The sequence below is a fragment of the Phoca vitulina genome, unplaced genomic scaffold (assembly GCF_004348235.1).
Source record: "Phoca vitulina isolate PV1807 unplaced genomic scaffold, GSC_HSeal_1.0 scaffold23, whole genome shotgun sequence".
Classification (NCBI taxonomy): domain Eukaryota; kingdom Metazoa; phylum Chordata; class Mammalia; order Carnivora; family Phocidae; genus Phoca; species Phoca vitulina.
The window spans coordinates 23,831,114-23,903,202 of NW_022589726.1; the positions used below are offsets into that span (position 1 = coordinate 23,831,114).

Consider the following 72,089-nt stretch of genomic DNA (forward strand, 5'->3'; position numbering starts at 1 on the left):
TAACAAAAGCAAAGGAACACATTGACAACAATACAATAATAGTGGGGGACTTTAACACCCCCCTCACTGAAATGGACAGATCGTCTAAACAAAAGATCAACAAGGAAATAAAGACTTTAAATGACACACTGGACCAAATGGACTTCACAGACATATTCAGAACATTCCATCCCAAAGCAACGGAATACACATTCTTCTTTAGTGCCCATGGAACATTCTCCAGAATAGATCACATCCTAGGTCATAAATCAGGTCTCAACCGGTACCAAAAGATTGGGATCATTCCCTGAATATTTTCAGACCACAATGCTTTGAAACTAGAACTCAATCACAAGAGGAAAGTCGGAAAGAACTCAAATACATGGAGGCTGAAGAGCATCCTACTGAAGAATGAATGGGTCAACCAGGAAATTAAAGAAGAATTAAAAAAATTCATGGAAACCAATGAAAATGAAAACACAACTATTCAAAATCTTTGGGATACAGCAAAGGCCGTCCTGAGAGGAAAGTATATAGCAATACAAGCCTTTCTCAAGAAACAAGAAAGGTCTCAAGTACACAACCTAACCCTACACCTAAAGGAGCTGGAGAAAGAACAGCAAATAAAGCCTAAACCCAGCCGGAGAAGAAAAATAATAAAGATCAGAGCAGAAATCAATGAAATAGAAACCAAAAGAACAGTAGAACAGATCAACGACTAGGAGCTGGTTCTTTGAAAGAATTAACAAGATTGATAAACCCCTGGCCAGACTTATCAAAAAGAAAAGAGAAATGACCCAAATCAACAAAATCATGAATGAAAGAGGAGAGATCACAACCAACACCAAAGAAATACAAACAATTATAAGAACATATTATGAGCAACTCTATGCCAGCAAATTAGATAACCTGGAAGAAATGGATGCATTCCTAGAGATGTATCAACTACCAAAACTGAACCAGGAAGAAATAGAAAACCTGAACAGACCTATAACCACTAAGGAAATTGAAGCAGTCATCAAAAATCTCCCAAAACACAAAAGCCCAGGGCCAGATGGCTTCCCAGGGGAATTCTACCAAACATTTCAAGAAGAATTAATACCTATCCTTCTGAAACTGTTCCAAAAAATAGAAATGGAAGGAAAACTTCCAAACTCATTTTATGAGGCCAGCATTACCTTGATCCCAAAACCAGACAAAGACCCCATCAAAAAGGAGAATTACAGACCAATATCCCTGATGAACATGGATGCAAAAATTCTCACCAAAATACTAGCCAATAGGATCCAACAGTACATTAAAAGGATTATTCACCACGACCAAGTGGGATTTATCCCTGGGCTGCAAGGTTGGTTCAACATCCGCAAATCAATCAACGTGATACAATACATTAACAAAAGAAAGAACAAGAATCATATGATCCTCTCAATAGATGCAGAAAAAGCATTTGACAAAGTACAGCATCCTTTCTTGATCAAAACTCTTCAGAGTATAGGCATAGAGGGTACATACCTCAATATCATAAAAGCCATCTATGAAAAACCTACAGCGAATATCATTCTCAATGGGGAAAAACTGAGAGCTTTCCCCCTAAGGTCAGGAACGCAGCAGGGATGTCCACTATCACCACTGCCATTCAACATAGTATTGGAAGTCCTAGCCACAGCAATCAGACAACAAAAAGAAATAAAAGGCATCCAAATCGGCAAAGAAGTCAAACTCTCACTCTTTGCAGATGATATGATACTTTATGTGGAAAATCCCAAAGACTCCACCCCAAAACTGCTAGAACTCATACAGGAATTCAGTCAAGTGGCAGGATATAGAATCAATGCACAGAAGTCAGTGGCATTCCTATACACCAACAACAAGTCAGAAGAAAGAGAAATTAAGGAGTCGATCCCATTTACAATTGCACCCAAAACCATAAGATACCTAGGAATAAATCTAACCAAAGAGGCAAAGGATCTGTACTCAGAAAACTATAAAATACTCATGAAAGAAATTGAGGAAGACACAAAGAAATGGAAAAACGTTCCATGCTCATGGATTGGAAGAACAAATATTGGGAAGATGTCAATGCTACCTAGAGCAATCTACACATTCAATGCAATCCCCATCAAAATACCATCCACTTTTTTCAAAGAAATGGAACAAATAATCCTAAAATTTGTATGGAACCAGAAAAGACCCCGCATAGCCAGAGGAATGTTGAAAAAGAAAAGCAAAGCTGGCGGCATCACAATTCCGGACTTCCAGCTCTACTACAAAGCTGTCATCATCAAGACAGTATGGTACTGGCACAAAAACAGGCACATAGATCAATGGAACAGAATAGAGAGCCCAGAAATGGACCCTCAACTCTATGGTCAACTCATCTTTGACAAAGCAGGAAAGAATGTCCAATGGAAAAAAGACAGTCTCTTCAACAAATGGTGTTGGGAAAATTGGGCAGCCACATGTAGAAGAATGAAACTGGACCATTTCCTTACACCACACACAAAAATAGACTCCAAATGGTTGAAAGACCTCAATGTGAGACAGGAGTCCATCAAAATCCTAAAGGAGAACACAGGCAGCAACCTCTTCGACCTCAGCCGCAGCAACTTCTTCCTAGAAACATCGCCAAAGGCAAGGGAAGCAAGGGCAAAAATGAACTATTGGGACTTCATCAAGATAAAAAGAAAGCAAAGGAAACAGTCAACAAAACCAAAAGACAACTGACAGAATGGGAGAAGATATTTGCAAATGACATATCAGATAAAGGGCTAGTATCCAAAATCTATAAAGAACTCATCAAACTCAACACCAAAAGAACAAAGAATCCAATCAAGAAATGGGCAGAAGACATGAACAGACATTTTTCCAAAGAAGACATCCAAATGGCCAACAGACACATGAAAAAGTGTTCAATATCGCTCGGCATCAGGGAAACCCAAATCAAAACCTCAATGAGATATCACCTCACACCAGTAAGAATGGCTAAAATTAACAAGTCAGGAAATGACAGATGTTGGCAGGGATGCGGAGAAAGGGGAACCCTCCTACACTGTTGGTGGGAATGCAAGCTGGTGCAGCCACTCTGGAAAACAGTATGGAGGTTCCTCAAAAAGTTGAAAATAGAGCTACCATATGATCCAGCAATTGCACTACTGGGTATTTACCCCAAAGATACAAAAGTAGGGATCCAAAAGGGTACGTGCATCCCGATGTTTATAGCAGCAATGTCCACAATAGCCAAACTGTGGAAAGAGCCAAGATGTCCATCGACAGATGAATGGATAAAGAAGATGTGGTATATATATACAATGGAATATTATGCAGCCATCAAAAGGAATAAGATCTTGCCATTTGCAACGACGTGGATGGAACTGGAGGGTATTATGCTGAGCGAAATAAGTCAAACAGAGAAAGACATGTATCATATGACCTCACTGATATGAGGAATTCTTAATCTCAGGAAACAAACTGAGGGTTGCTGGAGTGGGTTAGTGTGTGGGTCTACTGGGGAGACTGGGTGATGGACACTGGGGAGGGTATGTGTTCTGGTAAGCGCTGTGAATTGTGCAAGACTGTTGAATCTCAGATCCATACCTCTGAAACAAATAATGCAATATATGTTAAGAAAGAAAAAAAGAAGAAGAATGTAGCAGCAGGGGAAGAATGAAGGGGGGGAAATCGGAGGGGGAGAAGAACCATGAGAGATGATGGACTCTGAAAAACAAACTGGGGGTTCAAGAGGGGAGGGGGTTGGGAGGATGGGTTAGCCTGGTGATGGGTATTGAGGAGGGCACGTTCTGCATGGAGCACTGGGTGTTATGCACAAACAATGAATCATGGAACACTATATCTAAAACTAATGATGTAATGTATGGGGATTAACATAACAATAAAAAAATTAAAAAACAAAAACAAAAACAAAGCAGGCCTGAAGTAGAACAAAGGTAAGGTTTTTGCACTGCCATCTGTGCACACGGCTGGCTCGATCCAACCTCCACCTGTTAGCTTTTTATTCCCTAATACTGTCCCATTTTCTGTGCTGATGGGGCTGCAGAGCCTGTCATTGGCAACACAGCACCATCCTACTTTAGAGTAAATAAAACTATTTCAAGCAAATTGGAAACTAAATGACAGAAAGTGCCACAGATGGAACACACTGGGAATGCTGCATTGTTCATAGTCCCCAGGGCCTGGGAATGGAGTGACTCCAAAATGCTGGCAGTGGACCCAGGCTGACTATCACCATGCATACGTAGAACAAGCCAACGGAATCGTATTCATCTTTGGGAATAAGAAGAAGCTCCTTTATTCTCTGTTACAAGAAGAATCAAATCTATCCGATGTGATCAGTGTTTCCCTTTTTTTCTTTAGAGAGGGGGAGGGGGATAGGGAGAGGGAGAGAGAATCTCAAGGAGACTCCCCACTGAGCACAGAGCCCAATGTGGGGCTCCATCTCACATCCCTGAGATCATGACCTGAGCCAAAATCAAGAGTCAGACGCTCAACCAACTGCACCACCCAGATGCCCCCCCCAAAAAGCTTCCCTCTTAACTGCACTCAATGCCCATTATTTTTCCTTCTCCTATACCTTCTTTTCTCTTCAGAGATGTCTCTAGAAAGGAAACACATGGCCCTCAACCAGTTGACATTTAAATTCTGCAGAACTCTCTGAAATATATTTTGTTTACGGTAAGCTTTAAGAGACCCAAGGCAGCCTCTTTATGAAAGTCATGATGATTGGTTAAAAAACAAAATTAAATGTAAATAAAAGTATTGCTTAGCACATCAGGAATGGCAAAAGTAGGTCTGAGGACTTTTTCTGGAAGAACCTAAGGCTAACACTATGTTACCTGGCTTTAGGATATTGCTTATTGTTTTTACAACCAAGCACTCCCTTATTTCCTGTTCTCCTTTTTTATCTATTCGTCCAAGAAGACATCAGAGGAGAATAAAAGAGGAAAAAGGGTTTATGAAAACAGAAAATGGAAGGCCATTTCTTTCCAAGTAGTGATCAGGCAAGACCAACCCCCTGAAATTCCTAGGAGATCTAGATCTACCAACGCAGGAGGTCTATTCTGCCTAGCTCTGGACAAAACATGTATAATTGCCCCACACTGGTGTGTGACCTGTTGCATCACCTACCCCTAATTACACAGTGGATCCTACCTCCTGTGCTTCCTCTCCCAATCACTACTATCAGTTGTTCTGGGTCCAGGAGATCAGATATTCAGATTTACCATCTCCAGCTCCCCGCTAATACCAGAACTCTTAGCCTGGCTAAAGGAAGGAAAACAGTGGCCTACCTTTCACTGCTGAATAGTTTCAGCCCTGACTTCTTTCTGATTTGAGAGTCCAATAAAACCTAATCTCTTGATAAAGCTTTAAAAAAAATAAATGAAGGGTCGCCTGGGTGGCTCAGTTGGTTAAGCATCTGCCTTCGGCTCAGGTCATGATCTCAGGATCCTGGGATCAAGCCCCACGTTGGGTTCTCTGCTCAGCAGGGAGTCTGCTTCTCCCTCTCCCTCTGCCCTTCCCCCTGCTAATGTTCTCTCTCTCTCTCAAATAAATAAAATCTTTAATAAATAAGCAAACAAATAAACAAAGATGTTTATAATGGCAGAGCACACTGGCTCAAGACAGGGGTTAGGAACTGGGACAAATAATTGGTGATATAAAATAGCTTCCCAGGCGCCTGGGTGGCTCAGTTGATTAAGCGACTGCCTTCGGCTCAGGTCATGATCTTGGAGTCCCTGGATCGAGTCCCGCATCGGGCTCCCTGCTCGGCAGGGAGTCTGCTTCTCCCTCTGACCCTCTCCCCTCTCATGTGCTCTCTTTCTCATTCTCTCTCTCTCAAATAAATAAATAAATAAAATCTTTAAAAAAAAAAAAAAATAGCTTCCCTATCCTAGCCTCTTTTGTATCCTCAGGTCCTTTCTTCTGCATCTACCTGCCCTCTCCTCCTTTTTAAAAAATTTTATTTTAATTCTAGTATAGTTAACATACAGTGTTAGATTAGTTTCGGGTGTACAATATAGTGATTCAACAATTCCATACATCCATCTATTTTTAACTTTTTAAACTTTTTAACTTTTTGAGGAACCTCCATACTGTTTTCCAGAGTGGCTGCACCAGCTTGCATTCCCACCAACAGTGTAGGAGGGTTCCTTTTTCTCCACATCCTCACCAACACCTGTCGTTTCTTGTGTTTTTAATTTTAGCCATTCTGACAGGTGTGAGGTGATACCTCATTGTGGTTTTGATTTGTATTTCCCTGATGATGAGTGATGTTGTGCATCTTTTCATGTGTCTGTTGGCCAGCTGGATGTCTTCTTTGGAAAAATGTCTGTTCATGTCTTCTGCCCATTTTTTTAATTGGTTTATTTGGTTTTGGGGTGTTAAGTTGTATCAGTTCTTTACATATTTTGGATACCAGCCCTTTATCCAATATGTCACTTGCAAATATCTTCTCCCATTCAGTAGGCTGTCTTAGTTTTGTTGATGGTTTCCTTTGCTGTCCAGGATCTTTTTATTTTGATGTAGTCACAATAATTTATTTTTGCGTTTGTTTCCCTTGCCTCAGAAGACTTATCTAGAAAAATGGTATTTGCCCTCTTCCTTTTTTCTCTTCCTTTTGACCTCTTCCCTACGCTATCCTACTGTCAGTTAGTGACTGCCAAAGGCACCTGACTTGCTCAATTATTTGTCTCCTGCAGTCAAGACTATGAGCTCCCTTCTCCTTTTCACTCATTTGTCAGCTGAGCGGCCAGGAAGAAGGTTTAGCCCAAATTAGTACACAGTGATCCACTAGCTCCCTGAGCTCCGATGTTTATTGAGCAACGCTCTGTACCAGGTGCAAGGGAAGAGAAGAAAGCCTGTCCTTTCTGCAAGAAGCCTGTGTCCCAACAGAGGAAAACAAACATACAAATAACTAAGTCTAACACAAAAGAGAATCACAGAGATGAAAATACAGTGGGGAAAGTGATCAGATACTAACGAACAGTGATTTCACCAATCCCTACCAGATTATACTGCAGAAAAAAAATTTTTTCGGGGCACCTGTGTGGCTCAGTTGTTAAACATCTGCCTTCAGCTCAGGTCATGATCCCAGGGTCCTGGGATTGAGCCTCGCATTGGGCTCCCTGCTCAGTGGGGAGTCTGCTTCTCCCTCTCCCCCTTCCCCTGCTCGTGTTCCCTCTCTTGCTGTCTCTCTCTCTGTTAAATAAATAAAATCTTAAAAAAAAAAAAAAAGAAAAAAGGTTTTTCTAAAAACCCTCAAACAGACAAAAGTGCAAAACAAAGACTTGTTGGATGTCATACAAAGACATCTTCAACCTCAAAAAGCACCTCTCCTCCCAAATTTTTGCAAGGGGCAAGGCATTGCATGGTACAAATGCTTATGCTCTACCAGAAAAGGAACTACATAGATAGAAGACCAGGGTAACTTCTTGTAATGTTATGTTCCCACCTGTAGGGACTCTTATACAAGATAAGCATTTATTTTGCTGCAAGATGCTACAAATAAAGCTGCTTAAGTTGAGTAGCACAGTGCAGACAAGCAAAGCCCCCAGGTCTACACAACATAAGGAGGGGGGGCGGGATGTCCCACTGGTAGGTTATTCCCCTTCCTTTCTTTTCGTTATCCGGGGAATTAAGGGAGTTCACAGAGAGTGGGCCTGAGTGAGTAACCTAATAAACATTTTCAAGTGTTGGGTAACAGGACACATGGAAAGGGCAGGACCACTGGGAGAAGATAGGAATGCAGGAGGGAGAAGGGCACCAGTCAGAGGCAGCATCTGAGGCCCCAGAGGCCCTGCCTATAAATAACTGCTTTTCCCCACGTCCTCTCACATCTTCCCGAAGTTAAAGTCAGATTCCTGGCCAAAGGCTACATCGCACTCCTGCACTCTCGTGTTGTCCTTTCCCAAAAGGCGCCATTCTGACATTCCCGTAATGCAGTGGGGTGGGGGCTGTCTGTGACCAGCAGGGATTTGGGAGGGGTCTGGGAGGTCAGTGCCCCCTTGTTCAATTCCTGCCTCCCATTTGCCAGCCTTTTGAATCTCTGTGCTCGCGCTTCCTCATCTGAAAAATGGGGACAGTGATGATGATGATGATAACTATCAATCATAATATAGACACTGTGCTAAGTGCTTACATGCATTACTCATGTACTCTTCAGAGAAAAACTTTGAGGCAGTATTAATCATTATTATAAGTAATAATAACACTTCCTCCTTTGCAGATGAAGAAGTTGCAACTCTGAGAGGGGTTAATTAACTTACCCAAGGTCTAACCTCACTGCCTGAACCCTTGATCCCTTGTACTATTGTGACAATACCTGTCTAAACAGGGTATTGAAGGGGTTAACATTAATGTACATGGACACCAATTAATGCTATTGTCATTATTTTTGGTGCTATTGCTGTAGACGGTGATATTGTTTTTGTTGCTTTTCTCTTTCCAGATGCTGAGAGTTCTGAAGTCTATTAAGCACAAATCATCAACCTCTACACTGGCAAGTCCAAACTAATGCCTTGGGGACATTTTCGAGCACCAAGAAACAAAACCAATATATCTGTTAGGTGTTTCATTGTTAAGATATGTCTACTGAGGATGAATGAGAGATCAAAAGACAAGGAAATGGGCTTCAGTACTAGTATTTCAACTTACTACCTAACATGGTCCCCAATGCTTATGTTTTCAAAAAGCTCAGAATGACAAAATGGAAGGGACACTGTTCTTACACGTTTCACTTAAATTTCCTAAGTTAAAATAATGTATCATATGCTAACTTTTGACTACCCAAACTGTACTATTGCTCCATCCTTATCTTTTAATTCACTTTTCATTATCATGAAATAACTATGATAAAGGTTTAAACCTCTGACGTGCTAACATGCCAGTCAAATTAAACACAGCAAGCATTTGGCATACACCTAGAGACTTCCTTAAGTAAAATAAAATTATTGCATTTCATCACTTCCTTCCTCTTGCCAACTAATGTCCCCGTGTCTGAAAGGGTCATTTTCAAGGCACATATCTATTTATAATAGTGTATTCACTGTCTTCCTTCCTCTGGCACATTGTCTGTGACCTTGACCATTTCAGGACTGATAGAATAGTGCCATCAACATATGTCGATGAAGCTCCAGACATCTCATAAGAGATTTCATAGTTATTAAAGCAATAAAGAGTGACAAGGAGAGGTCTATACTATAATACTGCCTGTCAAGAGAAAAATGTCACACTTACCATAAAGTACCCAGAGGCATAATTAGGGGTAGAAAGAGGAGTGATTTCTTGAACACAGTAATGAGGGGCTAGGGTAAAACATGGCAGCAAGGGAAGATGCCTTCTGCCCCACACGCCTGAGTGGAATCTCCATCCACAACAAAGGGTCCAGATAAAAGTGATGATTCCACATCCAAAACGTGAAGCACCAGTGAATGCCCAAGTTAGCAGCACATGAAGACGTGCCAGTAAGAATTTCTGTGAAGAAATAAGATGTTCTAAATTGTCTAACTTTTCCCAACAGCATCAATATGAAAACTAAAATAATGAATCCTCCCAAGCACCTTCTAAGAATATTAAAGGAATTTAAACGTCACAGTTCCTGAATGCTCATACCCATAAACACAAATCCAAACACCCCATAGAGCTATAAATAAATTCTGCCTGAAGGTCTCCTTCCTGTTCACATATGTCTCCATAAAATCTGGTAGGATCTCCTCCCTTTTATCCTAGCCTTTATCCTTGCCGTTCCTGTCTGTCAGGGACAGGAGGTAAAAAAAAAAAAAAAAAAGACACAAAATGGGCTCCAGATGCTTGTTCAGTTAACTGAAAAAGTCAGCTTACTTAGGACCAAAAAAAAAAAAAAAAAAAAAACCAAAGTGCCTCTGTAACCCAGCATTAGGTGCTTATGGCATTTCAGGGCCCCAGGCGAGCTTGGTGTCTCCTCAGCTGTCCTTCCAGTTCATTGTAAGATCCCGGGGTGCATGGCTGTAGACAGGAAGGGTCTCGGCAGCAGCCCCACACCCTCTATCCTGGTCCTTGGCCCTTCTTTTCATGGCCGAGGGGAGCCTGGGGCAAGTCGACATCACTCCCTCTCCTGTGTTAGCAGCGGCTTCAAAGATGGAACAGTTTGTTTCCAAGTGACTTTTCTCACCTTCCAGAAAAATCATCTGTTCCTCACTTTTGCTATCAGTCTCATTCACCTGTCAGCACCCACTCCTATCCCAGCTCCTCCACTTCTCAGCTGTGGGAACCTCTCTGGGCCTCAGTTTCCCCATCTGCAGAAGGAGGATAGCCATGGTGTCTACTGCTGCTGAGACAGTTAAGTAGGTCTGTGTAGGGAATGTGCTTAGAACCGTCCCTAGGACATAGTCAGTACCAAGTCATTACTCTAGCTTCTTTTTATTCTTTTTTAATTTTATTTTATTATTAGTCACCATACATTACATCATTAGTTTTTGATGTAGTGTTCCACGACCCATTGTTTGCATATAACACCCAGTGCTCCATGCAGTATGTGCCCTCCTTAATACCCATCACCGGGCTAACCAATCCCCCCACCCCCTCCCCTCTAGAACCCTCAGTTTGTTTCTCGGAGTCCATAGTCTCTCATGGTTCATCTCCCCCTCCGATTCCCCCCCTTCATTTTTCCCTTCCTTCTCCTAATGTCCTCCATGCTATTCTTTATGTTCCACAAATAAGTGAAACCATATGATAATTGACTTTCTCTGCTTGACTTATTTCACTTAGCATAATCTCCTCCAGTCCGATCCATGTTGAGGCAAAAGTTGGGTATTCATCCTTTCTGATGGCTGACATCACTCTAGCTTCTAGTACTCTCACCGGTGGGAGTAGCAGCGAGTAGCAGGAGTAATGGTAGTATTCTCTGTCACCAACACAAGGGACCCCAGTGCTGTTATCTTTCCCTCTTTAGATTAGGTGGAGGGTGAATAGTTCAGCCCCCCCCACCCCCTTTAAGAGTCTGACTTAGAACAAAGCCTACTGCCAGTGTTCTGGGACCTTTACCGGAAGGTTTTCCTTTTCTCTTGACAGGAGGCACTATCTATTGAAAGCATCCTCGCCACCTCTCCAGTATTAACAACTACCAAACGTGACTAGAGAATCATAAACATGTCAGTGATTTGGTTCCAGGGGTTTACATCATGATGGAAATAGTCAAGGTCACAAACAATAGGATTGAAGGAAGACAGCACCTCCATGATACCAAGCCCAAATTTTCCCCAGCTTTTCTGTCATGGGGGCCTTTTAGGATTTTCGTCCTCTATACCACCTGGGTTTGATGGATCAATTGTTCCCTGACTACATTTTGTATTTTGAATAATGCTCCAGTTTATGGGATTGAATCAGGGTGATAACAGCAAATGGCAGAAAAATAGTGGTCTAAAATCATTCCCAAACCCAAACCTCTTCTCTCAGAATGAAGTCTAGGGCTGTGGCAAATAGACTGGCACATCATTTGCTTCTTCTGCCCCAAATTTCTAGTAACACTCAGAGGCTGGGGTTTTAAAATATTTTACCTGAGGCTTAAAATAATAATAGATCCAATCGCTTAAATCCTTTTTTGCTCATCCAATATTTGAAATTTTTATAAGCTCTAAAATAATATGCTCTGATCACTGAAAATTTCATTTTATGGGATCCTATAATTTCAACACATGTCTTAACCTAATTTATTCTTGTTTCACCTTAAATCTAGAGGGATCCTGGCACCAGCCAAAGTAGACGTGGTCAGAGTCACTGCCATAGACTGACTTACTTAGCCATTGTACACATTCTTCACTGGAGGAGGGGAGATGTGTTCAGAAAGGAGTAACTGAAAATAATAATAAAAGAATAATATTATACTATGAAATTTTCTTTCAAAATTAAATATATCCTTACCTTGCTGTGGATGGACTAAAATGGTCAGAAGACAATGTCTCCTGGTGGTGGATTGATCCAGGGGCAACTCTGTTCTCAACCCATGGTCCCCACTAGAGGGGTTCAGACAACTGCCTGTGGATGGTGAGAGAAGGTCATGTCCTACCACTGCCTCAAATCAACACATCCAAAACCCAGAAGACTATACAATGGGCTCTTCACTCAAGTCCAAGTGTCGTAACCCATCTCATACAGTGATGTAATCCATCCTGTACAACATCAAAGTGTGGCAAGGAATCACGAGTGGCATCCCTAGACTAACTCATTCCTAGGTACTAACCATGGGAGTGGGACACACTCCCTTACTTTTGGGAGCCGCAGATGGCACCCCAGCAATAGTGAGTGAGTGACCCCCCCCCCCCGCCACCCTTCTATGCATTCTCTCCCTCTCCCCTAGAGTTCTTCTCTCCCTGTGTTCTCCACTTCTCTGGGGTCCTGACCATCAGAGCGGGTTTCCAGTTATACTCATTATCTACTCCCCATGGTTCCATGGCTACATAGGGAAGATTTAGATGTCTGTGGGTGGAGATGGTTGGGGAGGAGTCCCTCACAACGATCTGGTCTCTGAGTGAGACCACTTTACCTTGCAAAAGTTAATCTCCTGTTAGTATCATTTCCCTACCTTATTAAGTTAAAAGAGGGTAGGGCTCCCTCCTAGCTTTGCATTATATTTCAAAAAGCTGCCTTCAGTTACCATATTACCCTAGATAAAGTAGCTGCCCCAACCCTCTCTATTCCATTAATTCGATTTATTTTATTCTTGGCATTTAACATTAGATAAAATTTGTATGAACATTTTTACATCTTAATTGTCTCTGTGCCCATCTTCCCCCTGACCCCAGCCCTCCTAGAATATAAGCTCTATGGGAACATGGGCATCACCTCTCTTAGGATATTCACTGTTTTATACCCAATTCCTATAAAGGTGCCTGGCACACAATAGGAAAGTTCCAGATCTGTGTTGCCAATTATTTATTGGTTTATCATATGGGCACCTCAATTACAACTTGGAAAAAGCTGAATCCAGGGAAGAGTTCCCAGAAAAGTGACTTGTCCTCATTTATTTTCTACCATCTACCATTCTCCCCAACTAGAAAATTCAGTCATCCTAGAATTAACTTCTCTCTCTTCTTTGTCCACCTCCCCACATTCCTATCCTCTTTCACCATTTTCCTCCTTGCTTTCCCTTCGTGCATCTCACCCCCTCCATCCCCTCACCCATCTAAGGGGCTTTAAACTCAAGCCAGGTTTTCCTCCTCAGTCATGGCGCCTTCCCACCCATAAGTGTCACCACATCTGTGAGGCATTTTCCTCACCACTGCAGTCGGCAGCTGTCATCCCATCACACCCGTTTGTCTCGTGATTCGGTGAGTGCTTTCTAGGTCCTTTTAGGGTCGCACACCTTCTTGAGAATCTGATAAAGGTCATAGCCCCCCCCCCCAAAAAAAATCCACATGCTCTTAAATTTCTATGTAAAATGTCAGGACTCTACATTTTAAACCCTTTACTATAACAAGCATCATGGTTATTTTGTTATAACTCTCTACTTACACACCTGTCTTCCTCACTAGAGTGTACGCCATTCTAGGACATGTTTGTATCATGTTTTATCTTCTTCCTTCAATCCCTTTGTGTGGAGCACTGTGTTTGGTATGCACATGGTACTAAAAAAGGTAATGGACTATCTGGTGCAATATTTAGGTATTAGATTAATACAGCATTTCCAAATAATAGTCACTTGAATAACACTCTCCTAATTTTTGCCACATCTGCTACAATTTGTCCTATTACTTACTTACTTACCTCTTGTGGTAGGTTATTTGCAAAATTAATGCCAAAGATTCTTTCTACCTCTGAACAGGTGTGCCGCTAACCTCCCAAAAAGATGTAAAGTCTATTTCTCCGCTCGTTGGGTCTAGACTTGTCCTGTCACTTGCTTTACCCAATGAAATGGAGTAGGAGTAATGCTGTTTGACTTCCAGGTCTAGGCCTGAAGAGACTTTGCAGCTTTCAATTTCAATCTCTGGAGATCCATCCGCGGACTACGAAGTGCTCCGGGCGGACTACGAAGTGCTGAGAGGCCAGGTGGAGAGAGAGAGGCTCAACCCGCTTCAGCCCTTCCAGCCACTCCAGCTGGGCTGGCAGACATGAGGGAAGATGTCTTGCACCTTCCAGTGCCATCCAAGTTGTCAAGATGAAGGAATAACCCCAGCAGACATCATGTGGAGGAGAATTGCCCACGTGAGCCTAGCTAACCCATAGAATCCTAATAATTAAATCACTGTTGCTTAAGCCATTATGTTTGGGGTAGCTTGTGAAACAGCAATAGATAACTGATTACTTAAATACACTTTTTTTAACTTAAGTATATGTTAAAAGAAAATTTTTGTCACTTCCATAGATAGAAAATTAGTATTGCTTTTTTTAATGAAACTAAATGCAATAAAAAAAAAGAACAAAATAATACTGTTCACTTCTAGCTAATACTGCTGCATATGGAAGCCTCTATATTAGTTCCAAAGGAAGATCCCCAAATGTCAGAGAGGTATGAAAAATACACCAGAAGTAAACTGGAACTCTCTCTTTGGTGTAAACTGGACTGGAAACAAATAGAATGAAAATAGCATGCTCACTCATCCTGAAATGTGATATTATTTATCATCAACATTCATTATTGTGTGGCTATCAGTACTAGATAATAACAAAGGTGGTAAACAGCCATGGCAAAATTGAGGAAGTTATTCAAACGACTGACATTTGGAAGATGCTGTATCAACCTAACACCTAAACATTAAGACAGGCAGGCAGTCAACACTTCTTTTAGTACCTTCTACACAACAACACAATGCTAAACGGAGAGGGGTTTGAATGAAAGATAAAACATAATGCAATCCTGTCCTAGAAATACTTATATTCTACTGGAGGAGACAAGAATGTGAGTAAATGGTGACAACTCATTAACCATGATAAATGTAACTGTATTAGTTTATTTAAATTTAATTTATTTAAATTTATTTATTTAAATTTATTTAAATTTAAAGCCCATGGACTCAGATTCCAAATCTCTTACATTTTGTGTACAAGTTTGAGGGTAGATGGCTATTTCGTGGCCCATAACTTTCATCAGATTCTCAGAGGAGTCCACCGGAGTCCCATGCCATAATTTGGGAAACACTGGATTAGATAATATGTACTATTGTTCTTGGTTCAACGGCTTCTACCTCAAGACTTTTCCACATTGCCTGGACATTCTTTTTTAGTTTGTAACTCTGAAATCAAAACTCTGACCTTCCCTTTTCCTCTTTATGGTTTTATACCTGTCTCACATAACTATACAAAAGTTCTCTTAAATTCCCTGATGACCAAACTCCTCTATCTCAACTATATTTTAAGCTCTTTGAAGCTAGAGACATGTCCTCTAACTTCCTGCCTTCTATTATCAATAAACATCTGTTAAATGAAGAATAAACCTCCTAGAACTCCTGCAGGAAGTTTCTCCTGCTGTCTAGGACTGATTAAAAATGTGTTTTCTATTGCTCAGACTATGAACACAGAATGTGTGTTGAATTTTGGGGGGAAAAAAACCACCGAGTTCTTCCTGCAATGTGTGCTGTGTGTACATTCATAAATGTCTGCCTGGACTAGCATTCTGCATCCATTTCTGCTCAGGCCAGTGTTGAATATTGTAAATGGCGTGGGGACCGTGCTTGTTTACATACTGCACGAAGCAGCTCTTGCCATGTTATTCACACACAGGGCCCTGGGACCTCTCCCAGGCATGAAAGTCCTGCTGTTGACATTTATGCTTTTCTCAGTGTTTCTTCTTTTACCCTATTGCTCCAACATAGCAATTTTGTTCCTCTCTGGAACTTAAATCAGTGGAAAATATAGACCTCTAAAAGTTGAGTACTCTCATCAGAATTTTTAAAAAATGTGAGCCATGTTGGGAACGGAGTGAGCTGAAGTCCCCCTCTGTTCAGAGACCTTGAAGGTTTGACATTTAAATTTATTCTAAAATAGTTTTTGCATGAAAAACCAAGAAAAGGAGGATTGTGGTTTGTACCTTGGCATGGAATTTTATATGAGTGGGATAGAAACAGAGTGGTGGTGTTGGAACTGTCTGCAGGATTTACTGGCACTGATTGGGGCAGGAGTGGCCCAGTGTCCAAACAAGCACATAATTCATATGACTAATTTGAGCTTTGCCTAATCCTCTACCTCCCCCCCATACACGATTAACATATATGGAGATGTTAATAAAACTATCCTCTCATTCTCTTCAAAATGATTGATTCTCCATGATTCTCCAGGCCTGAACTTTCCCACAAAGGAAGGGTGCTTTCAGGGCAAGAGATTGCAAAAGGCAGCAAATCAATGGCAGAACTCATGCAAAACTTTCAGTGAGGGGACAGAAAATAATTACTATTATCTAGTACCGATAGCCACACAATAATGAATTTTGGTGATAAATAATATCACATTTCAGGATGAGTGAGCATGCTATTTTCATTCTATTTGTTTCCAATCCAGTTTACACCAAAGAGAGAGTTCCAGTTTACTTCTGGTGTATTTTTCATACCTCTCTGACATTTGGGGATCTTCCTTTGGAACTAATATAGAGGCTTCCAAGAGGTTATTCCAAGAGGTTTCCAAGAGGTTATTCCAAGAGGTTTTCAAGTGGGTATGCTTCTGAGCTATGGGAGCATCTGAAAATATTATATATATATATATAATATTATACTTTATATGTAACATAATAATATATTTACATACATACATAATAAAGTTTATATATATATGCTCTAAACTTTATTATTTTTTTCTAAATACTTTTTAACCTAAACTTTCATTTTTAAGGCATGTTTAAGTACCCTCTAAATATAGTCCTTAGTACATGTGTTAAATTTGAGTTCTTGAAACATCCTTTTCATTCATCTATATCCCTGAACTTTTTAAATAATAACACTTCCTTATAACTATGAGTTTGAACTGATTAGCCATGACATGACAGGGTAGTTTACAAAGACTTAATAATATGCATTATGTATGTGTTATAGAAAACACCTGCCACTTGGAATGTACAGCTCACCTAACACAAAGTAGCAGATTTTGAGGAAAATGCATGGTACGTGGAGTAACTGCCAGATGCACGTTAAAGCCCTCCTCCAGGGCCCCAGATAATGATTGCAGTGACAGTCCTTGAAATAGCAGGGACCAAGCTAAACTCTCACATCTTTTTTCTTTTTTTTTTTTTAAAGATTATTTATTTATTTATTTGACAGAGAGAGACATAGCGAGAGAGGGAACACAATCAGGGGGAGTGGGAAACGGAGAAGCAGGCTTCCCGCTGAGCAGAGAGCCCAACGCGGGGCTCGATCAGCACCCTGGGATCGTGACCTGAGCCGAAGGCAGACGCTTAACGACTGAGCCACCCAGGTGCCCCTCATATCTTTTTTCTTAGAGCTTCTTCCAAAAGAAAACAAAGATGTGTGTGTGTATGTTTTCCTGTGTTGAGGGTAGAAAGTTCTGGAAGTAGATGTTAGGTGGTGCCTGAGATACCAACTTAGCAGATAAAGAAAATGGGGTGCCTATGGAGAGGGTTAAACCAGAGGTCCTGGAATGAGTCCTTCCAAGTTCAAAAATCTTTTATCCTCTGGTTCAGGGCAATTGAATGAGCACAAAACTCTGCTTCTCCCTAGACCTGAAGAGCAAAAAGAAACAATAGAATGTTAACCGAAAGGTGGCTGGAGGATGAACAGGTAGGAAGGTACAGCCCAAATGCAGCCCGTCAAAGGCTGTGGTGAGTAGAGCAGGCTCCCAGGTGCTTTAAGCCTCTGCTCCAGTGAATGAGGTAACAAGGCCATCTGTCCTTGCATGCATGCCCTCCACCTGGTGAAGATAGCCCTGTGCACCTGAATGGATTGTGCATTCATACAGTCATCCCTGTCGTGGGCTCCTCTGTATACAAGAGCAGGAAAAAAACATTGCATCTCAATCTTGGGAAGTAAAATATACCTTCCTGTTTCCCAGGGTTCACCCTGACAACAGTGTGGAAGAACCCAGAAACACTCAAAATGTCTAGATTCAATTTCCTACTCTACTGTTTATCAGTGTGTGACCTTATGTTATGGGCTAAACTGGTCTGAGCCCAAGTTTGGTTTTTGTTTGTTTGTTTGTTTGTTTTTAGAGAAAGAGAGAAAGCACATGCATGCGTGTGTGGGGAGAGGGGCAGAAGGAGAGGGAGAGAGAGAATCTTAAGCAGGCTCCATGCTCAGTGTGGAGCTCCACGCGGGGCTCCATCTCATGACCTTGAGACCATGACCTGAACTGAAATTAGGAGTCGTAGGCTTAACACACTGAGTCACCTAGGCACCCCCTGAGCCCAGGTTTTTTTAAACTGCACAATGAACATAAATGTAGTACTTGCTTTACCAACACTAAGTGGTGAGGCTAAGGACAGCTCTGGGAACAATGCCTGCAGGTATGTGCCAACAAGACGAGAGGAAGAGGGTGGCCTTTCATGGAGGGCACTGGGGCACATGGTTCACCCGATGTACGGCAGATGGCACCTTTGTCAAATATGCTAACTGCCGGCGAAGTCCAGCTGAGCCATCCAGAGTGGAGGTCTATCCTCCCACCCACGTAGGTCCCTCCGTGCCCACAGCTGAGCTTCCCTCCTATAGCCAAGTGCACGTTGATACTCCCGCCCCCTGTGCTCTGGAGCCCGTTTCTTCTCACCCAAGACATCGCTCCAGCCGTTGTCCACCCGCCCCCGCATCATTGAGTGGTTGTTCTCTATCAGGTCATTCCTAGCACACAAATGTGCTGTGATAACTTCTTCCATTAAGAAATGTTTTTAAGTTTTCCTGGTCCCACATCCTCCTCCAGCTACCATTCCATTTCTCTTCCTTTTAAGAGTAAAACTCCTCGAAGAGTAGTCTGCCTCCTGCCTGGCTCCTCCCACGACTTCTGGAATCCATTCCAAACAGCTCTCCCCCTCGTTACTTCATTGGAATAGTTCGAGGGAAGTCACCAGTGAACCCCATGGTGCTACACACAACGGTCAGTTCTCAGCCTCCCCTCACTCACCCTGTCCAAGACTGGACACACTTGCTCACTCTTGGGTCATGTGGCTTCTGGGAGTTTATTCTGCTCAGAACCCTAGAATGGGATCCCTCTCACATGGAATAAAAACCAAAAGCTTTAGAATGGCTCAAAAGGCCCTCTTTGACTACTCTTCTGGGAATGTTCTTCCAGATAACCCAAGAACTCATTTCCTGAATTCCATCAGCTCAAATATCACCCTTTCAGTCTGCAAGTCTTGCCCTGACCCCCTAGATAAAATAACTGCCTCCCTAGCCTCCTATCTCCCTTACTCGAAGCTTAATATTATAATCTACATTATACAAGTATAGGTTTACTTATTTTATATAAGCTTGTTTTGTTCACCACCCTAGCCGCGGCACCTACAACAGTGTCTGCACAGAGTAGGAACTCAGATATTTACGGAGTGCTCCGGTGAAGGAATCCTAAGCCCCAGAAACCAAACAGAGGCTGTGCACATAGCCAGCCTTCAATGCTTAGTTCAGAGAGAAGTCAGAATAGAAATGGGCAGTGCTAAGGATGTTCTGTGCACCCTGTTTATGTTGGGTTGGGTAAATTTCTCCCTGTGAGAGTGTGAAACAGGACAAAAGCAACATGATGCCTTTGGAAAGATTCTACAGTACCAAAGAAAACGTGGATGTCCTGTGAGTGTCCTAAACAGAGGTATATGAACATATGATCTCCATAAAATAAGAGGAAGGAAATTTGAGAACAAATAGGTGAAGATGAAAGGAGAAAAGAGAATGAAGCCACTAGTGTAAGAGAAAAATGCAAGGAAACTCAAAATGCCATATCAGAATTAAAGCATTCCTTTGAAGCAATAATCATAATGGGTACTGCAGAAAATTAACTGTTGCATCGATAGATCACCTGAGTAGCCCTTCTAAAATGCCGAACAAAAGTGGAAAAATGCATTAAAAAGACAAAGAAATTATTAACAAGGTTAGTATCGTCAGTGATTTTTGTTGTTGTTGCTATATACTTTTTTCCATTTCTAAATTTTCCATAACGTATGTGTGAATTATAATAATCAGGAGGAAAGGGAAAGGAAAAAATTAAATATATATCTTAAATTATTTGTTTATAGTTTTTTTTTTTTTTTTTGAGAGGACAGGAAATTATTCCCTAGACTGTTGTGTCCTGGCAGGCTCGCAATGCTGTTCTTTCCCTCTAGCACTTAACCACCCGACCCAGAAATTCCCACAAAACTTATTTCGTTGGAAATCACTGTAGGATTTGGCTTTTTTGATATGATCTCAGAAGGATCCCAAAACTTTGGGTAAAATTGGGAGTATTGAGAAACAAACATGAAACTGAAAATACGGTTTCTTCATTTTCCTCTGCTTTTTTTTTTTTTTTAAGATTTATTTAATTACTGGGGCGCCTGAGTGGCTCAGTTTTAAGCGTCTGCCTTCAGCTCAGGTCATGATCCCAGAGTGCTGGGATCGAGTCCCGCATCGGGCTCCCTGCTCCGCGGGAAGCCTGCTTCTCCCTCTCCCACTCCCCCTGCTTGTGTTCCCTCTCTCGCTGTGTCTCTCTCTGTCAAATAAATAAATAAAATCTTTAAAAAAAAAAAAAAAAGATGTATTTAATTACTTAGAAAGAGAGAGAGAGGAAAAGTGGGAGGGGCAGGGAGAGGGAGAGAGAATCTCAAGTAGACTCCGTGCTGAGCGGGGAGCCCCAAGCAGGGCTGGATCCACCACCCTGGGATCAGGATCTGAGCCAAACTCAGGAGTCCGATGCTCAACCAATTGCGCCACCCTCTATTTCTCACTGTGATGGGTACCCAGCCATTTTGTTTAAATGCCTGTTAGGGCAGAGAGTGCCAATTCCACTTAAAAGTACATATTTGGGGGCCCGCGGGTGGTGCAGTCAGTTGAGCGCCCAACTCTTAGTTTCGGCTGAGATCCTGATCTCAGGGTCATGAGATTGAGCCCCAAGTCAGGCTCTGAGCTCAGCAAGGGGTCTGCTAGAATTTCTCCCTCCCACTCCCTCTGCCCCTCCCGGCGCTCACTCTCTCTCTCTCTAAAATAGGTGAATAAATCTTAAAAAAAAAAAAAAAAAAAGTACATATTTTGGGTAAAGGTTACGAAAATGTGCTTGGGCTTCTGGGCCTATGTGATTGTTAGTGTTCTGATGGAAAATCGGCCTCAGGACCCTACAGCCATAATGTGGTGGTCTTGACTGTTTTGCGCAAGCTTCCAATCCTGCAGGTAGGGCTTTTAAACTGCAACTGGCCCTGCTACTATGTAGTGTTATTTCTTCCCCTCCTTCCCCAAATTTGCAAGCTTGTTTCTTCTTAAATGCTCCAGGAGATGATGCATGAATGCATTTTATTTCCTCAATGGAAATGTAGATGCTGCACAGCTGTTAGACTTGAAACCACCAGGTGGTACTTGGAAGCAGGAACTAAGATGTTGTTGCCAGGGTAACCACACATTCTTCCAGCTATGGGAAGAGCTGCCATGTTTTCTATGCACTTAGGAATATAGTTATAAAAGGGTTGGCTTAGTGCATATGAATATTTACTATTTAAAAAGAACACCCATTTCTTCATAAACCAGTGGAATCTTTTTTGAATATTCATATGCCTGAAAAGGACATTTTATCTTTTCAGGGCATCAGGTCTCATCTTTCTTTGCCATTAGGATTGTAAGGATCCAGTAATAACTAATATTTTATGCTACCAGTAACATACTGGTACATCTCATTTTAAACATTAGATTCATTTTAAATAAGCAGTTAGAGCTTAGCATTTATACCACTGTGAATTCTGTAAGAAAATACATTTATGGAATGTACTTAATTGATCAGTCATGAAAACTGTTATCTCCCTAGAATCTGGGAGATGTAGAGGATAATCTTCTGAGATTCTCAAAATTGCAGGCATTTGACAAACCTGTAAGGTGGTTTGGGATCACCCTGGCAAGGAAGAAGCAGTCCCACAACACTCAGAACAAAGCAGAAATGAAGCCAATGACACAAATATTCTTCCTTCCTCCCCCCCTACCTTCTTTCCTTTTTTAAAGATCTTATTTACTGAGCCCCTGCTTTGCACTAGGACTGTGGCTGGAGCTGTGAAAATTTCTCTAGAGATTAAACCCGGCAGGGAGGTGCAGGTAGTTTGGCAGGCTCATCCACAGTACTAGATTTTGTCAAATTGTTCTCCAAAGTGGAAGTGTCAGTGAAATTCTCCCATGAGCGATGCATAAGATTTCTGTTTGTTCTACATCCTCACCAACACTTGGTCTCTGGTGGATGCAAAATCCTATCTTCTGACAGTTTAAACTTTGCATTGCCCTGATCACTATGTTCTCATGACTACTGGCTATTTGAGTTTTCTTTTCTGTGCACTGCCTGATCATATCCTTCACCCATTTTTCTGTTGGGTTGCCTTTCCTTTATTGATTTATAGGGATTCTTTATATATTCTGTGCATGAATGCTTTTAAAAGTTTAAATCTCTTTTTTATTTGCTCACTAGTCTTACACTTGTTTAAGCATCTTTTAATTACCGAAGTTTCTAATTTTATCGTTGTCAAGATTATTTGTCCATGTTTTTCTTTATGGTTTTTGTACATTGTTAAAGAAATCCTACCTATTCCAAGTTCATAAAAATGTTTTATTTAGATGTTTAAAAATTGTGCTTTTCACATTTATGTCTTTAAGCTATCTATAATTGATTTGTGTGTATGGTGTGATATAGGAATTTAATTTTCCTTTTTTTCCCTATTGTACCAAAATCCATTACTGAACCATCAAAAATTTTCCCCAATCTGGCCTCTCATATATATCATGTTTTCATATATGTGTAGATCTGTTTCTAAACTTTGCCATTACTCTTCTGCCTTGATTAATATAGCTTCATAATAATTCTTGATATCTATTAAAGTAAAATTCTGCACCTTGTTCTTCTTCAAAATTATCTTTAACTATTTTGGGCTCTTTGCTCTTCCATGTAAAATCTAGCAAACTTTGCCCACCCGCTATTGTCATCATGAGTATTTTATGCCATGGATGATGCAACTGATTTTTACATACAAAGGTTAATCACATAATATACAACCTGATCAGTGGGAGCTTGGCTGCTAATTAAGTTGCATATACAAATTCTAAAAATGCCATATCCCCAAATCATATCAAAAATGATTGCTGAATGACTTTGGTTGATTATGGATATTGACAGACTTTGGGTCTTTCCTCAGAAAGAGACTCGGCCATCTCCCTCTACTTCGTATGATGCTCCCATCAGCAGTCAGTGGCTCACTGTCCTCTCCAGATCAGTGTCAGTTGCTGGCAGGAGCTTCCACGGTTCCTAAAGGAGGAAGAAGCCCTAGCATCGGCTTAGGGCCAGTATGGGAGGGGAGATTGAAAAATGTCCCACTTCATCTACACTACTTCCCTAGCACCTCCATGCTGCCTGCCCCTCAGAGTCCTCTGCATTAATCACACTTCTAGGACAGGATTTAAATTCGTCTTTGTACATTCAGAAACTTCAGGCTTGTCACTGCTTCAATAGCAAATGTAGGAATCTTTTGGAGCAAAGATAATGTTATATGGATCTTTACATTCCTCTCACGTATTTACTACATAACAGCACTCAGAAATATCTTTTTAAAATTATACTAATGCATAATAAACTTAGAGCTGCTAGAGCTATGTCTGTCTTCGTCAAATGCTGGGCATGAACTTTGAGCACATTTTATGCATCAAGCAGAATGCTGAATACTTTGCAGATGTCTTTCCATATTATCTTTACAGCACTCTTGCAAGGTAGATAATATAATCCCAAACTGACAGGTGAGGAGATTGAAGACCAGAGAAGTTATTGCCTAAGGAAGGTGCAGCAACTAGCAGTAAGTTATAGAGTGAAGATTCAAGCCCAGAATTGTTCAGATTTCAAAGTCCTTGATCCTTCCTACAACACTTCAGACCTATATTAAAATCTTCTAGTTTAGAACAATAAACATAAACTTGGGTGCCTGGTTGGTTGTGTCGGAAGAGCATGTGACTCTTAACCTTGGGGTTGTGAGTTTGAGCCCCACATTAGGTGTAGAGATTACTAAAAAATAAACTTAAAAAAAATTTTTAAACAACGTAACTATTTGCATTTTAGGGATACTAACTTAACAAATTGCCCTATGCCCCTATGATGAACAATTCAATCATTCATTTGAAATGCATTTAGTGCCTATTATATGCTAGGCCCTGGATATTCTCTCTCTCTTTTTTTTAAGATTTCATTTATTTGTTTGACAGAGACAGAGAGCAAGAGAGCACAAGCAGGGGGAGTGGCAGAGGGAGAGGGAGAAGCAGACTCCCCACTGAGCAAGGAGCCTGATGTGGGGCTCCATCCCAGGACCCTGAGATCATGACCTGAGCTGAAGGCAGAGGCTTAACAGACTGAGCCACCCAGGAGCCCCTAGGCCCTGGATATTCCTGAAAGCAGCTCAAAATTAACCTGAGTGTCAACATACCCTGAGAAAAAGTTTAAAAAAGTAAAAATGTCAAATTGGCTGGGACACATGATAAGCACAACAGAACAGAAATTCAAGGTTCTCTGACTGATTACTGTGAGAAGCTGCAGATAGGCTAACTACTATAAATTTTGCTGAAGAACTGTGCATTGTCCTTCTGTCTAGTCTGAGGTGAAAACCCTAAGAATTTTAAACCATTCCAAAATATTCTGTAAATAAGTTGGGACAAATTCACAGGCTAGCTACAAATAATCAAGTGAGCAAAAGATGTCTTAACATTGTATTATTGGTTAATCCTATAGAAAATATGGGGGGGGGGGAATCTCTCATTTAGTCAATAAAAAGTGAAAAGCCTGGTTCTCTTCATACCCTGTAGGTAGCAAAGTATGTAGATCTCTGAGTTTTAGTTTTCCAGTTTGTAAAAATGGAGAAAATCGTAAAAGCCATCTCAAAAGCTCAGGTTGATTAAATGTGATAATGCATTCGAAAAGTACTTTAGAAAGTGTAATGTGTTGCATGCATGTGACTTATTATTAGATAGAAGTTTGATCATCAAAACACCTGTTTCCAAAGCTATGCTTGTACCATGAGTGAACTAAAAAAGCGGAGTTCCTACTCATTTTAGAATGGAAAAAAACCCAGGGCAGGAGATGGGAATGGAAATGAAGGGCTTCTAAATGTAAAGGGATAAGATTCGAACGAAAGAAGTTATTTCAAGTTTCCCTAAGAATGAGAGTAAATACAACTGAAACAATAAAACTTTTTATAGGTGGCACTGTCTTTGTGGGGGGATAGTAGAGATATTACCTGAGCCACACCTTCCAAATTTCAGGACCACTGAAACTGTAATAAAAGAATCTGGGGAGGTAATGTCAAAGAATCAAGACTTTCTGCTATGTTTGGTTGAAGTCCAAACTTTAATGGGATTTTAACCTATTGCATCTCCAATGAAGAATTTGACTGTGGATAATACTGAAAAGAAATATTTGATGAGAAACAGGAGAGGCCAAAACTCACAAATCTTGTGAGGCCACTCCTGATGTGATGCTATGTCAACAGACTGGTTTACCCAGGGCCTTTCCCAAGCTTTCAATCTTTCAGTTACAGCTTGCAGACCATTGGAAATAAAAGAAAATGCATCATCTTAAATCACAAGTGCATGTAGAAGAAAAGAATCAGTGGCATTGCAGAAATAGGATTTATGGCTAAAAGGATCTAATACTCTGGTGTGTCTTTCTCTTTGTTTTCAGAGTCCTAAAAGGTCCAGTGGCACCCTAACCCTAAATTGAGTGCCTTAATAAAGCCTCTGATAGAAAAGAGCCGTGGACTGTCAGCAAGATGCTTGTGGATTATCTGAAGTAGTGATTAGCAATTGTCCCTTGGATTCAATGACAAAAACCACTACACCTTCTCTTCCCCAACTCCAGCTATTTAAGTAGACTAAGATGGAACAGAATGAACAACACAGACTCAGGTGAAGCATAGGAAGTGACATGCAAAAACCTGCCTTCAGCTGAAGCATAGGAAGTGATATGCAAAAACCAGGTGCTCCTCGGTGGCTTCGGGAATACAGCATTCAATGTGCAGTTTGTGGACTGCATCAGATGCTGGATGGAGGAGGAGGTGGGGACTGCAATCCAGCCTGTCCTCCACTCCTTGGGCTCTACCCTCTGGGACCGGCTGTGTCAGCCAGCAGGAAGAAGAGCCGTCTCCAAAGAGCCATCTCCAGGCGACAGGCCCCATCCCTCTGAAGGGCTGTACACAAAGCTAACTGTCACAAAACTGTCACACAGACACGTGGGCCCTGCCTGGCTGACTCAGCAGTGACTCCCTAAATGACTTAGGGAAAACCACAAATTTTCCGTTTCATCCAGAGTAAGCCCTTCGTATTATTAAACTACACATGCTTGACAATCCACACACTGACTACGTCCATCCATCACCCACTAATGAGTGACACCAAGGGTCTTTATCTTTCATTGGCGATAACATAAACAAATCGTTATCTAGCGTGGTCTCAACCTGAGGCTTTAAGCAAGGGCATGATACTCTGCTATAATTTCCTCACCTTCTTGTCCTCCAGCTTTAGCCCCAGTTGAATGGAAGCACCTGGAAGATGTGTCTTCACAACAGGGGATTAATCCCAAGGATCATCTTTCTTTTAGCTTTAACTAGTGATGTGCTGCTTCCACTGGCACTCACTATTAGCAACTCTGACGTGGCAAAGACAAAGTCTGAGAGATTGTTTATTTGTTTAAGCATGGTGTTTAATATGTACGAGGCACAGTTCTAGGTGCTTTCTTTACAAGCAAGGACTCCTTAAATCCTCACCAGTCATTATTCATTCTTTACATTTGTGAACACGGAAGCACACAGCTAGCAAAAAGCAGAACCAGGAATCAAGCTTGGCAGTCTGGGGCCAGAATCCATTCTCCTATCTCGATTGCTCACTGTGGTTGCCACCCTAGCAAAAAAACAGGTGCCTCTGAAAAGCGTGGTTGCCAATATTTCCACCCAGTGAATAATGTCCTCAGTTAAAGTCTTTGACAAATAAATGCTGTGGTCCTTAAAGCTGGATCTAATACCTACATTTTTAAAAAATATGTTTAATATCATATCAAAAGAGCATATCAGAATGCAACGTTCTCAACTACAGTACGCAAAGACCAGGTTTGCTTTGTATTTAACAACAACAAAAAAACCCACATACTTTCTGCAGACAAGTCTGAAATTATTTTTAAAGATTGATTTATTTATTTTAGGGGGGGAGGAGAGGGGCGGAAGGAGAGGGAGCGAGAATCTCAAGCAGACTCTGCGCTGAGCACGGAGCCCGATATGGGGCTCAATCTCACCACCCTGAGATCATGACTTGAGCAGAAACCAAGAGTCAGCCGCTCAACCGACTGAGCCACCCAGATGCCCCTAATCTGAAATATTTTAAAGCAAAGTGAAATGCTCACTCTCAGCTCCCCACTTTCCAGAACCAAGTGATGCAAAAATCCCATATTCTTAACAATAATCTGACTTGTCGGAGAAGACATTCAGCACCTTTTCTCTTCAATTCTTCTTTGTAAATTCAGGTTACAAAGTTTATGAAGTGAAAAATGTCAATTGTGTTTAAAAAGGCAAAGGAGGGGGTGAGTCTTTAACCAGGACTTCCCATGAAGTTGGTCTTCAGAATCACAAGCAGCTTCATCAGTCAGAAGAAGGAAACTGAAATACTACTTCTTAGATGGACAGAGGAATTTAGTGATCATCAAACCAGTACTCAAAATGAACCTCAAATCCTTGTCAGATACATGTATGTGTGAATACATGTATGTTTGTGTAAATATCTCTGTTTTATATGGTTATAATCATCTAGCTTAAAGCATACTGCGAATTATGGCCAATCTAGAATCAACTTTATAAAGTAACTAGGAATGACTAGTTAATTAACTTCTGGTTCCTCCAAAATTCAGAAAGGTGGGTTTTAGCCCTAATGGATTAAAAACATAAGTACTAGGTACTTGCTGAGAGCACATCTGGAATCACTTTTATCCTGAAACTGTTGTATAATGAGGTGCTAACATAGCCAACTATGGCTCACCCCCCACTGAAATGAGTGTGTGTGTTCTGGACTTAACCCCTTTTCAGTAGCAAGTTCAAATTCCAGAACAGCTTGTCCAGGGATCATGTCGGCAGGAATGTGCTTGTCTTGGAAACCTATGGACCAAAATATGCTCATCCTTAAGAAAAGTAGATCCTGCAGATAACAGGGACTGGCCAATCCATGTTCTCAGATGTCTCAGAACTGCTGGTTCTCCTATTCTTACCCTCTCTCCAACATCAAGCCCATATTCTCTTCAGCACTACTTGGGAAACAAAAGACAATAAGCAAGAAGTTGTAACGAATCCTAACAAAATATCAGACCAAGACATTTGGGGAGAGGCAATTTTCAGAGGAGACGAGCAATTTTTCACAATGTCACTGATGAAGTGTGTGAATTAAGCATAGATTTCATGGCTGTCAATTCACAAGGTTTCCAGTGCAAATAGATTAATCTAATGGCTGCATAATTAGATTTATTAATTCCCATGACATGACATTCAGAAGTGGAATGAGAAGACAGGGGACCTGGGTTCTACCCCCAGTTTTCCCACTAACCAGTAAATAGTTCAGCCAGTGATGTTATTTTCCTGCCCTTCATAAAATTAGTCAGATAAATCTCTAAAATCCCTTCCAACTCAGAATCTTAGACTCAAAGTATTTTACTGAACCTCAGATACGTATATATGTGTATGTGTGTGTAGATGGGGTGTGGGGGGATTCCAAACAACCTATTGAAGAGTAAAATCGGCATGAAAATCCAGATGCTGCTCTATCCCATTCAGACAACTTTTTAGTTATCATTTCTTCCTCATATGGGTCACATGGAGTGCTCACGGAAACACACCTTGAGTTCCCATCGTTTATACCCTTCAGTCTCTCTCATTTCCTTCCCACTTCTTACCCACCATCACACCAAAAGGGATATAGTATAGATAGTATAGTGCAGAAATTTGCAAAACTGTAAAACAATGCCACCCTGTAACACAATGTCGTCCTTCTCCCTAAATGTTTTTCTTTTGAGAAATAGAGCTATTTTCACTTTAAAATATTATGTATGTTAGCACATTGTTGGTTTCTTATTTTTTAATGACTTAAATATGTTTAAGTTTTTAATATGGCAAATATTAATAAATACAATCCACCTGAACAAACCTTTTGCAGTCCTCAATAATTTTTAAAAGTGCAAGGTGGGGGTCCTAAGACCAAAAGTTTGAGAACTACTAGCGCAGTGGTTAAGATCACAAACTCCAGAGCCAGACTGGCTGAGTTCAAATCCCATTTGTACCACTTGGGAGCTGTGTGACATTGGGGACAGTTGCTCAACATCCCTGTGCCTCAATTTCTTCATCTCTCAAAGAGGCGTAATAATAATACAGCTCGCCTCATAGGGTGGTCACGAGGCTTAAATGAGTTGGTGCATGTACTGTACTTAGAACTAGTGATGTTATCCATCACTCTCTTTGGTGTCCTTCCCTTCCTCTTCACCACCTCCATTCCCCTGTTTTCTCTCTCTCTCTCTCTCTCTCTCTCTCCCTGTTGTTTGTTTGTTTTTGCTTGGTCTGCTCTGGTCTGGCCTAACTACAGTGGCCTCCGCCTTAAGCCAGCAAGTAGCTGTGACAAGCATTGCTTCTGCCTGAGCAGAAGGTGTAGCTGCCCAGGTCCCCCCATCAACCATCGCTTTCCTACCCCTGTGCTGGGCAGCCAGCTGTACTTTGAGTTTGCCCTTCACAGAAGCTCCATCAGCAAAAGACACCTGGAAAATCAAAGCAAGCAACGCTACATTTTTAAAAACATGCTATGTCAGATGAATTAAAACATAAAGGAGAAACTTTAGCCTTAGGAATAATCAATGAAACAGAAGAAGGAAGTAGAGAGAAAATGCAAGCAATTACATTCATTCTTTAAGAGAAAACGTGGTTGGGGGGGGCACCTGAGTGGCTCAGCTGGTTAAGTGGATGCCTTCGGCTGGGGTCATGATCTCGGGGTCCTGGGTTCCAGCCCCACGTTGGGCTCCGTGCTCAGTGGGGAGTCTGGTTCTCCCTCTCGCTCTGCTTGTGCGCACTCTCTGTCTCAAGTAAATAAATAAAATCTTTAAAAAAATTTAAAAAGAATAAATGAAAACATGGTATTTACCCAGCCTCCTTCCAAATTTTGAACGATTATTTTTCACTGCTTTCCAGCTCCTTTTTTAAATCTCTCTTCCTCCTCCCAGAAAACCTTCTCTCCCCAAGAAACTTCAAGCCATCAGCTGGTTTAAACATTCTGATGAACCTGATTCCCATCATATGCAGGTGACTAATAACCATTTAACCTTGGGGGGGGGGGATGGCTTTGAGCTTTATTAATATATATAATCATAATGCCTTGTTTTATATTAGTTTTCTAATCTACAAAGTATTTTCACATAAATTTTCCTTTAATTCTTGACAATCGGCATTTTATTATTCCTATTTTAGAGTTTAGGAAACTGAGGCTCAGGGAAGCTGGCAAATTTGCCCAAGATCACAAAGCTTTGGACAGAAATTAAACTGGGGTACAAATGAAACCGGATGATCTTTTAAACCCTGGGGGAGTGGGATTGGCTGAGCGAGGAGGGGCGGGGCCTGGTGGGGAAAGGTGGAACTGGACTATCTTTGTCAGGGGGTTACCCCTTAAGCAAATCTTCTCCACTGTGGAAATAACCTCTACTACTCAGGGCTTTTCATAGCTTTTTCATTGCCCCCACAACTCAAGCTATACATTCTCTAAGAATTTCAAGATTTACCTTCATTTTTTTATTTACTAATTTGTTTCCACAACAGCTACCTTGGATACCTGTTCTAAGGAGGAGTTTTAAAACCCCATGCCAGGATGCCTTATATTGGGGCTGCTTCTGAATAGAGTGTTTGTAAATGGACAACTGTCTGTATCGCATGTGTGATGTCATTAAATATATATTTGGTCATTCCAAAACTATCTGGCATTTGTCCTTTACCAACATTACTATTTTAGTTTCTCAATCATGCGAGCTTAAAATGTACAGCTGAATCTAATGAATGTCAAACTTGGGCAGTGACTCAAGCTGATTAGAGGGCTTTTACACACATAAAAAATTAAGATTCACAAAGGATCGGTTGGGGGTGAATATTCACTTTATTTTTTTTTAAGATTTATTTATTTGAGAGAGTGTGTGAGTGAGTCAGGGGAGGGGCAGAGGGAGAGACAGAAGCCCAAGCAGACTCCCCACTGAGTGTGGTGCTTGATGCGGCGCTAGATTCCAGAACCCTGAGATCATGACCTGAGCCAAAATCAAGAGTTGGCTGCTTAGCCAACCAAGCCACCCAGGCAGCACCCCCTTTTTTTCAAAGATTTATTTCAGAGAGAGAGAGAGCATGGGAAGGGTGAATATTCACTTTAAAGGAAACAAAGAGGAATCCTTTTGAACCATCAGTCCTTCTGAATATGTTTAAATTTGCATTAATTTAAACACAACTGTTAAGAAATTTTACCTATGTGAAATAACAGACATCTGAAATATGTGATGTTCTTTGCATGTAAAAGAACTAAGCAATCTGAAATATTTTTTAGCAATAGTGGTATGTTTAAGCCAATAAAACCGTTCTTTTACCTATTTTTTGTAACTTATCAGTTCTGTCCAGTAGAACTTTCTGCAATAATGAAAATGTCTGTTTCAGTGCTGTCCAATAGGGTAACCATCAGTCACATGTAGCTATTGAGTACTTGACATATACCTAATGCTATGAGGACCTTGATTTTTAATTTTATTTAATTTTAATTAAGTTTAAATAGCTTTGTGTGGATAGTAGATATGCATTGGACAGAGCAGTAATAAAGTCCCCTTTCAGCAATAAAAAATCCTATGGTTCTATCATTCTAAGGATCCCAAATTGTAAGATCAGGATTAAATCTGTGGTTATTAAACCTCTGAATATTAATTAGTTACTAAAGTAAAACTGGCTAACCAGACACAAAATTTTTCAGTTGTTTTTGTTCTTATTTAATACACTTCAAAAAAACTGTGCAAAATAACAACTGGGGCAGTAGCATATATACACATTCAAACAAAATATATACCCCTGGCCTTGGGTAGTTAATATCTAGTGGAAAAGATAGACAGGCAGACAAACAGATAGATAGATAGATAGATAGATAGATAGATAGATAGATAGATAAAAAGAAAAAGAAGGAATACAAGGAAGTATAAGAAAGAAGGGAGATTGGGGGAGTTCAGTATGGACCAAGAATGGACAGAGACTATGTTCCCCATGGGTACATTGGTCTCCTGGTTTGTGTTAAATCCCAATTCGGTACATCCTTACAAGACAAGACTGACATAAACTCACCCTTTTAACCAGTACTGCTGACTTCCTATTTTAGGACAAACAACTGTGCTGAGCTCTGGGGACACACTGTTGAGCAGGACAGAATGTCTGCCCTTCAGGAAACTGATGGATCTCCTAGGAGGCAGAGCCAGGTGAACAAGCAATGAGAATAGAGGGTGCTTGGTTATAAGGGCTACCATAGTAGACTCTGGGTGGCACATGAGCACACAGAAGAGTCTTCTTCTAAACCATTCCTGAAGGGTCAGGGAAGGTTTCAAGGGCAGAAAAGAAGGTTCCAGAAAGAAAGAAGGAAGGATAGAAGGGAGGGAGGGAGAGAGGAAGGAAGGAACCCATAGTATCTTATTGAATGTATCCAATATTCATGTTTCTTTTGGAAATTTCCTTTTCACTTTACATTATGTCATTGACCATTTCAAGGGTGTTCACTTCTTGAGTACATTTCAGTCAATATATATTTATCCAACACTGACAGCTGACCAGCCTCATCCTCATTTTCCTAGAGGTCTCACCACTTACTAGGGGCTAAAGGTATTTGAAAACAAATATTTCTCCTGAGGAAAATAAATCCCTAGGTCAAATATTTCAATAGTCTTCCACGTATGAAAAATGTAATAATACTGCCTTGGAATGCATGATTTCTTCATAAGTTTCTTTTTTAAATTGCGTGTGGTTTTCCACCCAAACTAAATTTAGACATTTCTCCAAAATAAACCTCAGGAAAGCTAAATAAATAAAGGGCGGGGGGGGGGGGGGGAAATCCCACCAAAATGTAAATTTAATATTTCAATACAATTATGTTTGTTAGTAGGAAATTTCCATAGCATAGTGACCACAGCATGGGCTTTATCTCCAACAGTCTGGCTTCAAATTCCAGTTCCTCCACTTACAAACTGAATGGCCTGAGGCGAGTTATCTAATTTAGACATGCCTCAATTTCCTTACCTGTAAGGAATGAGCTAAGGTGTATAATGGGACCGAAACAGCCCCCACCTCACACAGTTGATGAATTAAATATTCACATATTTATAAAGAACTTAAAACAGCGCCTATCCCAAGCAGTACACAAATACTAGCTGTTCTTTTTAGTTACAATAATTCTAACTGCAGAAACCTATGAGAAGACAATATACATAGTTCTGGCGCAAAAGTTCAAACCAGTGTAGAAATGGCATCCGGCAGGCTCAGCAGCTTTTTCTAGTCTGTGCTTTTGCCTCCAGGGGGAAATGAGCGAAAAAGGCCCCAGAAGAGGCTGTGAGGAACCCTGAGCAGAGCAAACCCACAATGCCTTCGCAGGCAACGCAGCTGGTAAACAAAGATCTTAACTTTCTAATTCAGGCTAGTATTTTTTCTTTTTAATTTGCTTCCAAGTCTTTGATGGAATGACTTGAGGAAAAGGAAAAGGTCACAATTACTAGAAAGAACCTGAAAGGACACGAGAGATGAAACAGTTGGAATACTTCTGTAATAAATGTTTCCTTACAAGAGCCGCGATATGGGCGGAGTGTCTGTGCAATGTCTACTCAATACAGCAGAAGGATAAGAGGAAATCTTTGGAATGCCGATTTCCAAAAGACTTAACGGGGGAACCATCTGGAACCAGCTGCACAAATCCCACGTTCACCGAAGCCTCACGGGTTGCCTCTTGGGTCTGGGGGTTTAATCGGACAAATCCCAGTGCCTGTGGGTCTCCCAGGGCACAGATGATGGGCCAAGGCCGCACCCTTCCTTCCGTCCTTCCGTCGGTCCGTCCCTCCCTCCGGTGCGCGCTTTTCACCGCCGCGGCTCTCCACGTCAGGAGCCACGTACACAGGCACGGACAGATGCCAACAGGGCGTGACCGTTTCCCACACTGCAATCTCCCAAGCAGGGCACCCCGCCGCGGCCTGGCGCCTTCGCAAAAACCACGCAGGACCTCCAGCCCCCCTCCCCTCTGCGGCTTTCCTCAAAGCACCCCGGGATTAGCCCCGCCGTTTGAGGGCTGTCTAGGTTTCCCCGTCGCAGGCGGGCGCTCGGCTCGCCCGGGGCGAGCGTGGCCCGCGCGCACTCGGCAGCCGCCCAGAAGGCCCCGGCCACACGAGAGGGTGCGTCGGCTGGGCCCCTGCCTCCTTCCCTCCCTCCCCCCCTCCCTCCCAGCGCCGCGGGGCCTCTGCACCTCCAGCGTCCTCCCCTCCTCCTCCCCTGCGCGCCTCCCCCAACACACCCCTCCTCCCCCCCCCCGCCCCCCCCCCCCCCCCCCCGCTTCTCCTCCTCCACCTCCTCCTTCTCCTCCCCTCACTCGCTCCTCTCCCCGCCGCTTCCCCGCCCGGGGCTCGGGAGGCGGCGCCTGGTGAATCACCGTCACGTGGGCCCCGGGTGCGCAGAGGCGGGCTGCTCCTTGGCGGCTCTGGCGCTCCGCGACTTAGTGGAAAATTCCCGGAGACCTACTGGGGCTGCGCGGCGCCGGAGGCCCCGCCCGCCGCCTCCCCCCACACCCCCACCCCCGCCATCGCCTCCCTCCTCGCTGCCCCCCCTGCCCCCGTCTGCCGGCAGTGGCCCGGCCCCGCCACTGCGGAGGTTCCTTGTCCCTCGGGAGCGGCGCTGCGCACGCCCCGCCCGCTGCAGCCCCTAGGCTGGCGCCGCCCGCGCCGCTCGCCCTCGGTTGGCAGCCCTCGCTTCCTTCGCGCCCCTCCTTGGGGCTCCGAGCCGCCGGGCGGCCTTGCCCCCGACCTTGTGTGTAGCCCGCTGGCATCCTGAGAAGCGAGGAGCGGCGTCCTGGCGCCTCCGCCTTCGCCTCTGGGGCGCCGCAAGCCCCCTCAGTCCCGCCACCCCAGATCCGCAGGACACGGTGGAGGGAAAGACAAAGGGAGCGGACGGTTCCGATCTTGTCTTTCACTCAGTTAACCCACTGCGTCGTCGCTCCAACAAAGCACATCCTCGGCCCAATTTTATTTTACTTACCCCCACTTAACCACCAGGCAAATAAACAAGTTATTTTCCCTATCCCATAACATTCCTCACTTCGTTTTTCCAACCGCGAATGAAATTTATTCCTGAGACAGCAACTTCGGGGAGTTTGTTGACCTCATCCACCCAGGGGTGACAAATGGCTACACAATGACATTATTTCACTCAAAAGGGGTGTGTTATGCGCGTGGTTCCCCTCAAGAAAACAAATACATTTAACAGTTTCAGCGACTGGCTGGTTCTGGACTGCCCCTCTGGGTGGATGTCCCTGAGTGGGGACAGGGGTTGAGAAATGGCACTATCACCAGATGTCCCCCAAAAAAGTTACTTGGAACTAGGGTGCTGGCATCTTAATCAGACACAGGGTGCCCAAGATTTCAGCTAAAACTGGGAATTTTACCTGAGTAAGGATTCCAGAACCAAGCTCAGATATTAAAATGCTTTCCGTCTAAGAACCAGAATTACAGGTATGTTAATTTTAATAAACCCCTATTTGAGTATCTTAGCCTGGGGCAAAGAAAGATCCAGAAACTGACGGAAGGCCGGGAATGTTAACCCATTGTGGCCTAAGAGTAGTTTGAGTAGAACACAACTTGCAGTTACTGTCATTTCTTTTTGGACAAGAAAACAGACCACTAACAATTAAGCATTAAAAAAAAAAAAAGGTATTTTAAATCACCTTATTTTGGAAAATTTTAAGAGTCTGAAAATTCAAATTTTCAAAAGAATGGAGCATACTATACTATTTGATAAAACATAAACCTTCTCTTTACTAAGTATATACACATTTTGTCTTCTAGCTTAATTTGCAATTCCTAGTGAAAACTTGGCGCGTTCTGAATAACCTGGAAGCCTGTACGTGACAATTCACATCTGTGATTTTGCTTTCACATTTCACTTTCCAAGCACTTATTGCTAATTAGCAGGTATCAGTTTACCCAGTGAAAGAACTATGGTCAATAAATCCTTCCTCTTTCTGACACTGTTTTCGTTCACATTGATTATTATATATCACACCTAGCAAAATAGACCATCCCAGGGTCACATGAAAAGGCCGATGGATAAATACCACAAAAAGGTCATTATTCAAGCCGTTCCTTCCCATTTTACTTGGGGAAGAGACGAGAAAAACAGAGTACTGGTACTCTGGAAAGTTCTATAGTCCTGACAGAACTGAATATGTTGATACTAAAATATCTGTAAAATTACCTAAATATTTTTTTCAATTTTTAAAGTTGAGCTTCTGTGGACACCATGATTTTCTTTTTTCTAACTGAGAAATGAGGTGTGCACTTACAGAACAGTAATGCTTCCAAACATATGGCTTCACAATATGCATCTTGTATTTTTTGTGTATGACTATGTTACCTAATTCTGGCCAGTAGGACCTAAGACCTCTACAGTAGTACTTCCAGGAAATGTTATCTCTCATAATAAAATTGATTCACAGAATCGACATTCCTTTCTTCGTGGATATGGCCCTGTCTGCATATGACCCCTGAAACCACTGCAGCCAACATGTGACCATGATAGGAGACATCTCGAGCATGCCAAAGATGTCAGAGTGAAGAGATGGTGAGCTCTTAATCTTTGAGTAGATTATCAAGGCCAAGAATTAACCCTATGACTGCCCTATCTATGGACTTCCTATTATATGAGATAGTATATGAGTATATGAGTCATTACTTAAACCACTTTTAATGGCATACTGTGTTTCTTGCAATAAAATATTTTCTGCTGCTGACAACCTCTCTGTGCTGGCCTGCCTCCAGGATAGCGCCCAAAGATTCTCACCTCCTGGCATTCACATCTTTGTGTAGTCCTCTCCTAAAAACTGACTCAGGGCTTGCCAGGCAGGCCATCAGATAACTACAGACCTAGCTGTCAGCTGACTGCAACCTCATAGGAGACTCCAAGCCAAAACACACAACTGAACTGCTCTTGAACGTCTGCTTCATAGACTGAAATTTTGAAGTTTCAGCCACTAAGTTGTGGAATGATTTATTACACAGCAATTGCTACCTAATGGAGTATCCTTCAGCACCAGAAAAACATGCTAAAGTCACCAGGGTGCTCAGACCGTTAATATTATTGCTTTGGGCTTGCGAGCTGTCTTACAAAGACACAGTACAACCCTTCATTTGTTGAGCACCTACTAAACATAATGCCAAGAATAAAAGACACAAAATGATAAGAAGAGAAAAAAAAAAGAGCAGAGAGAGGAATTTGTTGAGGAACTTGGGAGAGACAAATGCTAAGAAATATATACGTCATTGGAATAAAGGGACAGCTGTGGTTGGGAAGGGAAGGGTAGGATTTCACTACTTCTTCCTAATGCCAGTGTCCATACTTGAATTTTGAGTACCACAAGACAAGAATGTCGGGCTGTGTACATTGCAAAAGGTCATATTAACTAGGTGAAATGAAGCCATTAGAAAGCAAGTCTTGGGATCAGTTCTCACACTTGTAGCTTACAGAACACTGGGTCAGGAAAAACTTGTCCTTTCCCACCATCAAGCCATGGCAACAGACATTTATTCAGTGTATTATTTGCTATGCACTGTGTTAAATTCACAAATTCATAGAACTCTTTCTATATATCAGGTGCTGTTGCAAAACAAAGGACTTTTCCTTTTGGAGTTATTCCACAAAGGGGTCTGGCAGAGAGGCAGGAAGGTCATAAGGAGGTCATAAACAAATAAACACATGATTAAATAATATGTTTTCATACCATGAAATCAATGCAATAAAAAACATAGGACAGTGGTGAAATGGAGATTGCATGCAAGGAACAACTTTTGCCAGAATGATCAAGGAAGTTTTTTGTTTTTGTTTTTTTTTGAGGAAGCAACATTTAAACTGAGACATAAGTGATAAGAAACCCCCATACAAAGATCTAGGCAGGGAGATTTCTAGGTGGAAGAAACAGCAAGTGCAGAGCCCTGAAAGGGGAATAACTTAGAGTGTTTTAGGGAGAGAAATAAAATCAATGTGGATAGTATGTGGAGAAAAGAAAAAGTGGTAGGAGATGAGGCCGAGGAGGTAGGTAAGGGCACAACCAGGTCATGCCGTGGTGAGTGAGGAATATGGATTTTATTCTGGGTGCCATGAGCAGTCACTGGAGGGGTTTAAAGGAAGGGAAATAACTTATCCCTTCATTATTTAAGGGATTTTATTTCTGTTCTGAGGTCTTTCTGACGGCTGGGTATAGAATGGAAGCCCAGCGATGAGTTAGACTGTGGCTTTTGCAGTGATCTAGGAGAGAGGTGACAGTCCCTTGGACTAGAACCAGAACAGTGGAGATGGTAAGAAGTGGCAGGATTCTGAATTTGTTTGGAGGCAGAGCCCTCAAGATTTGCTGATGGATTGGATATTTGAGGAAAAGAAGGGCTCAAGATGACTCCGTGGTCTGGGGCCTAAGCTTCCTCATGAATGGTGGTGTTATTTTTCGAACCTGTAAAAAGTAGAAGAGGAACAGTTTTGCTAGGGAAATCAAGAGTTCTGTTTTGGCCAGTAAGGGATAAGATAGATGCCCTTTAGATAAACTAGATAGTATGTTTCCTCTGGTCCTAGAGAAGCTCAAAACGCTTTACTCCTGCATTTATTCACTCAACAAAAATGTATTGTCCGGCACTGTTCTAGGTGCTGGAGCCAACAGTGATCAAAGCAGATTGTTAACCTTAAAAATACAACTGCCAGTTAAGATGGGTTTATTTGGGAATGGCAGAGAATTACAATCTGGGTCAGGCAAGCCAAGGAAAAACCATAGGCAAGTCCAACAAACAAAAGAGGGGAACCTTACTTTATGGAGAAGAAGGAGGAAGTTGGGAGGGGTTGTTTTGAACAAGAGTCCAATGGAGAGAAGCAAGAGTTCAAGTGATGACAGTTTCTCATCCACTGAGTTACAAGGGTAGTTAATTTCTTGAAGAAAATGCAATGTACATCTTCTCATGTTGGGGCCTGTTGAGGATTCTTCTGTTGGGTCTATAATTGACAATTGTTTTCATAATTGACGTTGAGTCGTACCAACACCCCCTACCAGCCTCCCGTTCTAGCATCCCAAACCCACATTAGTGAGGTTTCCCTTTATTAATTTTCACAAGATTAAATTCCAGCCTTCACGGAGCTTACATTCTAGTGAGGGAGATAAACAATAAATAAACAAATAAATAAATACAACCCAGGGAGAGACAGGTATCATAGAGAAAAAACTTATTTAATTCACCCATCTACTCAGAAAGTACCTTCTTTTTACAAGCGACTAGGCTGGGTATGATTAGTCAGATTCTACCCTGAAAAGACACTAACATAAAATCTGTTACATAGACAACACAAAAAGAAGCCCACAAAAACATACTTACAAAGCACTAAGTTCAAAGTAGAATGAGATCAGTTTCAAATGGCAGCATCTAATCAAGAAAAATTAATGAAAGGTGGTATTTAAGCTGAGCCTCAAAGGAAAGATAAAGTTTAGATATACAGTAATGGCAGGCAGCTGCCTACCACAAGGAAAACTAAAGGATAGGGATAGCAATATAGGCTAGGGCCAGATCAAAGAAAGCCATGAAAGCCAACCTAAAAACGGAACTATTTAGGGGTACCTGGGTGGCTCAGTCAGTTAAGCGTTTGACTCTTGATTTCTGCCCAGGTCATGATCTCAGGGTGGTAAGATTGAGCCCCACATCTGGCTGCCTGCTCAGCAGGGAGTCTACTTGAGATTCTCTCCCTCTTTCTCTGCCCCTGCCCCCCCAAATTAAAGAAAAAAAAAGGAAGGAAGGAAGAAAACAAAAGTATTTGGTTGGAAATGGAGGATAGAAAGAAGTACATTTAGTATTTAAGCCCACTTTGGGCAAAGTAAAATGCTGGATAAATAGAATTTTGAAGAACATCCTAAAGACCAGTTGTTTAACAACCATTTGGGAATATCAATTCCTTATGCCCCCAGGAAACAAAACCTCTGTATTTTATTAGGTCATAATGGTCAAATAATTCTACAGAAGAAAACTATCTTCACTAGAAAGTTCTAACAATCTACCTTGACTGCATTTCTGAAAATCCAAAATTGACAACTGATATTTGTGATTATTTTTCTGTCGTAGGATAGGTTTGCTTTCAGTAGCTTTCAAAATTCTTTGATCCCAACCCACAGTAAGAAATACATTTTACATCACAACTCAGAATATATACATATGTATAAATCAAAATTAAAGTTTTATGGAATAGTACTTAGCATCACTATATATAGCATAGTGGTATCTTTTATTCTATTTTGTTCTACGGCACTCAAGAAAAAAAGCTCATAGTAATCCACTGAATTCATCTCTATCCGCCACTGTGTTCCATGCTGCAGTTTGAAAAACATTCTTCTAAAACATTAGCTTGGAAATTAAGCAAAATTGTAGCACTTCTAACCAGCAAGCATTGGGCAGCACAGGCTCCCAGAAATTGGGAAAGGGCACTGTGTCCCACGCATTTTAGCCAAAGCATATCAGGCCTCAGTTGGAAGCCACTTGAGTTAATAGATGCACCTCAGATTGGCCTTTGAAAAACCGGCAAAAGAAAAGCAGATGTTTCAATACCTCCCCCTCTTTTTTTTTTTTCACCATTTACTGTTCAGGTTCTAATACAGAGGTCAGAACAAGATTACAGTCCTTCCCTCAACACACACACACACACACACAAACACGCATACACACACCCTTAATTTTACAGGTTTTCTAAAGTATGTGTTGCAATACAAACCACCAAAAAGTCCAAAGGACAAGAGATCCAGCTGTGAGGTTGCAACTTGCCAACCAAAACCACCAACCCTGAGGGCTTCCTTAGCACATCTGACTGGGCAAGGGGATTCACCTGGATGAAACAGCGGTTTAAGACCTTCTGATTTTTATCAGTTGAAACCTGATATAAAGAAACTTGCAGGGAGTCCTCTCTAACCCACCGCTAAGATTGCTCTCCTGACAAGAGTTGATTGGTTTTATTAGGGAACGAATGTGGAAGAAAGGTAAGTTTTTTCAGCCCTGATTGTGTGTCAAATGCCAAACCTACCTTGGGGAAGTTCACAGTCTCCCTGGGGAGACCAGACTACAAACTGGAACAATTTTGAGTACAAGACAGCACAGGTTTAAAAAGCCCAGCGCCACATGGTTTAGAGAACAATTCGTGCAAAAAGAGGGGGCCGGCCTGAGGCTCAGTGACTAAGCCTCCAGGGATGGTCAGGGGAAAGTTGGGCGCGAAAGCAAGAAAGAGTATTGTTCAGGTGGGACTGGTCTGACCAGCACAAGGGTTGGGGACCCGAGGAGCACAAAGGGGAAATCGGGTCCTCCCTTGTCAATCATGAACACTGGTGCAGGCCCAGGACACCCGCAGCCTCACGTGCCACGGAAATAGACAGCTGTACAGATTTCCTCAGGAAAACATTGAAAGCAAAAATTGTGATCACACCCAACCCTTTCCTCTATGCCCTGCCCAATCTCTCCCACGTCCCCAAAAGGAAGAGAGCAGTAGGTCAAACTCGTTTGTTTATTCATTCATTCAACAAGCATTTCTCCTAAGGGGCCTTTGTTTCCAGCAAGGGATGGACTGTTTCCTTTCCGCAGAGGATTCCGCAGCGAAGGGGCCCCCTAGTTGCCTGGCTCAGCAAGACCACATCACCACTGGAAAGGAAGGACCGGCTCGGGAGAAAGTCTCCCAGACCAGCATTCCAGTGGAGCCAGCGCCTTTGTAAAAGGCGAGGAGGGCGAGAAGAGCTCTCAAATTGAGTCGAGGGTGGTGGAATGAGTGAAACGTGTCTGCATAAGGAAAACTGGGCACTCCTACATCTCCTCAAAAGAGAGGGTCCCCCCCCCAACCCGAGGCCCAAACCGGGATCTCCTTTCAAGGGGTCTGGCTTGCTGGTCAGGATGTAGCATTTCCCCTAGTAGGGTTTTCCACGTTCGTACAAAAAGGATAGACCGAAATGCAGCTGCCAACTGACCCCGCCAGGCTAGTTTTGAAGAGAGCAGGTCTAGTTGGAGAAGAAAGAACGAGAACGGAAACCGACCATGGAGACAACGCTGCTGCATTAGTCCAAGTTTGCGAGAGAAAATCCCCAAGTAAATCACAAAAATAACAGGCAGGAAAGGGTTGGGTGGGCGGGATGTGTCCCCAAAAATCCTTGAGGAGAAAGCAAAGACTGCTGGTAACTCGGACGGAAGGGATTGAAGGAGAAGGCTCCGGAAAGACAACCGCATGTGTTGGGCACCTATCGAGGTTGAAATGAACTGGCCAAGGGAAGCATGGGGGGGGGGGGGGGGGTCTTTCGGGGGTGACCAGGGGGCCTGGGGGGGGGGGGGGGGGGGGGGGGGGGGGGGCAGGGGGCGGGGTCTGCGGGCCCGGGCGGGCCGGGGGCGGAGCCCAGGTAGTGTTGATACACAAAGAGAAGGCGCCCGGGCGGCCGCGGCCCCGCCCCCTGACGCGTCCTCCTGAGCTGCCGCTATAACCCGCTGCCCGGCAGGCAGAACCATATCCGCGCGACACCGCCGTCCCGGAGCGTCTTCCCCACAGCAGCGCCCGCAGCCGGACCACGCGTTCCCACACACTCGCGCCTTTCCCTCGAGACGGCGGACGCCGGACGATTGGGGTGGCAACAACTTGCCATTTCTTTTTTTTTTAATTAAAATTATTTTTCCTGCCTATTGTTGGTTTTTGTTTTTGTTTTACGATTTTTGTTAGCCGAGAAAAACCCACCGAAGGCGTTTGCGTGACGTTCCCGGATACAGGAGCGGAGACCACCGAGGTAACGCGCGCGGGGGCGTCTGTGCGAAGGGCGCGGGGCCCCGGGCGGGAGTGGGGGAGGGGCGTCCGGGAGGGGCCGCGGCGGGAAGGCAGCTGCGGAGGTTGTTTCTTCCCGGCACTGGCGTGTCCGGTCGGCGGGACCCGCCTTCGGTTCCGGCCCCTACGGGGGTCGCCGCTCTCTTCGGGCGGGGGAGGGGCGCGGCGCGGGGGCCGCGTACCCGCCGGGAGCGGAGCCGCATCCTCCCGTTAGGGGGAGGGGAACCAGCCCGGCCGCGGCTCCGCTGCGGCAAGTCTTGTGACTGATTTGCATTAATTAAAAAATTAGATCGAGGGGGCCTGGAATATGGGGGCAGCGGAGGAAGGTTCGGGCTTCTGGTATACAGAGGCCACGATTGGGGAAGACGGGCCAGGAACATTTGATAATCGGAGATCGATATTGCATCAGTTTCCTTTCCGGGCATAGGAGTGGCCGGCCGGGCGAAGCGCTCGCGAGCCAAATGCCTGTAGACTAGTGTGCTCGAGGGCACGGGCGTGCGCGTGTAAACAAACTCTCGGCGCCTCTGGTCGCCGAGGAACGGGCATTCTCCCCTTCTCGGGAGAGGACCCATGTCAGCCCTTTCTGCCCCCTTTGAGTCCGCTCTCTGCCGCAGAGGCATTTCCCCATGTGGGGACTCCAGGCATGAAAAGACGGATTACGCGCATTGCCGTTGCAAATGCTAGAAACTGGGTGGGATGTGTGCCCTGCATGCCTGTGCATGACCAGAGAGGCTGGAGGAAAGCCGAAACAGAGCCCCCGTGCACCCCTCCCCTCAGACTTGGGATAATGGAGAGGGTGCAGTACTAAAATCCTCTGGAGAGGGGTCTGGGGGTCCGGAGGGCGCGGGCCTCTGCGGGCGCGTCGCCGCGGTGGGACCATCTTTGTTCTCCGCGGCTCCGCTGTCTGTACTTTTCCGCCCCTCGGCGCGCCCCCGCCCCTCGCGCTCAGCTGGTACTTTTCCACTCGCCTGGCCGGGGATGAATCAGCCGCGCTGCGCCTCCCGGCGGCGTCACGTGACCACGGCGGGCGGGCGCCGCAGTCTTGACGCGCCGCCTCTACCTTCGCAGGCAGCCGCGCGGGCCGGTGCACAGCCAAGGACAAAAGGAGCCCAGTGTTCATCGCTGCACCCTCTATTCCTCCCGGTGCCAGCATGAAGAAAGCCGAAATGGGAAGATTCAGTATTTCTCCGGATGAGGACAGCAGCAGCTACAGTTCCAACAGCGACTTCAACTACTCCTACCCCACCAAGCAAGCAGCTCTGAAAAGGTGGGAGAAGTTGTGTGCTTTTTTTTTTTTTTAAACGCCTTGCGGGGGTCGGGGTACTTTACCTAGGACTCTGCTTCGGTTGCGGTAATTTACCGTAGTATTTGGAGAGAGTGTAATCTCTGAAAGAGTATCCGATTGTCGCATTGACAGTATCTCTTGTGAAAGTCGACTCCTACTTAACACGCATTTCTGGGAAGGTGTGTGACAACTAAAGGGCTGTTTGTGTTAAAGCATTCCGTTGTATGTTTCAAAACGACTGAGAATTCCTTTTTTTCCCTCACAGCCATTATGCAGATGTAGATCCTGAAAACCAGAACTTTTTACTTGAATCAAATTTGGGGAAGAAGAAGTATGAAACAGACTTTGTAAGTTGAAAATAGCAATTTGTGTGTCTGTGGCTTTATGGAGTAAAAGAATAGTTTTACTTTTAGATTTCAATCTAACTTGCCCAAAGCTGGTTTTCTCCATTTAATTATTGTTATATGTTTGGTTATCGTTTTCCCTCTATGTAGCATCCAGGTACTACTTCCTTTGGAATGTCAGTATTTAATCTGAGCAATGCGATTGTGGGCAGTGGAATCCTTGGGCTTTCTTATGCCATGGCTAATACTGGAATTGCTCTTTTTATGTAAGTATGTGTAAGTAGTGAGTCTGCCATGCAGGGCAGTTAATATGATGATAAAACTTTTGGCTCCAGAGACGGAATTTACAGTCGAAATAGTTGACTTAAAAATCATTTGTGTGAAATTTAAAATGAGAAATCCAAAAACCTCCTTATTCTAGTATCTAACTGCATGATATCAAGAAAGCCAATTAGAAATAGGACAACACTGAAAACTGATGATTAAACCAAAAGTATTTAAGTCAATGGGAATAGTTAAAGTTGTAACGGGTTGGATGTTTAAAAAGAACTATTGATAAATCCAAGGTAGTTATTTGTTCTGGGAAAATGGGAAGCAAAAAATATTAATAAGCATGGTACATCCAGGTCAGTTTATAAATTGACATAGTCTCCCCAAGAACCTTTGCATAGCGCAAACAGACTTTTTAGAATATATAGGGTGTGGTGGTGTTTGCTTAACCTAGAACATGTTCTAAGAAAAGTGAGTCATAACTTTCTGGACACTGAAAAGACACCCATATGTTGGGGGGTTTTTTTGTTTTTGTTCTAATATTTATTTCTTCCAGGTCTGTGTGATTGCCACATGCCATAGCAAAAAAATAAATATTTTAATAAGTACCTGCTTTTAAATGTTCTTTTCCCTAGTTGCCCAGTTAAAATGATTTATTCCTATGCTTTCTAGCATAAATACCTAGAATAGGATTTTGGAGCAATAGAAGACTTTAGAGCAGTGGTTCTTAAACCACTGTGTGGGGTCACTGATTCTCAGATAATATAATAAAAGTAGGAACCCTATTTCCAAGGGGAAAAAGGTACAAAATAAAAATACATGTGAATTTGAATATACATTTTCAATGATATTTGTATTGTAGCTGTTAATTTTAAGTATCCAGGAGCCCCTGGTAAGGCAGTTTCTGTGGAAGATAGTGTGACTTATTGCGCAGATGAAGAAACCACACCTTACAGGGAGCAGGGAATTGTCCCGTTGTGACAGATGTGTTTTAGTTAGCTGACTGGTGCCATCTACTCAAGTGATTTTCTCCAGCAGAATAGAATGTTCATGAAAAGAAAAGCAGACCTTTGCAAAGTTCTGCTTTGTGGGTGAAATTCTGTACTGAAGTTAAGCCTGGCTTTGAACATTGGAAGCTAGGATTCCAGCAGTTTGCTTTATTAGCATGAAGCTTTCTGAGATCTTTTACTAAGATGAAGGAATTTACATAGGAAGGACCCTAGAGTTTTAAAGTTTTTACTGGGGAACTTGAATGGCCTCATTGTTAAATATTCCAAAGTACTTCCTGATTCTTACTATAACAACTGGAGACAGTCTTTAAATGCTGCCAGTGTGGTTATAGTTAACATGAGATAAAATGGCACCCGTTTCATAAGTGACAGCAAAATTCTGATGTTACCCTTGCACCTTTGAAATTATACTTTAATAAGGTCTATGTGTTCAATTAACCCTTTGAATAAATGGTTAAATAACATCAAAAGTGCAGAAGGGAGTTTTTAATTCCATTGGTATTTTACAAGGTATATTTAGAGGATGTAGAGATAAATGGGCCAGAAGCCATGTGGCTGTCACAGTGCGGTTAAACAGCTCTAGCTAACCTTACTAGGCAGACTCAGCCTTGAGCTTGAAAGTGACCTCAAAGGTTATGAAGTCCCTTCACCCCTCATTATAATCTCAGTGTAAGAAAGGAGGACTGAATTTGTCAGCATACTTTGAAGACTGTTTTTGATTAAAGTAACAGCTTTGTTCAGTTAGAGGTAAGGCCGATGGTGTCATTTTTCCACCTTTGACTAAGCCCCATAAAGGTTTTGGCGTTAGAATGGCAGTTCAATGCCACCACCTATGTTTTAACTAACAGAGCTCAGTTCCTTTGCCAGACCTTCTGTGGTACCGGATTCAGTTTTCCTGTACAGAATCAAAAAAAGTAACCATTTTGTTTGCAGATTTTTCTATGGGTTTCCCTGATATTTTTCTTGTTGTTTTTAATAGAAAGAAATCCATATTTTCTTTGACTTGCCCAGGAGGGGAGGAAAGGAAATCTGAAATGAGAGAGAATTTGTATCCTTAAAGGAAAACTAAGTGACATTAGGGAATCTAGTTCCCTCCCTATCTATGGAGCGAAGAGCTGCTCCAGTCAGACTGATGGGCTCCTTGTTCTAGCACAGGCATTGTTTAACTTCCTCATGACCCTGGGCCTGTATTCCACACCATGGCGTGCAATATAGTCTGTTGTCTCAGTGATTACTTCTCTGACTTGTGCCCAATTGTTTGTTAAGCTGTGCCTGATGCTTCCAATGTTCGTATCACTCTCCCTTCGTAGTCCCATTCCTCTTCTTATTTATGTAGTCCAAGCGATCTCAAGGTCTTTCCTGAACCTGTCTCAGTTGGATTTCACAAGTGCCTTGTGCGCTGGATTTTTACTGGCAGACATTACCATCATTTTACAGATAAAAGGAATTATTAAAATGCAGAGAAGTGGCAAGAATACAGTTAAATATTATGGTGCCAGAACCAAATTATAAGTCTCATAACCACCACCTTAAAGTTAAGCTTTCCTGGGTCTCCTGACACATTGGATGCAGCGGGTAAACCCCAGCTCTTAACCAGTACCGTAGAACTAACACCTGAGACATGATGCGAGTTCTTAGTACCAGGCTAAGAGAAGATGTTGACACTCTAGCCAAGATGGTAAACACCAGTTCTTAGGGGCTTTCTGTCTAGCACAGAAATATTAGGACACGTTCCATATTTAATGTTTTGATAACGAGCAAAAGAATTGTCTTTAAATGCTTATTTATAACCCTGTGCCTTTTCCTTCTCTCATCAGAATTCTCTTGACATTTGTGTCAATATTTTCCCTGTATTCTGTCCATCTCCTTCTGAAAACTGCCAATGAAGGAGGTATGGTAGCATTCTTGATATTTCTAAAACAATTAGGCCTGTCAGGATTTTCTTCCTTCCCTCATGCGTCTGTGTTCTTCATATTTTAGGGTCTTTATTATATGAACAGTTGGGACATAAAGCATTTGGATTAGTTGGAAAGCTTGCAGCCTCTGGATCAATTACAATGCAGAACATTGGAGGTAAGAATTTTTTAAAAGGTGATTTGGGTACACTTTTTGCTCTTTATGTAGCACAGAGTGGTGACACGTTACTTTTGGTGTCACATGCCACATTTTGCACTTGTAATGGTATAATTTTGTTTTCCTCCAGCTATGTCAAGCTACCTCTTCATAGTGAAATATGAGTTACCTTTGGTGATCCAGGCATTAATGAACATTGAAGATACAACTGGGTAGGTGCTAAGTAAGGTTACTCATAAGAAAAATTATAGTCTAAAATGGTTAGATACATTTTATCAAAGTTGATACAAGATAATTATCAATAAATTATTTTTTGTAAATGTTCCTGTTGAAATTGACCAAGAAGTCCCTCATAGACTGATTTGAAGTCTTAAGAATGAAAGACCAAAGATCGAAGCTTGTGCTGTAATTCTGGATAATAATTTCTCTAACCTGTGTGTGAAAGCAGGTTTTCTAGAGCTTAACTTTCTCTTGATATTTATTCTCTAAGAAATTGTAGCTGAGTAACACAAAGTCTAATCTAAGTCAGGTTGAAGCTTTGAATTACATTTCAAATCAATCCTGATTTTTTTTATAAATTTGAAATTCTTAAAACTTAATCTGTTTAAATGCATAAGACCAGAAAATGTATGGCCATGTTGTAGAAACCTTATCCTTGTAGCACAGTTCTTCCTCCCAGTGGACTAACAGGTTTTTATCTAAAGTAAACACGGGGAAGGGCAATTTACTTCCCCACTTACTTGCAGCTCATTATCTCAAAATAGAGAAGTGTGGTTATCTCTTTGGCTTTAGAAATTTAATAAGCTGATCTTTAAACATTAGTTTTCTATGGGGTCTCTGTTGCTGAAGTAAGTAAGTGGAGTGGAATTCACAGGACAATTAATTTGAAAATAGTGATTTAAAAGAGGGTATGGTTGATTACCTGGAAAGGAAAAGACATTGCTAGAACTCCTAGAGGAGACATGGGTAATACTTTCTTTTAAGTTCAGCAGGGACCTTTATGACTATTTTTGGAATCAAGGTGGGTCAAGGTGTCACAACATACTCTTGACAACCTGGAATAAATCCTGGTTTTGGGGGATTGGGTTTTGTTGTTTGTCTTTGCCTATGTGTTTTACCTAAGTATGAAAAAATTTCCTTGTTTGAGTTTTTAATAATTACATTTGCTAATAAATGTCTGAAAGAAATTTGTTTTAAATTTGCTTGTTTCTAGCATTAAAAATTGGCAAGCTAAAGCTATGACCGAGTTGGTGTACAATTCTCCTAAAAATGCTTCAAGAAAAGATTACTGGCTTAACAATGCTGCTTTGTTCCCTACATTAGTCTCAAGCCTTTAAGAAGCATTTTATGTTATGAATCAGCTGGCAGCCTTCCCAGAGCAAACAGTGGGACAAAAGTTACACTGTTCATACCCCATCTCTAACCTGTGTGAATACTCAGCTAGCACAGAGTTAGACATTTATTCCTGTCTGTAGGCTTTTTGTGAATAAGCAGTGCGTTTTCCAGACCTGCCTTTTTGTGTGTTTATTTTTATAGTATCTCTCTATGAAATGAGTCCAGTAAGATGTGTATAGTATTCTGGGGATTTTCATGATTGGTTTGACCTTGTGTTTCTTTTCTTTAATTCAGATTGTGGTATCTGAACGGTGACTATTTGGTTTTGCTGGTGTCGCTGGTGCTCATTCTTCCTTTGTCACTGCTGAGAAATTTAGGTGAGTAAACCCATCTCTAAAGAGAACTGAAATGAGCCTCTTACTAGCTAGTTGGCTTTCTCTTAATAGAAATTGAAAGCTTTTTAAAAGGCCCCAAAAACATAACTTTGGGAGCTGCTGTGTACACACCTGTAGGCCTTTCAAAATCCTAGCAGTTGGCTACCAGGAGAGGCCAGAATATTTTGTTGACACTTGATAATATTTGCACTTTGTAAATAATAATACAAAATGAAAGTGTCTTTATTTTAGTTATTAGCAAATATTTTAGAGTAATTCTATATCTCAGTATATAAGAATTAGAAATTGAATATTGTATTCATACTAAAGTCTTTCAGGCAGAATCAAGTTACTGCCTGAAAGTTGAGAAAATATATTTGCCTGAAATTTGTAATAAAAGTAATAATTTCTGCTTCCCTTACAGGATATTTGGGATATACCAGTGGCCTTTCCTTATTGTGTATGATGTTCTTCCTGATCGTGGTGGGTATAACTCTTCTTTAAAGCTAGAGATTTGTTTATGAGCCCAGTCATGTTATTTAGTTTAACAAATGCAAAATAATATGTTTTCAGGTGATTTGCAAGAAATTTCAGATTCCTTGCCCTATGGAAGTTGGTTTGATAATTAATGAGACACTAAACAACACCTTAACACGGCCAACGGCTTTTGCACCTGAGATGGTATTTAATATGACTGATGATGATTCTTGCAGACCACATTATTTCATCTTCAACTCACAGGTAACTAAATACAATTTTTATTTTCTTAAGATTTTAGGGAAGAAGAGAGGGATACTATCCACAGGAAATTTAAAAATAACTCCCAAGGTAAAGGGAGGAGGGGTAATAGATACTGTTCAGAAAACATGAATTATTGAAGACTGAGAAGAAAGCATTAGTTTATATCTTAAAATGGATGGAGAACGGAAATGAAATAATTCTATGATGTTAATAATTGACACAATCTGACGTTAGCATGTTGATCACACTTAGTGAACAGATTAAAAGAAGGGAATCTAATTATGCAAGGGAAACTTTTAGGGTTTGATTCTAAAATTGGTTACTATAAAATACAAAGTGCAGAACTGTGATGACCCAAGTGTGTTACATGAGGATTTTAAGTAAATTTTTACATTTTTTGCAGACTGTCTACGCTGTGCCAATTTTGACCTTTTCATTTGTCTGTCATCCTGCTATCCTTCCCATTTACGAAGAACTCAAAGGGTGAGTGCTTTACCTATTTTTATATAAATTTATTGGGAAAGTTAGAAAAATACTAGATTTTGCTATAAGTACTGCTCAAGTATATATTTGTATTTTTCTTTGAATTTACGTAGTCGCAGCCGTAGAAGAATGATGAATGTGTCCAAGATTTCATTTTTCGCCATGTTTCTCATGTACCTGCTTGCTGCCCTTTTTGGATACCTGACATTTTACGGTAAATAATGTCTAGATTTCAGAAAAAAACACTTCGTGAAATAAAATTGATACTTGCACGTGTATAATCTATCACTTAAATTCCATCTGTTTCGGTGTATTTCCTACTTGGGATGAGAAACTGAATTGAGAGCTTAGAATTTCCTATAGTCTCTTTATTAATCAGTAATTTCTCAAGCCCAAGTTCATATAATTAGTCACTTGGTGGCATTTTTATATGATGGGCTTGCATCTGAGTTCATGCTGTCTATCTCCTCTTCCAGTCACCTTCAAATTCTATAACACAAACTGTAAGCCAGACCATGGGATTTAGCTATTTAGCTCCTGTTGTTTTTGATGGGGGTCATGTGGCTAAATCTCTACTTGGTATTTAGGAAAATTTTCCTTCAATGTTATTTTAATTGCATTAACCCTAATTCCAAATTAATCTTATTAGCCTCTTAGTTTATAGTCGTTTTGTGAGTAGCTAATAACTTCGGTGCAAATTTGCTGTAAGTTAGATTTCCCACCTAATCTCTAGAGGAAACTGCTCACTTGAAGCTTTTTTTCCCTTTGTCTTTCCCCATAGAACACGTTGAGTCAGAGTTGCTTCATACCTACTCTACCATCATGGGAAGTGATATTCTTCTTCTCGTTGTTCGTTTGGCTGTGCTCGTGGCTGTCACCCTGACGGTACCAGTAGTCATCTTCCCGGTAAGTAATCACCCGTCCTCCTTCCGCTCACCAGGAATGAGTTTTTAAACATGTGAAGACTTGTGAGATTTTCCTCTGCTGTGAGAAGGGAAACACTACTAGAGCAATACCAAGTTGATGGTGGTTTGAAGGGATTTCTTTATTTTCTAGATTTTCAAAACATCCTGGGTAATTTTTTCCCATAATTGAAGACCTAAAATGATCTTTCACTGTTCAGATATTAAGGAAATAGCAGTAGAGGAAGGGGCACAATTTACATATTTAGAAAGTTTCTTTTTTTTTTTTTTTTTAAGATATATTCCCTATTATTTGGGAATTTTTTCCCCCCATTAATGTGAAGCTGGAGTTTTCATTTCTCTGTCTGTCTGTTCTTGCAGATCCGGAGTTCTGTAACTCACCTGTTGTGTGCGGCAAAAGATTTCAGTTGGTGGCGTCATAGTCTCATTACAGTGTCTATCTTGGCATTTACCAATTTGCTTGTCATCTTTGTCCCAACAATTAGAGATATCTTTGGTTTCATTGGTAAGTTTTAGAAAGTGTCAGAGTTCTTTCCCGTATCAGCGATTTTAAAGTTTAAAAAAAGGAATGACAAGTGATCCATTGAATTCTCAAGAAATGGTCTGTGTTCTTTTCCAGGGGCGTCTGCAGCTGCTATGTTGATTTTTATTCTGCCATCTGCCTTCTATATCAAGTTAGTGAAGAAAGAACCTATGAAATCTGTACAAAAGATTGGGGTGAGTGAGCTATTCTGACTTACAGAAACAGTAGTGATCTTCTAGTTACTAGAATTTCCTCATCTGATTTTAGTCCCTGAGCTCTCTTCTTCTAAGTTTCTAGTGAATATTTCTTTAATGGCATACTTCACAGGTGGAAGGTTGGGGCAGGGAAGGTGAAAGTTTGCGTTCGAATAGAGGCCTAAGTAAATTGCAAGAAAGCGGTTGAGATATTTTAGAGCTAGGAATAGAGATAAAGAGCGCATGTGCAGTGTGGAGATACTGACTCAGCTTTCAACATCAGTCGAACTGGTATTTGTCGGACTGCCCACTTCAACAAACACTTAACTGGGCCTTCGAACTAACTGTCTTCAAAGCAAGGCACAGGGGGGTTGTCACTATACTTTAATAAAATGTACTTTAAAGTGTAATAAAAAGTGATTTCACAAAGAATATGGTATGTTAATTACAGAAGATCCTGGTGGTGAGGTTATTTAGGAAAAAAGACTGCCTCTGAGTCCTTCCGCTGCTACAATTCTAGTCTGATTAAAAGCACTAGAATTGTTTATAAACAAACAGCTGTCATCTTGTTTTATTCAAAATACATAGTGGCAGTAATTTGAAGGGGGTAGAATTAGGAGTAAACTTACTCATGTCTCTTTGAAAAACCTCTGGCTTTGACTCAGGCTGCATTTTAGGATGACTTTGATTTGATTTTGTGACTTAAATTTTTGAAATTTTGAAATTTTAGGAAATGCAAAAAACAAAAAAACCCCAAAAAACCTAGTCCTGTTCTATTTATTACATGAAGTAGTTTATTCAGCAAGAAAAGTATTTACCTTTCCGTTTGAGACAAAGGAATGAAAAAGCAAAATTTTGGAAGGTTTCAAAAACTGAGTTACTTTGTACTATAGGTGAGCCCTTGGTAACTTCAGACAGTTTTAAATCTCTTCAGCAAGGTAAAACTGTAGCTCTGTGAAGCACTCAACATCATTTTAGTGATTACAAGCCCATTTTTAAAAGTGGAAAGGAATGCTTTTTTGTTGGCTAATCATTTTCTCTTTGTGCTCATTGCAGGCTCTGTTCTTCCTGATCAGTGGCATAGTGGTGATGACCGGAAGCATGGCCTTGATTGTTTTGGATTGGGTACACAATGCCCATGGAGATGGCCATTAACTGGCGCCGCTAAAACTCCACTAGTCCACTTGATGCCAGTGTTGAGTCAACTCTCAACTTCCTATGAAATTTCACCTGACGTTTTCAGTTTCACTTCCTTTTGAAGTGCAGATTCCTCGCTGGTTCTTCTGAGTGCAGAATAAGTGAACTTTTTTTTTTCTTTTTAAAGAGACTATTCTGTATGATAGAAATGGATATTAACAACCAAACCACGAGTCTCGGGTTAATGGAAGTGACAATTTTATTCCATTCCAGAGAATGGACGAACTCTTAACTTTTATCAAGCCACATGTTTGGCTGTGTCATTGTTTAACTTGGATATTTTATGATTTTACTTGAATGTGCCTAATGGAACCATTCGATGTGAGAAACAATTCTTATTAATTTACAGCAAAGTATTGAAATAACCATTGAGAAAAACACTATTATTTTTTTGTACCAAAAATATTTTAAGACCTCAGAAGCACTATTTTACTTTTAAAAAAATTGCTTTCTTTCTAACTTTATCCAAAAACAATTGTCAACAAATTCCATAAGAAAAAGTCATTGGTATTTAAAAACAAATATTAGTATTGTGAAATGATTTGCCTTTTTGTAGGCATAATAAGCCAAATACTTTTTTTAACCCAAAAAAGTTTTTAGAGAAAATGATGTAACAAAAAATTGTACCATGAATAGGAGCATAGTTTTTTCCATTCAGATTTCACCATTAAAGAGTAACTGGTTGATTATTGCTATACCAAATCAGATGAACTCATTTCATCACTTTTCTTCTCTGGTCCCAAATAATTTGCTTCATTCAGACTGAAATATTTATGGCTTCAGTCTATTAGAATGGAAGATACAAAGCAGATATTTCTGTGGGAAGTAAAATAACTAATTTTGAGGTACCAAATAGTGCAATTGGGTAAAACAGGGTTTATTCAGTTGCATCTGTCTCCAGAGATGTATTGACAGCTCTGGGTTTTTTGGGCCAGCCCTTTTTTTTGACATTGCTTCCAGCAGTGGAAAATGGGCATTTGATGGCTATAGGCCAAAACTGTTCTATCCAGAGAGTACAACTTTTCAAAATGCTCATCTCCTACTGGAAGTGTGAATTACTTGATAATGTATGGCTTAGTTGTGTTCATGTTTTGTCTACAGTAGAGGTCTAATTCACAGGTTTCACTGATATTTGGTATAAGTTCTCTTCAAATAGGCCACTGGGTTTCTCATGCAGTAAGTTTTTAAAACTCATTTGCACTGGATTGTCATCTCATTCTTGTACAACACAGAATTATTTGTTTACATCCAACAAATGGTTAGCTAGGAAAAAACAGTGCAACCTGAGTGTAAGTAGTTGGTCCAACTGCATGTTCACCCTTCCATTTCAATGCCAGTTAGAAGCGAAAAAATTACTTGGCTTTAAGAGCACATTTATTGTACGTTATGGTGTATGGTGAATATATTAAATAATGTGGTACTTTGCTCTTCAGGCATAATGTCTAAAATCTAATATACATAATTCCATTAGTGGTTGAGGGAAGCAAATAATGGAATCAATTGGTCCTCTGGCTCTAAGGTTTCCTCTTAAACTAAGCATTTTTAGTTTTAGGGGCTGGAAACGTGGCAGACATGTTTTTTGTTACACATTCTTGTATTATATGTGACTAAAGTACAGACAGGATATGTCTGTGAAGACCCTTGTGGAACTGGAAGACGTCTTGTAGTGCTACATTGGGTGAAACCAATGGTCCATTTGTGTTTCTACAAAAATAACGTGATTGGGGACCATCCAGAAAGGCAGTGAAAAGATGGATTCTACAGCACTGCTTTCATTTAATTGGGCTTTGGCACTCCCTTCAAATCCAGAACCTCACCTCTAGTTCAGACCAAGAATTGGCACTTCTGCTTGAGTTCCTGGAAGAATTGCTGATTTTGTATCTGAGACCTGCCAGGGAATACCAAGTAGAGTTGTTTTCTACAGTTTACATCCTTTCATGTGGGAGAAACTACCGTGGCAACCAGGAAGGAATGGAAAAAAGAATTTTCTTCTCACAGCAAATTGACGTGGGGAGGCTCCTTCAATCCTCTTTTGGCTCTTTGAGGTTCAGAACGAACTGCCTAGGGTAAACTCCATTGCATGATTTTCTTGGAGCTATCTTGTCTGCCTTGAGGTTCCTAAAACAGTGAATTCCCATTAATGAGCAGTCTTCAGTATTAAAACCACTGTCTTGACACCTCATTTTGCATTACTGTCTTCCATGGATGTTTCAGTTATAACTGTAATGTTATTTATAGAACAGCATTAATCCATTAAAGCTAACCTATTTTTCAATATTTATGATAATCTGTACATACATTGTCTGTCCATATGTATTTGTAATATATAATGTATATAATGTCAGGTTTGGGTCTTGGGTTTAAGTGTATATATTCCTGTAAGTTTCTTAACTGCATTTTGATGAATTCACATGTATGTATAAGAATTGTCCCAAAAGTACCTGTACAGAGATTTCAATATAAACAAATTGACTAGTTATGTAAACACTAAAAATTTAAAATATTGTTTAAATTGTATTTGCAATAAACAGACTGGGTGAACATCACATTTTTTTCATGAAAACTTGGTGCAAATTCAGATCTCTTATTTAAATTTTAAATAAGGTCTAATTTTCAAAATGCAGTAGTTTCAAAATGTGATCTAGTGTAATGGAATCAAATGTGATCTAGTGTAATGAAAGCTCTTTGAGAACCTGGGTGTGTGAGCTTTCTGTATATAGTGTAAATACCCCCACTGTATTGTTAGAGGCCTACCGTTCCACTAGGACTTGTTGGCAAAGAGTGCTACACCGTTTCAATGAAACAATGTATGTTTGTTTTAACTGAACTAAAATAAATACATGCTTAATCCTGAGTAGCTGTGTTTTCTTTGAGGTAACGGGATAAGCCCTGTCTGATGCATTATACCATCAGAGCTTAGTGGGTCTCCTGTAATGGTAATGATTGTAATGAAGAAGAGCGTGGTCAGAAAAAAGTTTTTCTGTTCCTAAAGTTTACTAAGTGTGAAGAGGAATAAGAAAAATGCTAAAAGGCACCTCAAGGACCCAGGGTTGGGCCTGCTGTTGGTGGGCCAGTAGTGCGTCAGGATCATCTGGGAGCTCTCTGGAGAGTGTGACTATAGTCTGATACCATAGATCTGGAAGGCAGCCCACAGTCTTATCCCCCCTCCACCCCACCCAGAATCCTACCCAGGCGATGTGGGGGCACACAGGTGAAAGTAAGGGGCACTGAAAAATGGTCTAGGAAGAAGTCCGAGGAATTCAGCTCAGGTGCACCAGTCCAGAGAAGATGAGGAAGCACCGTGGCTGCTGAGCAATCTGTAGACAAGCTGAGGTTTATCTGACCGACCCTGGATATGACTAGCTATGAGGGGGCTTGCTAAGACACACGGGGTAGTTCAGGTATGGCCTACCGAGAGCCTTGGAAGCTTAGGGCAGGTACAGTGAAATATCCAGGGCTGAAACAAAAAGGAAGATAGAACAGCAGGTGTGCTTGGGAGTGGTTGCAAAGGCAAGCGAGATCTCCTGCAAGAGAATAATCCAGTCGCAATGATCAAGCGGAAAGGAGTTATTCGTGGTTAAAAAGCCCAGCAGAGGGGCTCCTGGGTGGCTCAGTCGTTAAGCATCTGCCTTCGGCTCAGGTCATGATCCTAGCGTCCTGGGATGGAGCCCCGCATCAGGCTCCCTGCTCGGCGGGAAGCCTGCTTCTCCCTCTCTCTCTCCCCCTACTTGTTTTTCCTCTCTCACTGTCTCTCTCTCTGTCAAATAAAATCACTGACAACTTCTCTAAGCCTTTTGTTCTTCAATTCAGGTGTGTCGCAAATTCTGCTGGACTTTTTTTTTTTTTTACTCTTCTGAGAAGTTTTAATTGAATGCCTACTGCATACAATTAACATGCCCAAGGGAAAGAGGGTGGGGTTATGTGTCAGACTCCAGTTTTAACAGAATCCATACCCTTTGAATTAGCCACTCTAAAGAAACGATATTGAAATGAAGCAGAATGCCAATTAATCTGAAATAAATATATTTGGTGGATAGGTCTACTCAAGGGATGAAAATACAGTTCTATAACCAGGGAAATATCAAAAGATATTTCCAGCAAACCTGAGGAATATTCTTTTTTTTTTTTTTTTTTTTTAAGATTTTATTTATTTATTTGAGACAGAATGAGAGAGAGAGAGAGCACATGAGAGGGGGGAGGGTCAGAGGGAGAAGCAGGCTCCCTGCCGAGCAGGGAGCCCGATGCGGGACTCGATCCAGGGACTCCAGGATCATGACCTGAGCCGAAGGCAGTCGCTTAACCAACTGAGCCACCCAGGCGCCCCCTGAGGAATATTCTAGGAATGTTTCTAACTAAAGAACCAGAGTAGTCTGTCCTGACTTGGAAATACTCTTTCCTGGACAATTGGCTTAGTTAAGTTTCTGGTAACAGTAAAGAAAATCCACTTAGCTTAAGCAAAAATGGTGGCAGAGGAAAAGAGAACTTAGCAGGAGATCAGATACCTCGGATAATTAAAAGATAAACAGGCTTCCCAAAGGTCAAGTGCTGGATTTGTCCAAGAGACCTTAAGGACAGAAACCTATGAGAGCTCACTATAGAGCTCTGCAGTTAGATTCTGAGCAATTTTTTCAGCCAACTTCTCAAGATCAACACTGGCTAATAATGGGTCCTGATCTCCAATACAGTTGGGTGGGCAGGGTGACACAGCACAAAAACATGGCTGCCAAGACCCAACCCTGTGATGGGGAGAATAGTTCTCAGAGGACGAGTGACATGGTCATGGGCTGGAAATAGGGTCACCAACTGCCGCAGCTTTAGCACTGGAAGTACTGCATCCTGGGGAACCCCTCAGTCCACGCCAACTGGGATGGTTGGTCACCCTAGTTAGGAAGGCACGCAGAAAAGTGTCTGATAAAGCAGCCTCGTGATACCAATAAACTCATTTTCTCTGGATTTCCTTTTTCTAGACTTCTAGGTAGAACACCTGTCTTCTTTTGACTTTGCCCCAATTCAAGGGATTATATCTTCCTTAAATTACATTTTTTTCCTTCCTTAATTTTTTTTTCTGATTTTCCCTACATGAGTTGTAAGCTTCATAAGAGCAGACAACTGTCTTTTTATTAATTTATCCCCAACATTCACTCACAACACTCCAGCAAATAGCACATTAAGTACTCAAAATAATTGCTGAATGAATAAATATGCCCCGTATTTCTTATAGCATAGTTGAGGTGAGGCTCAAACTTTTAAGTAAAAATTTACTAAATACTTGTAAAATAGATACAGCGAGTACCATGAAATTAAACACTCCGACTTAGTTCATTCATCTTCAACCGGAAGCCTCTGACAGAAGGCTTTCTTGCCTAACCTGTGATCTGCCTCCAGGTGGCAGAAGCCATCTTTAACCTCTACTCCATATAAGTGCTTTTGGGGCGGTGAAATCCAGTTCAAACGCTAGCCAGATTTGGTTGTGCTCCAGGTATCGTTGAGGGGAGAAATTCACACAGTACGGCTGGTTATTCTGGTTGCTTACTACTTATGTCTTCAAGGGAACCATGAATGTTCCTTGTCCAACTCCTGGGAATGTGGGCCTCAGAATGTTTTTTTATGTTAGTGATTGATGGTTTTGTTACATATACCCAAAGCAACGGCCCATGCCATACTGGCTTTTCAGGTTGCTCTACGCAGATACCAAGATTAATGATGTGCACCTGGCTTCATTGTTGGGGTCCCGAGTTTTGGTTGCCAAGACCGGTTGCCAAGCAGAATATGCCTACGTAACCAGTCCCCCATAAAAGCCATGGACCTTGGGACTCATTTTGGCTTCCCTGAGCAGAGACATTCCCCACGAGTCCCTGTAGTTCACTGCTAGAGAAAGAGCACTCATTCCTGTGTGGCCTCGGACAAGGAAGTTCTTGGAACCCTGTGCCGGACCTCTCTGGATTCCTCTGTTGCATATCTTTTCCTTCTTCCTTTTGCTCTGTATCCCTTGCTGTAATAAATCAGCAGTGAGTATTATCTGCTTTTGAGTCTTGGGAGCTCTTCTGGTGAATCACCAAATGAAACATGTGTATGGTATCTGTTTTTTCTCTACACTATCAGTTTGCAAACCTCGGTATCTCTTGCCTTCTCCAGGGAGAATCTATTCACAATGAAAGCCTTGAAGCCTTACTGAGCAAGTTTTACTAAATATTGTTTGGGGTGTGGGGTGTCAAGAGGGGTAGATAGCAAAGAATTTTTTTTTAAATTGCACGTGCCACTGTGTGCCACTTTATAAAATCCCATTTGACATATTTCTTCTCCCAAGTCCCTTTGACTGTGCTGTGAACTAGAGATTTTCTCTGTCTGTCCTTCCTCCCACAATGTTGTGCAGCCTGTCTTCGATTCCCACGAGTAATTCTATTCTGTATTCAAACCTGTCTAAAAAGTTCTTAAGTCATTGGGACTTACTTTCCTGAGATGGCATTTTACTGAACTCAAATTTATTGGACTTATCTTAGTATTCTTCTTAACTACTTACTTTCCCTGAAAGGAGTTCTGGTAAGTTCAACTTTCTCATCTGACTATGTTAAAAAAATCTGATGTAGAGTCCAATCTATAAATGAGATAAAAGCAGAGCTGTGCGGGGGCTGAAATGGTGAGGGGTGAGGTCTATAGCCTAAGAGCTCCAGCTCCCACCCTCCTTCCACCTGATTCATCTCTCCACAATGGCTCATGAGGTGCTACCTTAATCTAGAGCCTTATGGAACATGGTTTGAAAACATGGCTCTAAATTCTTTCAGGAGAACAAGACCCCAAGATACCAAGAATCCTGCCAGTCTGAGGCTGAGCTACTGAGTCACCATTTCCAGTCTCCTTCTCTCCTTATTGACAAGGTGGTGGTGCCCTTGCATCCTATCTATAACCCAATCATCTTGACATCAGTACAACCCAATGACCTCCGGATTGACACTAGGGTCACAGAGAGGTGTGACTTGACTATGAATATGTGGCCGAGGAAATACTCAGGTCCTTCCAGGTATCTATCCCTAAGGTAGAGCAGGTAAAGAAATCAAAGTGGAGAATCGATACAGATATTGAATAATCTATTTCCTGCCCCCTAGTCAAAGATGATGCCATTGCCAAGAAGTGCCTTCAGTTTGCTGGAAGAAGCCATAGTCTTTTCAAATAGACAGGGGAAGAAATCTTTAAGAAAAACTGAACTCTGGTTAGATCTAGTCTTTAGTTTTAAAAGGACAAGTGATCACAAACTAATCCCAATAATCAACTATTTCTCAGGGGTTTCTGGAATTATTCCCAGGTCCTCGATGTATAGCTTTAAACTTCCAAAGTTATACACATTCTTACTGGAAATGTGGCAAAATCACACATTGATATGATTTTTTAAAGTAAGGCATCTGGTCAACAGGCAGTAAAAGAAACCAAATATATTAAAGATGCCTATTTTAAGGATGTAATTCCAGTATTTTTTTTGAGGGGGAAAAGCACCCCTTAAGTTTTGGTAAATGATGGATTTTCTTCCAGTGTCTCCAATCGACTGCAACCTATCATGGAATCGTGCTGTTTTCCAAGCCAAAAATAAGCTATATTTCTTTTTTATTTCCTTTCATTTTTTTGTATTTCTCCTTGAAAGTGACTGAAAGTCTCAAGAGATGTGGAACTTGGAGTTCACAACCCTTTTGCTCCAGATAGAGGGATTGTATTTTTAAACTGATCCCTAAATAGAAAGATCCAAAGAAGGAAATATGTGGAATATGAAAATCTCTTCTCAAAATGCATGAGAGCCTCATAAATTTGAAAACATTCTTCTCTCATAAACTGTTCCAACAAGAAATGTTTAGTACTTACCGCCTGTAGTGAAGCAATGAAGCAAGCAAGAGAAACTCCTTCTTGCTTGTGAGATAAAGCATAGTGAATTGCATTTTAAACAAGCACCCTTTCTTCTTACACACACACACACGCACACGCACGCACACACACACACCATAATACACTGAAAAGGTCTTGGGGAAAAGCATGACCTTGTCATTGTGTTGTGCAAAGACAGGTTCAAGTTCTGGTTTGCCATTACTAGCTATCTAATTGCTGGCAAGTTCCTTAACCGGCCTATGCCCCAGTTGGCTCACTTTGTAATAAAATCTACCATAAATCACATCATTTCGTGCTTACCACCTACCAGGTCACACTGAGGATAATCACTACAGCCCCTGAGGCAGGAGCTTTTTTTTTTTTTTAATCCAAATTTTGCTGAAGAAGAAACTGAGGCTTGTAGGTCAAGCCTCAACCTTACAAGGTTAAGTAACTTGCCCAGAAAGTGATGGAGTTGAGACTCAAGCCTCAGTCCTGATGTCTTGCCATTAATTAATTTGCTCTCAAAGAAAGGATGAATATTAACTGCCCATTTAGGGGGTTGTTTTGGAGAGGGAGTGAAGTAACCCAGAAAGTGTCTTTCACTGTATATTACACAATGGAATACTATAAACACTGAAAATGAATAAACTACCGTTCATTTTAGTAATACCTTGAAGAAAAAAGCAAGTCTCAGAATATCACATACTTAGAGCATGATGTCCTTTTCATAAAGTTCAAAACAACGACAACTAAAAAGTATCTTGATTAGCATACTTATATGCTGGATACAACAATTAGAGAAAGAAGCAAGGGAGTGACATACACAACATTCAAGATAGTGGTTGTTGTGGGAGAGTTTTAAAAAGGCAGGGAGGGGATGGGCGCCTGGGTGGCTCAGTCGTTAAGCGTCTGCCTTCGGCTCAGGTTATGATCCCAGAGTCCTGGGATCGAGTCCCACATCGGGCTCCCTGCTCAGTGGGAAGCCTGCTTCTCCCTCTCCCACTCCCCCTGCTTGTGTTCCTGCTCTCGCTGTCTCTGTCAAATAAATAAATAAAATCTTAAAAAAAAAAAAAAAGGCAGGGAGGGGAGACCACGCAGGTGGATGGAAGCTGCTCAGGGCTCTAGTTCTCTGGTGGTGTGGGGGGAGGGTGGGAAAACTGACAGACCAAAGGAGGCCTACTGGGACCAATGGTGAATATGACTGATTAAGTCAATTATGTACTTCTGAGGCCCACAAGGTGACTTACACAGTCTGAACCACATGAAATTGCCAATTTTTTCTCAATGTTCCACCCTCGCAACTGGAAATTTCATGTTTTAAACTAATATATAATCAATAAATATTGGGTTTTTTTCTATTTATCCTTTCTTGAGCTTGCTCAATGCGATGAGGTACCTACACAACCCACAGCAGCCTGAGCTCATCAGTGCCCCTCAGCCCCGGCTACAAGGAAGACAGGTGTCTCCATCCCACGACCAATGTTTGATCTCTGTGTCCCAAGGGCTCTATCAAAGTGACAAGTTCATCTGGAATGCTGAATAATCGTTGAATTAATGATCGCTCAAAATCTCAGTGTAGTTCAATGGGAGAAGAAAAGATTACACCGTGTGCAGAGTAAGTAGAGGGGACTGGGCAGAGAGACATACATCAGAACAGATCTCAGGCCCCAAATGCTTGGCTCCTTCTCATCCTGCCTCTCATAAAAAGGGGACATGCCTTGCTGCTTTGACGTTTCCTCTGGGGTCTTGAAGGCCCGTTAGATTCCCTGAGATCCCAGTTTTGGAACCCTTGCCCCATGCTGGCATCCACTTTCTGCTTTCTGACTCAGCCTGGCTCCCGGACTCCATCTTTGACCTCTGCATTCTCTGACGGCAGCTTCCTTAGACTTTCAGTCCCGGCTGTCAGTCCCTGTTTCTGGCATCTATGTTACATCCCTTGAGTGACAGGGCCCTTCCTATAACCCTTGGCTTGCAACCCTTCTCAGATGGTTTCAAGCCACCGGCATTTCTAGAATCCACCCTGGGACTCCAGCCTTGCCCCTCTCCAATCCATTCCCCACACTGCATTCAGACTTTTTCCACAGAACAAATGTGGTCATGTCAGTTCTCTTTTGAAAACCATCCATCAGCACGAAGTCCCAAATCTTTGTGGTCCTTCATGACTGGGACCCCTTCCACCTCCCCAGCTTTGTATCACAGCACATCTCCCGCCCCTCCCTCCATATCCCAACCACAAAGAATTATTCCCAGAACCCACCCCAACCTTATACATTCCATGTCTTCATATATGCTTTGTCTTCTGCCTGGAACACTGTTTCCTGCTCTTTTCCTTCTCTTTCTCCTCCATTGTACCTTAGGCACTCTTGGAGCAAGTATCTGATGGTTCTCTAAAACTGTCTCACTGTCCACACCTGGCCCACTAGACTGAAGGTCCCTGAGGTGGGAGACTGTGTCCTTTGTCCCTGCACCCCAACATCTAACAGTACTTGGAGTAAGTGCTACATTAATAGTTGCTGAGTTACTTGATGGAATCCATTACAGCCCCATTTCAGACCAAGCCCTAAGCTGGGTCTTGGCCTAACCCTTAGCAATGCCTTCAGCTTCCAGAAGATTCCATGTGTCAGCTCCTGAGATAATCATTAAGCATTCAAAGATGGAGAAAGTTTTTCCTTCCTTTAAGAAGTTCACAATCAAACGAGGGGAACAGACCAACAGTTAATTGCAATTTAACATTGGAAGTGCTATCATAAAGTGGTACAGTAAATAAGAGAATGATTTAGTGCAGTATACAATTAACAGAAGCCTTGAATGCCTACCTGGATTTGAATTCCAATCCTGCACTTCCTAGATGTGTGACCTTGAGATGTTATTTTCCTAAGCCTGAGTCTGCATCTCTGTAATGGGGGAAATAATACATAGCAGGTAGAGAAAGCATGGTATTCAGAGGGAGGGTTATTATGGTAAAATTAATATAACCTAATATTTATCATTTTAACTATTCATATGTGTGCAATTCAGTGGCACTAAATACATGCACAATGTTGTGTGACCATCACCACTCTCCATACCCAAAACTTTTTCATTATCCCCAAGAAAAACTCTGTACCCATTAAACAACAATTCTCTCCAGCCCCTCCCCTCAGTCCCTAGTAACCTGTATCCTACTTTCTGTTTCTATAAGGTCATGAATTCTAGGTACCACATATAAGTGGAACCATATAATATTTGTCCTTCCGTGTCTGGTTCATTTTGCTAAGCATAATGTTTCTAGGTCCATCTATGTTGTAGCATATAACAAAATTTCATTCCTTTTTATTGTTAAGTAATATTCTATTGTATGTATGTACCACATTGTGCTTATCCATTCATCTGCTGATGGACACTGATTGTTTCCACCCTTTTGGCTATTGTGCTATGAACACGGGCATACAAATATCTGTTCGAGCCCCTGCTTTCAATTATTTTGGATATATAACTAGGAGTGGAGCTGCTGGGTTATATGATAATTCTATGTTTAACCTTTTGAGAAGCTGCCAAACTGTTTTCCACAGCGGCTGCACCATTTTACATTCCGACAAGCAATGCCCGAGGGTTCCCATTTCTCCAATCTTCAGCAACATTTGTTCTTTTCATTTTGAAAAAATTATAGCCATCTTAATAGGTGTGACTTAAAATAACAGACTGCCACTTCCTATCCTTGATACATGATTCAAGGAAAATACAGATGGCCTCTTCAGACATGAAAGATAAAACTTCCCCTTCTTTCTCCTTCTGGGCCTAGTCTGGAAAACTGGAAAAAGGGCACAATTAACGGAGAACCAAAAAAGAGGTGGGAAAGTGGAGAATAAGGGCTGAGAGTAAAGGGAGTAGGGAGGAAGGAGAAGGCTGAGATACGACAAGAAGCAGCCGGAGGTCATGTTTTGAGGATGAGAATGGCCGAGGGACTTTTAAGAGCGAAGTAATAATTTAAAAAACAATTTTATAAATTGCATTTTTTTGTTGTTGTTTTCTTGAAAAGATGACATAAGCCTGTGGTATGAAAAGCCCATCTTTCACTCCTGAGCCCCCAACCCTCTGATTCCCTTCTCCTTAGGCATCTACAGTTAACAGTTTCTTGTGTATTCTTTCAGGGATATTTGGCATCATGTTCAATTTTAGAGTGTATGCAGTGCTGCAATGCAACATGCTATTTTGTTTTTCTCAAGACTTTGGGGAACAATCTGCTACCCCCAACTACCTCATGCTAATGAGCATGGTGACTTCAAGCAAAGGCCCATGTTCCATGTTTGATATAAAGCCGAGAGATGACATGGGCAGGAGAAAAGATCCAAGTGAGGTCAGGAATTCAGGAGGAATAGAAAAATAAAAGCAGGAAGAGACTGTGAAAAAAAACAAGCTCTCGGAAATGTGCGGAAATCTCGGGGAAGAGGGTGTTTCTAGTAAGGGCTCACACTATATTGATTCCCATGCTGAAGACACAAAGACTCGGGGAGACTCATTCACCCAATATTCGTTAAACAGACCTACATATGACTATCAGGATTGAATGAAATATTGTGGGTAATGCCTTTACCTTAGCACCGAGATATGGTAAACCTTCAGTAAGTTACAGTTGCTGTCATCACCCTTTATTGATTACTTACTGTTCGCAGGAGCTGGGAATACAAAGATACACAATGTCCTTAAAGAACTCACACTGGTGAGGATAACAGAGAAGTGGACCATTGATTACTGTGACTGACTTTTTCCCCTTAGCATAATGTTTTCAAGGTTCATCCATTTTGTAGCATATATCTGCACTTAATTTCTTCTTATTGATGAATAATATTCCATTGTATGAATATACTGCATTTGATTTATCCATTAAATGATATACTTTGGGGTTGTTCCCACATTTTGGCTATTATGAATAATACTGCTATAAACACTTGTGTACAAGTTTTTGAACAGGCATATGTTTTCATTTCTCTTTAGTCATACTTCTTGAATTTTCTACATTTTCTTTGCTTTATTGCACCCCCACCCCCGCAACTTCTCTCTCTTTCTCTCAACTGCAGTTACCTTGGGCCTATCTTTGGTGGGACAGCCACATTTACCCTGAGCTAGTCTGTCCAACTGAAAAGATACAGCAAGTGCCACCCTAACCAATACAGAGATTTGAACAATATGTCCAATGGCTCTAACTTGATTTGATCCTTGCTACAGGTTTGAGTTTTAATCAGACTTTGTTAACCGAGCATTTCTCTCTCTCCTCTCTCTCTCTCTTTTAAAGATTTTATTTATTTATTTGAGAGAGAGAGAGAGAGAAGGGAGCACAAGCAGGGGGAGGGGCAGAGGCAGAGGGACAAGAAGACTCCCTGCTGAGCCAGCAGCCTGAGGCAGGACTCGATCCTGCGCCCCTGAGATCATGACCTGAGCCGAAGGCAAATGCTTGACTGACTGAGCCACCCAGGCGCCCCTTAACCAAGCATTTCTCAATGCTACTTTTCACTGTCTGAGGTTCAGAAATGGTTGCCTTTTGCAACCCTATAAATTCCCAAACTTGTGGACACTCTAGTCCCTTTCCTGCATGCAAACTGGCCAATTCTTTCCTAAGCTTACCTATTTCTTCTAATACCGTGCCAAACTTCATCATCAGCAACACAGGCTACAAACATTCTATTTTCCAACCTCTTCTTCCTAAACCATAAATTATTAGACATTCTCTGTGCCACACAAATTACTGTAGATGACAACTGTACCAAATGTTTTGCTCCTGAAGAATACGTATATACCTCCTTTCATCTTCCAGTAATAGTTTTCTACCACCTGCTACCAGCCCCTAAGCCAATACCTCATTTTATGGAAATGTAATTAAAATAGAAATGTCTATGACATCCAGAATAGGCTAGGTTATGCTCTGGTAAAACAAAACTAAACTAAACTAAACAAAAACTTCAAAATGCCAGCAGCTTAATCTTACAAAAGCTTATTTCTTGCTCATGCTACATGTCCAATGCAGTTCATTGAGGCAATGAGAAAGTAAAAATAGCTTGGATGGTAAAAATCCATCCTGCCATTCATCAGATTGGAATAAAAGACACAGATAAAGCCAGCTGCAGAGTTAACAGGAAACAATATTTCCCCCAAGGACACCCTGCAGCTGTAAACTGTCATCACACCCCCCTCCTTTAAGTGACTACTGCTTTCTCACTCGCTGAGAAACTATTGTCTAAAATCAGAGACTATCAAAATTTGAAATACTTTGATTTAAATTGTTTGAGATGATGCCAGTAAGAAACCACCCACTTGCCCAGGGGCTAAGTTACTTGGACACAGAGAAGCAATCTGGATTTACAGCCCAGGTGCAGAGCTTCAGATAAGGGGTTTGAGCACACAGCATTCCACATCCATCTTGTTGTTTTTTTCCCCCCAAGGAAACAGGCCCTCGGTTTCCTTTGCAGTCCAGATGGGATGTTAACCACTCCACCCAGCCTTGCTTTGCTTGGAACCTATCAAGACAATGACTTATTTAAATTGTTACCTAAACTCTATTCCTCCAGAATTCTATCAGTCCTAACTCTATCTTTCCCTTTGTTTGGGGAGATGCCAGGCAGTTTCTCTAGTGTGTGGTCTCCCCCATAGCAATGGGTCAATACATCTGATTTTGCCTAATAAAGGGTTTGTTTTTAGTGGTTTGGAGCTGATTGGGCTAAGAGAAGACATTCAACTCATTATAAACTTTTGGCATTGGAAGATCTGTATTTTTTTTTAAAGATTTTATTTATTTATTTGACAGAGAGAGACACAGTGAGAGAGGGAACACAAGCAGGGGCAGTGGGAGAGGGAGAAGCAGGCTTCCCGCGGAGCAGGGAGCCCAATGTGGGGCTCGATCCCAGGACCCTGAGATCATGACCTGAGCCGAAGGCAGACGCTTAACGACTGAGCCACCCGGGCGCCCGTGGAAGATCTGTATTTTATATAATGAAATAATTGGAGGTTCTTGTCAGACCCAGCCTTGACCCTGAAAACTACCCTAGCTGTCTGAAGATTGCTCCTTTGCTGGAAAAATGAAGCCAGCTGGTCTGTGTAACACAAACCCTCACTCACCATCTATGGGGTTTAGAAGTAACAATGGCTGAAGGCCTAAATGGTTCAGGGCGACTTGGGTCCCAGGCCATCTCTGAAAATGCCATTGGTGCGCAGCCAGACTGCCCACTGAGCCCCTTTCTGTCTCTGTTCCTCTAAGACTAATACTTTGGGCAGAGGAAAGCCCCATACTGTGTCACAGGTAGCTGCCAGCTCTCAATAATGCTTGGAGAATAAAACAGAATGAAAGGAACTGTAAGGATGCAATCCTTTCTCCACTCCCCATCATCAATGTGGTTATTCCTAGAGAATAAGAAAGGTGCTCAGAAGTAGTTAGTAGGAATTGCACCAAGAAGCCTCAGAGTTAGAAATCAGGGAGATACTCAGGGGAAGGGACAGGATATCAGCCACTGTCCCAACAAGAACTAGAAGCGGGCAGGATTAAAGGAACTAACAAGGGAAGATGAAGCATCTGGGACAAGTACTAGCAGGAATCCATTATCACCACTTGGTCTGAGAAGGCAGGGGGAGAGAAATGTAGAGTCTACTGAGAGCTGGAGATGTGGAAGAGGGGTCTATGGCTGTAGAGGGATGAAGCTATTGCCAGGATCACAAGGAGGCAAGGGGTGGGAGTTGGGGAGAAAGACCATAGGATAAATATCCCAACCTCTCTACCTTCACCCTCCAATCTGACTTCTGGTGCCTCCCATTGGCCGAACCCAACTGGACTCCAAAAAGCCAAAAACCCAGGAGCTGCTTCAGTGAAGGACAACCTCTAGAAGCACAGTTCAGGGTAGAAAAGAACAGATAATGGGCTGAGGTTGGGGGTGGAGCAAACGGAGACTAACAAGCATACGTGGGTTGAGGAAACAAAGTGGAAGATAATCTTGGGCAAATGCGTGAGATAGGAGAGGCACTGGTGAAAAATTAAGTCTAATGTTGTGAGTCCCAAGGTATCAGAAGTGAGTGCAGTGGTCCCTAGTTCCTGACCAGATGTCCTGGGTGCCTGGTCATTGGATGGGTCAGATCAAGAGTAGGGCCACCAGAAGTGACTTCAGAAGTTTAAAAACACATCATAAAGACTCGTTGCGGGGGGCAGTCCTGGGTTCAGATTTCTCTAGTCCAGGAAGCTGTACCTGGAAACCAGGGTATCTCTGCACTTCCACGGTAGCCCTCAGGCATTGCTGGGAATTCTTGAGTGACATCAGCTGAAAAGAAAGCTGTTTGGGCCCAGGGAAGAAACATCTCATTTGACTTTAAGGAGGTTGCAAATGACTCATTCTGTCTCTATTTCTTGTTTAATTTATTTTTGCTTTATTTTGGAGACTATGTTCTTAAAGGAGCCAGCAGTGGATTGGCTCATTGAATATTATAGATAATTTGTGATAATAACTGACAATAAAACTGGTTGGCAGCCTATGAGGATTTGTGCTGTTATTTCTAATCTGTTTTAGAGATTAGAATTTATTTTTTTCAAAAAGCATAATTAAATGATCAAAATAAGCTCTGAATCTAATCACATGATGTACTTTTTTTCTGTGTAAGAATTTTTCTATTGATAATTAAGGGACAATCCCTAGCCCCAAAATATCAGTTGTCATACCTATAAGATTAAAAACGGAGCATAATTTAAAGCCTGTAATACTATTTCAATGTAATTCCTTACTTTAGCATATTGATGACATTGTTCCTTTTAATCCTTAAAGAAGATCAAACGGAAAAGCAATCAAAAACTCAACTTTGTTTTTAGAGGGGTCTTTGTCATTGTTTACCAGGTTTTCCATTTCTGGAAGAAATTCATTGCTTAAATAAACAGAGCATAGGAAAACAAGACTCACACATACTAGTAGAGAACAGAGTTAGAAGGCCAAACTTCACCTAGAACTTCATTAGTCATTCTCTTTCATTCTTCACATCAAATACATCAAATGTGTAATGCTGTTTTGGCATTACTCTTAATAAGAATTCTTCCACCTCTCCAGGAAGCAGGAAACATTCAGAAAACAAACATTGCCTCAAAAGCTTCAACTGATGAATGTGAATAGAGAGTGCGAATATTTCCATAATCCTCCAAGTGGGTTGGAGCGAATTTACCATTAATGTTGCCTGCTTTTCTTGGAAACTTTTGTATTTTTTTTTTTTTCGGAATAAATTGGCTTTATGTAAATAACCTCCAGGTTATTTATGAAGATGCTATAACTTTGCTATGGTGAAGTTATATATAGATGTGATAAAAACAACAGGTCTGTGAGAAACTAGTCATGCCTTTCTTTTCCTTTTGTTTAAACAGCTTTAAAAAGGGCGAGCCTGGGTGGCTCAGTCGGTTAAGCATTCAACTCTTGACTTCAGCTCAGATCTTGATCTCAGGGTTGTAAGTTCAAGCTCCATGCTGGGTGTGGAGCCTACTTAAAACAATAAATAGACAAAATAAGATAAAAATGTATAGTATTAAAAAATAAAATAAAAAAATAAAGAGCTTTATTGAAATATAATCCACATACTATAAAATTTACCCTTTTAAAGTATACAACTCACTGAATATAACAGAGTTGAATAAACTAAATACAAATATGTATATATTTATATATATACAGACATATTCTATTGTATGGATACACCACATTCTGTTTATTCATCAAGGGATTGACATTTGGGTTGTGTCAACTTTTTGGCTACTATGAAGAATGCTGCTTGAACATTCAAGTACAAGTCTTTTGGACATATGTTTTCAATCCCAGTAAACATTTGTATAGCTTATTGACATGTGTTTTTTTTCTTCTGCATGCCTTCTGAGAGGAAGACACTTTATCATCAGTTATGACCTCACATTCTTTGTAAGCCTGCGTAAAGAAGAGAGTAGAGGGAAGGAAGGTAAAAGGGAGGGTGACCTGGAACCCCAAACACCCCTTCCCTGATTCAAAATGAAGGGGTACATTCACCAAGGTTATCTGGCAATTGCAAGTTTCTTTTTTTTCCTGTGGAAAAAAATATAAGTAGGCAAACTAAGAATACACACACACACACACACACCTATGAATACGTGTGTGCATGCACATGCAGAGGCTTCATCCAAAAGTGAGAAAATAGACTTCCAAATTTAAATGTTAATGTTATTTAAAAAGTATCTCTTTTGAATATCTGATTTCTAGGTCTTTAGGGAAAACCAATGCATACAACTAGGTCTCGAAAGACTTGATTTTACCCTTGTTCTAAGAGGCCA

At 41.6% G+C, this 72,089-nt stretch overlaps 1 protein-coding gene across 1 annotated transcript; it reads left to right on the forward strand.

The window, feature by feature from the left end:
* The first annotated feature begins 42,555 nt into the window (after positions 1-42,555).
* On the forward strand, positions 42,556-56,804 carry SLC38A2 (solute carrier family 38 member 2). The gene is made up of 17 exons (XM_032420618.1): positions 42,556-42,637; positions 43,100-43,163; positions 44,267-44,465; positions 44,749-44,830; positions 44,978-45,093; positions 47,925-47,998; positions 48,088-48,180; positions 48,311-48,392; positions 49,810-49,892; positions 50,314-50,372; positions 50,463-50,630; positions 51,034-51,113; positions 51,227-51,327; positions 51,895-52,019; positions 52,397-52,541; positions 52,656-52,753; positions 53,810-56,804. The coding sequence occupies exons 1-17, from the start codon at positions 42,617-42,619 to the stop codon at positions 53,906-53,908; spliced, it is 1,689 nt and encodes a 562-aa protein (XP_032276509.1). The 5' UTR covers positions 42,556-42,616; the 3' UTR covers positions 53,909-56,804.
* The last annotated feature ends 15,285 nt before the right edge of the window (positions 56,805-72,089 follow it).

Coding starts and splice junctions, on each gene's coding strand:
- SLC38A2 (XM_032420618.1), top strand. CDS start 42,617: ATGTGTTGGGCACCTATCGAG. Junction 51,328..51,894: donor TGGATACCTGACATTTTACG/GTAAATAATGTC, acceptor CTTTCCCCATAG/AACACGTTGAGTCAGAGTTG. Junction 52,020..52,396: donor TACCAGTAGTCATCTTCCCG/GTAAGTAATCAC, acceptor CTGTTCTTGCAG/ATCCGGAGTTCTGTAACTCA.